This window comes from Triticum urartu, chromosome 2 (genome assembly GCF_003073215.2).
Source record: "Triticum urartu cultivar G1812 chromosome 2, Tu2.1, whole genome shotgun sequence".
Lineage (NCBI taxonomy): Eukaryota > Viridiplantae > Streptophyta > Magnoliopsida > Poales > Poaceae > Triticum > Triticum urartu.
In genome coordinates, this window is record NC_053023.1 from 719433758 (window position 1) to 719505846 (window position 72089).

Below are 72089 nucleotides of genomic sequence, written 5' to 3' on the forward strand. Positions count from 1 at the left end.
CCCTAGGGGTGCCAGCAGCCCTAGATCCCATCTAGGGTGGCGGCCACAAGGGGGAGAGGGGGAGGCGCACCTGAGGTGGGCCTTAGGGCCCATCTGCCCTAGGGTTTGCCCCCTCCCCTCTTGGAGGCGCCTTGGGCCTTGGTGGGAGGCGCCCCAGCCCACCTAGGGGCTGGTCCCTTCCCACTATAGGCCCATGTATGCCTCTGGGGCTGGTGGCCCCACCTGGTGGACCCCTGGACCCCTCCGGTGGTCCTGGTACACTACCGGTGATGCCCGGAACACTTCCGGTGGCCAAAACCATACTTCCTATATATCAATCTTTACCTCCGGACCATTCCGGAACTCCTCGTGACGTCCGGGATCTCATCCGGGACTCCGAACAACATTCGGTAACCGCGTACATACTTTCCCTATAACCCTAGCGTCATCGAACCTTAAGTGTGTAGACCCTACGGGTTCGGGAGTCATGCAGACATGGCCGAGACAACTCTCCGGTCAATAACCAATAGCGGGATCTGGATACCCATGTTGGTTCCCACATGCTCCACAATGATCTCATCGGATGAACCACGATGTCAAGGATTCAATCAATCCCGTATGCAATTCCCTTTGTCCAGCAGTATTGTACTTGCCCGAGATTCGATCGTCGGTATCCCGATACCTTGTTCAATCTCGTTACCGGCAAGTCTCTTTACTCGTTCCGTAACACATCATCCCGTGATCAACTCCTTGGTCACATTGTGCACATTATGATGATGTCCTACCGAGTGGGCCCAGAGATACCTCTCCGTTTACACGGAGTGACAAATCCCAGTCTCGATTCGTGCCAACCCAACAGACACTTTCGGAGATACCTGTAGTGAACCTTTATAGCCACCCAGTTACGTTGTGACGTTTGGCACACCCAAAGCACTCCTACGGTATCCGGGAGTTGCACAATCTCATGGTCTAAGGAAATGATACTTGACATTAGAAAAGCTTTAGCATACGAACTACACGATCTTGTGCTAGGCTTACGATAGGGTCTTGTCCATCACATCATTCTCCTAATGATGTGATCCCGTTATCAATGACATCCAATGTCCATGGTCAGGAAATCGTAACCATCTATTGATCAACGAGCTAGTCAACTAGAGGCTTACTAGGGACATGGTATTGTCTATTTATCCACACATGTATCTGAGTTTCCTATCAATACAATTCTAGCATGGATAATAAATGATTATCATGAACAATGAAATATGATATAATAATAACTAATTTATTATTGCCTCTAGGGCATATTTCCAACACTATCATTGTGGTTTTGATGCGTAGGTAAGAACGGTTCTTGCTCAGCCCATAGCAGCCATGTAAAACTTGCAACAACAAAGTAGAGGACGTCTAACTTGTTTTTGCAGGGCATGTTGTGATGTGATATGGTCAAGACGTGATGAGATATAAGTTGTTGTATAAGATGATCATGTTTTGTTGAAGTTATCGGCAACTGGCAGAAGCCTTATGGTTGTTTCTTTATTGCATAAGATGCAAGAGCCAAATAATTGCTTTACTTTATCGCTATGTGATAGCAATAGTTGCAAGAGCAATAGTTGGCGATACGACACATTGATATAGATCAAGATGATGGAGATCATGGTGTCATGCCGGTGACAATGGAAATCATGACGATGCTTTGGAGATGGAGATCAAAGGCACAAGATGATGATGGCCATATCATGTCACATATTTTGATTGCATGTGATGTTTATCTTTTATACATCTTATTTTGCTTAGTTCGACGGTAGCTTTATAAGATGATCTCTCACTAATTATCAAGGTACAAGCGTTCTCCCTGAGTATGCACCATTGCGAAAGTTTTTCGTGCTGAGACACCACGTGATGATCGGGTGTGATAGGCTCTATGTTCAAATACAACGGGTGCAAAACAGTTGCACACGCGGAATACTCAGGTTAAACTTGACGAGCCTAGCATATAACAGATATGGCCTCGGAACACTGAGACCGAAAGGTCGAGCGTGAATCATATAGTAGATATGATCAACATAGTGATGTTCACCATTGAAAGCTACTCCATTTCACGTGATGATCGGACATGGTTTAGTTGATATGGATCCCATGATCACTTAGAGGATTAGAGGGATGTCTATCTAAGTGGGAGTTCTTAAGTAATATGATTAATCGAACTTAAATTTATCATGAACTTAGTCCTGGTAGTATTAGCATATCTATGTTGTAGATCAATAGCTCGCGTTTAGCTCCCCTGTTTTATTTTTGATATGTTCCTAGAGAAAACTAAGTTGAAAGATGTTAGTAGCAATGATGTGGATTGGATCCGTGATCTGAGGTTTATCCTCATTGCTGCACAGAAGAATTATGTCCTTGATGCACCGCTAGGTGACAAACCTATTGCAGGAGCAGATGCAGATGTTATGAACGTTTGGCTAGCTCAATATGATGACTACTTGATAGTTTAGTGCAACATGCTTAAACGGCTTAGAATCGGGACTTCAAAGACGTTTTGAACATCATGGACCATATGAGATGTTCCAGGAGTTGAAGTTAATATTTCAAGCAAATACCCGAGTTGAGAGATATGAAGTCTCCAACAAGTTCTATAGCTAAAAGATGGAGGAGAATAGCTCAAGCAGTGAGCATGTGCTCAGATTGTCTGGGTACTACAGTCGCTTGAATCAAGTGGGAGTTAATCTTCCAGATAAAATAGTGATTGACAGAATTCTCTAATCACCATCACCAAGTTAGTAGAACTTCGTGATGTACTATAATATGCAAGGGATAACGGAAACGATTCCCAAGCTCTTCGTGATGCTGGAATCGACGAAGGTATAAATCAAGAAAAGCATCAAGTGTTGATGGTAAACAAAACCACTAGTTTCAAGTAAAGGGACAAAGGGAAGAAAGGGGAACTTCAAGAAGAACGGCAAGTAAGTTGCTACTCAAGTGAAAAAACCCAAGTCTAGACCTAAGCATGAAACTGAGTGCTTTTACTACAAAGGGACTGGTCACTGGAAGCGGAACTACCCCAAGTAATTGGTGGATAAGAAAGATGGCAAAGTGAACATAGGTATATTTGATATACATGTTATTGATGTGTAATTTACTAGTGTTTATAGCAACCCCTCAGTATTTGATACTAGTTCAGTTGCTAAGAATAGTAACTCGAAACGGGAGTTGCAGAATGAACAGAGACTAGTTAAGGGTGAAGTGACGATGTGTATTGGAAATGGTTCCAAGATTGATATGATCATCATCGCACACTCCCTATACTTTCGTGATTAGTGTTAAACCTAAAATAAATATTTAGTGTTTGCGTTGAGCATGAATATGATTGGATCATGTTTATTGCAATACGGTTATTCATGTAAGTTAGAGAATAATTGTTGTTCTGTTTACATAAATAAAACCTTCTATGGTCATACACCCAATGAAAATGGTTTGTTGGATCTCGATCATGGTGATACACATTTTCATAATATTGAAGCCAAAAGATGCAAAGTTAATAATGATAGTGCAACTTAATTGTGGCACTGCCATTTAAGTCATATTGGTGTAAAGCGCATGAAGAAATTCCATGCTGATGTGCTTTTGGAATCACTTGATTATGAATCAGTTGATGCTTGCGAACCATGCCTCATGGGCAAGATGACTAAGACTCCATTCTCCAGAACAATGGAGTGAGCAACAGATTTGTTGGAAATCATACATACTGATGTATGTGGTCCGATGAATATTGAGGCTCGCGACAGGTATCATTATTTTCTGACCTTCACAGATGATTTGAGCAGATATGAGTATATCTACTTGATGAAACACAAGTCTGAAACATTTGAAAAGTTCAAAGAATTTCAGAGTGAAGTGGAGAATCATCGTAACAAAAATAAAAGTTTCTACGATATGATCGCAGAAGTAAAATATTTGAGTTACGAGTTTGGCCTTTAGTTAAAACAATGTGAAATAGTTTCACTACTCACGCCACCTGGAACACCACAGTGTAATGGTGTGTCCGAACATCGTAACCGTACTTTATTAGATATGGTGCGATCTATTATGTCTCTTACTGATTTACCGCTATCGTTTTGGGGTCATGCATTAGAGATAGCTACATTCATGTTAAAAAGGGGCACCATCTAAATCCGTTGAGACGACACCGTATGAACTGTGGTTTGGCAAGAAACCAAAGTTGTCATTTCTTAAAGTTTGGGGTTGCGATGCTTATGTGAAAAAAATTCATCCTGATAAGCTCAAACCCAAATCGGAGAAATGTGTCTTAATAGGATACCCAAAGGAGACAGTTGGGTACACCTTCTATCACAGATCCGAAGGCAAGACATTCGCTGCTAAGAATGGATCCTTTCTAGAGAAGGAGTTTCTCTCAAAAGAAGTGAGTGGGAGGAAAGTAGAACTTGATGAGGTAACTGTACCTACATCCTTATTGGAAAGTAGTTCATCACAGAAATCTGTTCCTGTGACTACTACACCAATTAGTGAGGAAGCTAATGATGATGATCATGTAACTTCAGATCAAGTTACTACCAAACCTCGTAGGTAAACCAGAGTGAGATCCGCACCAGAGTGGTACAGTAATCCTGTTCTGGAGGTCATGTTACTTGACCATGACGAACCTATGAACTATGAGGAAGCGATGATGAGCCCAGATTCCGCAAAATGGCTTGAGGACATGAAATCTGAGATGAGATCCATGTATGAGAACAAAGTATGGACTTTTATTGACTTGCCCAATGATCGGCGAGCCATTGAGATTAAATGGATCTTCAAGAGGAAGACAGACGCTGATAGTAGTGTTACTATCTACAAAGCTAGAATTGTCGCAAAAAGGTTTTCGACAAGTTCAAGGTGTTGACTACGATGAGAGTTTCTCGCTCGTATCTATGCTTAAGTCTGTCCGAATCATGTTAGAATTGCCACGTTTTATGAAATCTGGCAAATGGATAAACAAAACTACATTCCTTAATGGATTTATTAAAGAAGGGTTGTATATGATGCAACAAGAAAGTTTTATCAATCCTATAGGTGCTAACAAAATATGCAAGCTCCAGCGATCCATCTATGGATTGGTGCAAGCACCTCGGAGTTGGAATATACGCTTTGATAAGTTGATCAAAGCATATAGTTTTATACAGACTTGCGGTGAAGCATGTATTTACAAGAAAGTGAGTGGGAGCACTATAGCATTTCTGATAAGTATATGTGAATGACATATTGTTGATCGGAGATAATGTAGAATTATTCTGCAAAGCATAAAGGAGTGTTTGAAAGGAGTTTTTCAAAGAAAGACCTCGGTGAAGCTGCTTACATATTGAGCATCAAGATCTATAGAGATAGATCAAGACGCTTGATAAGTTTTTCAATGAGTACATACCTTGACAAGATTTTGAAGTACTTCAAAATGGAACAGTCAAAGAAGGAGTTCTTGCCTGTGTTACAAGGTGTGAAGTTGAGTAAGACTCAAAACCCGACCATGGTAGAAGATAGAGAGATAATGGAAGTAATTCCCTATGCCTCAGCCATAGGTTCTATAAAGTATGCCATGCTGTGTACCAGACCTATTGTATACCCTGCCCTGAGTTTGGCAAGGGAGTACAATAGTTATCTAGGAGTAGATCACTGGACATTGGTCAAAATTATCCTTAGTGGAATAAGGATATGTTTCTCGATTACGGAGGTGACAAAAAGGTTCGTCGTAAAGGGTTACGTCGATGCAAATTTTGACACTGATCCAGATGACTCTAAATCTCAATCTAGATACATATTGAAAGTGGGAACAATTAGCTAGAGTAGCTCCGTGCAGAGCATTGTTGACATAGAAATTTGCAAAATACTTACGGATCTGAATATGGCAGACCCGTTGACTAGACTTCTCTCACAAGCAAAACATGATCACACCTTAGTACTCTTTAGGTGTTAATCACATAGCGATGTGAACTAGATTATTGACTCTAGTAAACCCTTTGGGTGTTGGTCACATGTCGCAGTGAACTATGGGTGTTAATCACATGGTGATGTGAACTATTGGTATTAAATCACATGGCGATGTGAACTAGATTATTGACTCTAGTGCAAGTGGGAGACTGAAGGAAATATGCCCTAGAGGCAATAATAAAGTTATTATTTATTTCCTTATATCATGATAAATGTTTATTATTCATGCTAGAATTGTATTAACCGGAAACATAATACATGTGTGAATACATAGACAAACAGAGTGTCACTAGTATGCCTCTACTTGACTAGCTCGTTGATCAAAGATGGTTATGTTTCCTAACCATAGACATGAGTTGTCATTTGATTAATGGGATCACATCATTAGGAGAATGATGTGATTGACTTGACCCATTCCGTTAGCTTAGCACTTGATCGTTTAGTTTGTTGCTATTGCTTTCTTCATGACTTATACATGTTCCTATGACTATGAGATTATGCAACTCCCGCTTACCGGAGGAACACTTTGTGTGCTACCAAACGTCACAACGTAACTAGGTGATTATAAAGGTGCTCTACAGGTGTCTCCGAAGGACTTGTTGGGTTGGCGTATTTCGACATTAGGATTTGTCACTCCGATTGTCGGAGAGGTATCTCTGGGCCCACTCGGTAATGCACATCACTATAAGCCTTGCAAGCATTGCAACTAATGAGTTAGTTGCGGGATGATGTGTTCGGAACGAGTAAAGAGACTTGCCGGTAACGAGATTGAACTAGGTATTGAGATACCGACGATCGAATCTCGGGCAAGTAACATACCGATGACAAAGGGAACAATGTAGGAGCCAATATGAGCATCCATGTTTGACCAATAAAGATCTTCGTAGAATACGTAGGAGCCAATATGAGCATCCAGGTTCTGCTATTGGTTACTGACCGGAGACGTGTCTTGATCATGTCTACATAGTTCTCGAACCCGTAGGGTCCGCATGCTTAAAGTTCGATGACGGTTATATTATGAGTTTATGTGTTTTGATGTACCGAAGGAGTTCGGGGTCCCGGATGAGATCGGGGACATGACGAGGAGTCTCAAAATGGTCGATGCGTAAAGATCGATATATTGGACAACTATATTCGGACATCGTTAAGGTTCTGAGTGATTCGGGTATTTTCAGGAGTACCGGGAAGTTACGGGAATTCGTATTGGGCCTTAATGGGCCATACGGGAAAGGAGAGAAAGGCCTCAAAGGGTGGCCGCACCCCTCCCCATGGGCTGGTCCAAATTGGACTAGGGAGGGGGGCGCCCCCTTCCTTCCTTCTCCTTTTCCCTTCCCTTTCCTTCCCTCCTACTCCTACTACTTGGAAGGGCTCCTAGTTCTACTAGGAAAGGGGGAATCCTACTCCCGGTGGGAGTAGGACTCCCCTAGGGCGCGCCATAGAGAGGGTCGGCCCTCCCCCTCCTCCACTCCTTTATATACGGGGGCAGGGGGCACCCCAAAAACACAACAATTGATCTCTTGATTTCTTAGTCGTGTGCGGTGCCCCCCTCCACCATAATCCACCTCGATCATATCCTAGCGGTGCTTATGCGAAGCCCTTCGTCGGTAGAACATCATCATCGTCACCACGCCGTCGTGCTGACGAAACTCTCCCTCAACACTCGGCTGGATCGGAGTTCGAGGGACGTCATCGAGTTGAACATGTGCAGAACTCGGAGGTGCCGTGCGTTCGGTACTTGATCGGTTGGATCGTGAAGATGTACGACTACATCAACCGTGTTGTGCGAACGCTTCCGCTTTCGGTCAACAAGGGTACGTGGACACACTCTCCCCTCTCGTTGCTATGCATCACCATAATCTTGAGTGTGCGTAGGAATTTTTTTAAATTACTATGTTCCCCATTAGTGGCATCCGAGCCTGGCTTTATGTGTAGATGTCATATGCACGAGGAGAAGACAAGTGAGTTGTGGGCGATATAAGTCATACTGCTTACCAGCATGTCATACTTTGGTTCGGCGGTATTGTTGGATGAAGCGGCCCAGACCGACATTACGCGTACGCTTATGCGAGACTGGTTCTACCGACATGCTTTGCACACAGGTGGCTGGCGGTGTCAGTTTCTCCAACTTTAGTTGAACCGAGTGTGGCTACGCCCGATCCTTGAGAAGGTTAAAACAGCACTAACTTGACAAACTATCTGTTGGGGATCGTAGCAGAAATTTAAAATTTTCTACACATCACCAAGATCAATCTATGGAATCTAGCAACGAGGGGAAGGAGAGTGCATCTACATACCCTTGTAGATCGCTAAGCGGAAGTGTTGCAAGAACGCGGATGAAGGAGTCGTACTCGTAGCGATTCAGATCGCGGTTGATTCCGATCTAAACGCCGAACAACGGCGCCTTCGCGTTCAACACACGTGCAGCCCGGTGATGTCTCCTACGCCTTGATCTAGCAAGGGGAGAAGGAGAGGTTGGGGAAGACTCCGTCCAGCAGCAGCACGACGGCGTGGTGGTGGTGGAGGAGCACGGGACTCCAGTAGGGCTTCGCCAAGCACTACGAGAGACGAGGAGGGAGAGAGGTAGGGCTGCACCAACAGGGAAGAACTTCATGTGTTGGGCTGCCCCTTTGCCTCCACTATATATAGGGGAGAGGGAGGGCTGCGCCCCCACCTAGGGTTTCCTCCCTAAAAGTGCAACTATCCCTAGGTGGTTTTGGTAATTCATAACAACATATAGCTCATTGAGCTAATGCTATTCCAAGATGATTATTTCAGGAAAGCTCAATGATTGGCATGGCATGGATGTGAAAGTGGAACCCTCAAAATGCTAAGGACAAAGGATTGGTTCAAGCTCAAAATCTCAAGACTCTTCATTTTATATTTTAGTGATCCAAGATCACATTGAGTCTTTAGGAAAAGCCAATACTATCAAGGAGGGATGAGGTGTTGCTTAATGAGCCTCTTGCTTCATGTGCTTAGTGATATGCTCCAAAACCCTCAACTACTTTCCCATATCCACATATGACCGAAACCCTAAGCCAAACTCGGTCTTACCGATTCTTCCTATCCGGCGCCACCGAGTTTCACTTGTCATTAGCCACTGCCAAAACCCTAGAAATTCGGTTCTACCGATAAGGATCTCGGTCTCACCGAGATGGGGTTGCAAACTCTCTGTTTCCCTTTCGTAACTTTTCGGTCTCACCGAAAGAGCGAATCGGTCCCACCGAGATTGCAATGTAAACTCAGTGTTTCCCCTTTGTAACTTTTCGGTCTCACCGAGTTCCACTCGGTCTCACCGAAAGAGCAAATCGGTCCCACCGAGTTTGCCTGACCAACTCTCTGGTTAGCTAATTACCAAATTCGGTCTCACCGAGTTTGTGTAATCGGTCTCACCGAGATTATGTTATGCCCAAACCCTAACCATATCGGTCCTACCGAGTTGCATGTCAGTCCCACCGAAAATCTCTAACGGTCACTAGGTTTACATTTTCGGTCCGACCGAGTTTATTGATTCGGTCCCACCGAGATTGGAAAACTGTGTAACGGTTGGATTTTGTGTGGAGGCTATATATACCCCTCCACCTTCTTCTCATTCCATGTGAGAGCCATCATAACACACACACCATTCCAACTCATATGTTCCGAGAGAGAACCACCTACTCATGTGTTGAGACCAAGATATTCCATTCCTACCATATGAATCTTGATCTCTAGCCTTCCCAAGTTGCTTTCCACTCAAATCTTCTTTCCACCAAATCCAAATCCTATGAGAGAGAGTTGAGTGTTGGGGAGACTATCATTTGAAGCACAAGAGCAAGGAGTTCATTACCTACACACCATGTGTTACTTCTTGGAGAGTGGTGTCTCCTAGATTGGCTAGGTGTCACTTGGGAGCCTCCGACAAGATTGTGGAGTTGAACCAAGGAGTTTGTAAGGGCAAGGAGATCGCCTACTTCGTGAAGATCTACCGCTAGTGAGGCAAGTCCTATGTGGGCGATGGCCATGGTGGGATAGACAAGGTTGCTTCTTCGTGGACCCTTTGTGGGTGGTTGCTTCTTCGTGGACCCTTCGTGGGTGGAGCCCTGTGTGGACTCGCGCAACCGTTACCCTTGGGTGGAGCCCTGTGTGGACTCGCGCAACCGTTACCCTTCGTGGGTTGAAGTCTCCATCAACGTGGATGTAGGATAGCACCACCTATCCGAACCACGGGAAAAACATCCGTGTCTCCAATAGCGTTTGAATTCTCCAAACCCTTCCCTTTACATTCTTGCAAGTTGCATGCTTTACTTTCCGCTGCCTATATACTCTTTGCATGCTTACTTGAATTATGTGATGATTGCTTGACTTGTCCTAAATTAGCTAAAATCTGCCAAGAACTAAAATTGGGAAAAAGTTAAGTTTTTATTTGGTCAAGTAGTCTAATCACCCCCCTCTAGACATACTTTCGATCCTACAAGTGGTATCAGAGCTTTGGTCTCCATTTGCTTTGATCTCCATAGCTTTTGGTGATCATAGCCTTGGTTTCACAACCTAGGAGAGTATGGCGTCTAGCGAGGGAAATTACCACCGTAGAGGTCCCTACTTTGATGGTACTAATTTTGCTAGTTGGAAGCATAAAATGAAAATGCATATTCTTGGACATAACCCCGCCGTTTGGGCTATTGTGTGTGTTGGTTTGCAAGGTGACTTCTTTGACGGGAGAGAACCAAACCGTGAAGCTACCGCGGATGAGTTGAAGATGTTGCAATACAATGCTCAAGCTTGTGATATTCTCTTCAACGGATTGTGCCCCGAAGAATTCAACAAAATCAGCCGCCTTGAGAATGCAAAGGAAATTTGGGACACTTTGATTGATATGCACGAAGGTACCGACTCCGTCAAGGAATCCAAGTTGGATGTGCTTCAAAGCCAACTTGACAAGTTCAAGATGAAGGATGGTGAAGGTGTCGCTGAAATGTACTCTAGGCTTGCTCTCATCACAAATGAGATTGCCGGCTTAGGAAGTGAAGAGATGACCGATAAATTCATCATCAAGAAGATTCTAAGAGCCTTGGATGGAAAATATGATACCGTGTGCACATTGATCCAAATGATGCCCAATTACAAAGATCTCAAGCCAACGGAGGTGATTGGAAGAATTGTTGCTCATGAGATGTCACTTAAGGATAAAGAGGAACTTCACAACAAATCAAGTGGTGCCTATAAAGCCTCATGTGAAGCCCCTACATCATCAAGTGAGAAACAAGACTTCAATGAAGAATTGAGCTTAATGGTGAAGAACTTCAACAAGTTCTACAAGAGTAGAAGCAAAGATAGAAGCTTCAAGTCAAGGTCCTACAGTGACAAAAGATCTTCTAGTCGAGAGCGAAACTGCTACAATTGTGGAAGACCCGGACACTATTCCAATGAGTGTACGGCTCCCTACAAGAGAAGAGAAGATTCTCCAAGAAGAAGAAGCAAAGAATAACCACCAAGAGAGAGAAGGAGTAGAGATGATCGTTATGAACGAAGAAACTCACGGAGAAGCAAGGATTCGGAAAGGAAGGAAAAATCATCAAGGAGCTACACAAGACGAAGACATCAAGCTCATGTTGGTGAATGGGTATCCGGCTCCGACTCCGACAGCCACTCCGAGAGAAGTTATTACTCCGGCTCCGAAGATACTCAAGATGAAGGTGTTTCCGGTCTAGCACTTGTGTCAACCAACTCCTACGACATATTTGACTCACCAAATGAAGGAATTGGAAGATGCTTCATGGCCAAAGGTCCTAAGGTAACACACCCCGAGTATGTTGATTTCAATAGTGATGAAGATGACTTGTTAGGTGATGATTTGCTTGTTGACAACTCTAGTGATGAATATTATGATGAAAGACAAATTAATCATGCTAATCAAGATAAAACGAATGGCAATGATAAGGAGAAGATTCAGGCCCTAACTAAAGAACTAAACACTCTCAAGTTAGCTCATGAAACCATCTTCGAAGATCATCGAGAACTTTGAAGAGCTCATGAGAAATTACGCTTTGAAAAGCTCAATCTTGAGCAGGAGCATGAGTTCTTAAAAGCAATCAATGATGATCTCCGCAAGAAAAGTTCTTCTTACGTTGCCAAGCGTTTACTCTTATCCACTTACATGCCTCAAGTCAAGTCTAGTAACAAGAACAAGAAAGATTCTTCCTCTAGTAGTAACAATGATCATGCTAAATCCAATATTGTTGCTTCTAGTAGCTCTCTTGATTCCACTAATGATTCTCTTAGCCAAGTTACACTTGAGCAAGAAAATAGCTTATTGAAGGGAATTATAGAGAAAGGAGTGTACAAAAGCCTTGCCGGGAGTAAGCAATTCAAGGAAATTGTGCGCAAGCAAGGAATGCACCGGAAGAATCAAGGTGTTGGTTTTGAACGAAAGTTCAATGCCAATGGAGTTGAGTGGGAAGAAGATCAATACCCCAAGACAAAGTTTGTCCCTCAACAAGAGAAGTATACTTCTTTCAAGGGGACACAAGCTCAAGATGATCTTCCACCACAAGACTACAAGCAAAAAGGCAAGGACAAGCTTCAAGAGGAAATTGATGCATTTGAAGAAGCTCCAAAGACCTTAGTCAAGTGGATTCCCAAGACTACTTCAAGTTCCACTTCATCAAGTACGACTACAACTCCAAGGATTCCCATCAAGATGGTGTGGATCCAAAAGAAGAAGAACTAGAGAGTTCTTGAGGGTGACTCCGCCAACATACTTCACTCTTATCATTTTGGCAAGAACAAGTGCAATCAACTTCCACATCTTGCACTAGTTCAAGGAGTCACAAACCCTCTTGTTGGTAAGACAAGGGACAAGGTAATAAAAGTTTTCATGGACATCATCTTTGTGTGCATCACTCTATGTCTATGGATATCCTTGTTTGTTCCTTATGGGACTAACCCATGTAGGTATTGAAAGTGCAAATCACTCAAATGGATAGCTCCAAGAGATCTACATCAACATTGAGCATCCACATCTTCAACATCTACATGAAGTCATCATCGACAAAACCCAAGGTTAGTTCATCCCTCTTAGGGGGGATATCACATCTAGGGGGAGCTTTACTCTAAGACTTGAGCTAAAGCAACTCTAAAGATGTGAACAAAACAATGCTTAATGTAAAAGTGGTAACCCCACTTGAGCTTAAACGATGAGTATGACCTATGATCAAGTGCTCTCACTTGACTCCTAAGTCAATATACTCATATATAGATGACCTTGTCATCGCAAATTGCTTGATAGATGCTAGAATTGGTTGTGCATGCCTTGCCACATATTTCATTTGCCATCTTATTGTGTGTGCATGCTGGTTGCATATTTTACTCATTCGAGGACATCCACTTGTTGTTTTGATTGTTTGGTTTTATCTTCTTTTGCCAAGTGGATGGACAAGAATGCCTAAGAACCTCCTCTAGATATCTATGCTTTTCTCATCTCAAACTCTATTCATGCTGCATCACAAAATTTTATCAAGTCAGATTCGAACCACTCTGTGTGAGGAGCACTCGGAGTCCCTGATTCGTCATAGACTTAAACTTCCAAAACCTCTTTATGATTCTTGGTCTGACCGATACTCCACTTTCGGTCCTACCGAGATCATTAAGTTGATCTAGGTTTTCGATCTCGGTGCAACCGATTTGAACATTTCGGTCACACCGAGTTTCAGTAACTGCTTGCAATTATGAATCTCGGTGCCACCGAGTTGTTCCACTCGGTCACACCGACAAGGTCGGGCTATATATAGTCACGGGCAAAATTTTGGAAATTTCTCCGAACCCCTCGCCCGCGCGATAGCCTACTCTGCTCTCGTGGTCTCCAGATCGTCTTCTCGCCGCCAGCCGCCTCCAGTCGCTGGTCTCCGTCGCCGTCAATGGGAATTCTGCCCCGCCGTTGCCGCCGTAGCAAGTCTCCGCCGAACTAGGGTATGGACTTGATCACAGTGCTATTCCCCGTCCAATTCCTAGCACATTGTGTTCTTCATGATTCTTGCCACGATTGAAACACTCCTATCCAGTCAATGCGCCCGTAGATTAGCTTTGATTCAAAAAATTTAGGGTTAGGTTTCCGCCGAAACCATCTCGGACCCACCGAGTTGAAAAACTCGGTCCCACCGATTTGGCTTATGCCATTGCACAAGTGAGACTCGGTCTGACCGAGAATTACTTGTCGGTGTGACCGATTTTGGAACTCTGTCAAACCCTAGCAGTCTCGGTGACACCGAACTGTGACTCGGTCCAACCGAGTTCACCAGTTCAGGTGCCAAAAACTGCTTCGGTATCACCGAGTTTAAAAATCGGTAGATCGGAGATGATTTCAGTGGGAAACTAAAACTAAGTTTTTGGATCATTCTTTTGCAAAAATCTCCGCATTTTGTGATGCTCATCCACTCTATCTCTTCTATAAACTATTCACAGGGTCAGCAGTCAGTTTGCAGCATGTCTGATCAAAGTGATAGCCAAAATATGTCAGAGCAGCGGGTGCACATGAGTGAGGGCACTAGTCCCTCCAGCTCTTCTGATGAAGGCAGCAGGAGCACTCCTAGAAATTTGCCAAAGGCTTCCACGAGACAAAGGAAGAAGAGGACTTCAGATTCCGAAGATGAGGACTATGTGGCAGAGGAAGAGGCCACTTCCAAGAGAGTTGAGCCAGCTCAAGGCACTAAGCCAGGCCTGAAAATCAAAAGGCCAGCAGGCAGGCAGCCAATGTCAAAGGCCAGAATGTCAACTGAGAAGCCCATAGAGCCAGTTGCAGCTGAGGGCAAGAAAAGAAAGGAAAGGGTGAAGAAGACTGTGGCTAGAGTGCTTGGCAAAGCTTCCATCATGGAAGAGGAAGAAGAAGAAGAGGTGGCTACACCAGCGCCCAAGGCACCCAAGCTAATGGGAGATGCCATAAAATCAGGGGGAGCTGCTTCCAAGGCCAAGCCAGCTCCAAAGCCAAAGCCTAAGAGAAATACAAGGAGCATTCCTACAGCTGAGAAGAACAAGGCCCCAGTGCCTGAGACTATTGCTGAAGAAGAGGAAGAGAATGTTCTGAGAAAGCTAAAGCCCAAGATCCCAGACCACAACGATGCTCATCCTGTGGCTGAGGATATGAAGCTCAGGAGAGATTCAGGGCTGAGGAAGTGGAGAGAAGCAGACCCGTATGCTTCAAGGAGAAGGACAGCAGTTGACTACAAGTTTCACACCAAGGAGCAGTAGGATTTCTATGAGACTGTTTTGCTAGATAAGAAGCCAATTGTCTGTGACATGAGATGGGTCGACTGGACCTACATGAGGGAGAAGGAGGAACACTACCCAGGAGTATATGACAGCTTTAATGCTTGTGGAGTAGCTGACTTTGTTGGGCAGAAGCTCACAAAGTGGAACGAGGAACTGATCATGCAATTCTACTCCACGGCACACTTTTATCCAGATGGGAGGATCACATGGATGTCTGAGGGTACAAGGTACCAATCCACAGTTGCTGAGTGGGCACAGATCATTAATGCCCCAGAGGAGCAAGATGATGACTTGGATATCTATGCCAAGAAGAAGATGGACCACAACTCAATGTCAAATATGTACAAGGAGATCCCAAATGAAGCACTTGATACCTTCAAGTTTGGCTCGGTACATTACCTTCTGTCAGGGCTACCGACTATCAATTGGATCTTGAGGCACACCTTATTGCCCAAGTCAGGTGATCACAAGATGATCAGAGGCCATGCTATCAACTTGCTACATGTGTTTGATGTGCCTCAGAAGTTCAAGGTGATGAGCCTCATAGTGGAAACAATCAAGAGGACTGCGGCAGATCAGAAGAGGAGCTGCGGATATGCCCCTCAAATTCAGGAGCTCATCAACTCCAAGATGGGCAAGGGCATATATCTATTGGACAAGGAACACCTGTCCATCCATCCAGATTTTGAGGACAATCAAGTTGTCATGACTGAGAACGAGCCATCATCTTCCCAAGCATACGCGAAGAAGGAGAAGGCAAGAAAGGAGAAAGCTGCCAAGATGCCAACTCAAGAGGAGGCATATGAATACTTCTTGAAGACCAAACAAGAGCAGCTTGGTTACTTGATTGCATCCACGCTGAGGATTGAGCAAAGTCTGGCCACCCTCACTCAGAATCAGCAGAGCCTAGAGAGAATCATGGAACGGAAGTTCTATGACTTGGATGTCAAAGTAACGGAAGTTCAGTCTGCAGTGGAGCAGCTCCAGGAGGACATGCAGGAGAGGAGAGGCAGGACTACCACTCATGCCTTTGCCAGAGTGCCAAGAGGTCCGAGGTCGTCTGCCGTGCCAGTTGCTGACACAAGAGCCACCACTTCAGCACCAGCTACAGCCTCAGTTCCACCAGCTCCAGCATCTACTTCAGCTCCAACTCCAGCGTCTACTTCAGCATCTATCGAAGCCTTCGTCCTTGGAGTGATCCGGACTCCACCACCACCTGAAGATCAAGCCTGAGTGTCGATCTAGCACTATGCATTTTCTAGGAACTTTTTGGTAACTTGTTGCCAAAGGGGGAGAAGATGTATAGATCATAGGCTTCGAGAGAGAGAGAGAGTGTGTTGCTTTTCTCTCTTGCTTTATTTGGTGGTTTTTCAAACTTGTTTGCTTTTGAGTGCTTGAGATACTACGTCATTACTTGTGAGACATTGATGATCATGTGTTTGATCATAAGCTACACTTAATGCTTGCTTATTGCTATTATACTATCTATCTTGTGTGATCATTCACTATTCTTGGTGATGAGTGCATGTATTTCATTCTTATCATTTTAAGCGCTCCTCCAAGATGTATGTGACATGGAAGAGTAACCCATGACTCTAACTCCTTGTGCATTTGCAGTCCAAAGCAAATTTTAAATATGCACAAATTTAGGGGGAGCTCTTACTTATCACATACTTCTCAAAGCGACGATATATTTCTTGCTTATTATCATTTGTCGAAGCTTTGATCTATATGTTGTCATCAATTACCAAAAAGGGGGAGATTGAAAGTGCAACTATCCCTAGGTGGTTTTGGTAATTCATAACAACATATAGCTCATTGAGCTAATGCTATTCCAAGATGATTATTTCAGGAAATCTCAATGATTGGCATGGCATGGATGTGAAAGTGGAACCCTCAAAATGCTAAGGACAAAGGATTGGCTCAAGCTCAAAAGCTCAAGACTCTTCATTTTATATTTTAGTGATCCAAGATCACATTGAGTCTTTAGGAAAAGCCAATACTATCAAGGAGGGATGAGGTTGTTGCTTAATGAGCCTCTTGCTTCATGTGCTTAGTGATATGCTCCAAAACCCTCAACTACTTTCCCATATCCACATATGACCTAAACCCTAAGCCAAACTCGGTCCTACCGATTCTTCCTATCCGGCGCCACCGAGTTTCACTTGTCATTAGCCACTGCCAAAACCTTAGCAAGTCGGTTCTACCGATAAGGATCTCGGTCCCACCGAGATGGGGTTGCAAACTCTCTGTTTCCCTTTCGTAACTTTTCGGTCCCACCGAAAGAGCGAATCGGTCCCACCGAGATTGCAATGTAAACTCAGTGTTTCCCCTTTGTAACTTTTCGGTCTCACCGAGTTCCACTCGGTCTCACCGAAAGAGCAAATCGGTCCCACCGAGTTTGCCTGACCAACTCTCTGGTTAGCTAATTACCAAATTCGGTCTCACCGAGTTTGTGTAATCGGTCTCACCGAGATTACGTTATGCCCAAACCCTAACCATATCGGTCCTACCGAGTTGCATGTCAGTCCCACCGAAAATCTCTAACGGTCACTAGGTTTACATTTTCGGTCCGACCGAGTTTGTTGATTCGGTCCCACCGAGATTGGAAAACTGTGTGTAACGGTTGGATTTTGTGTGGAGGCTATATATACCCCTCCACCTCCTTCTCATTCATGAGAGAGCCATCAGAACACACACACCATTCCAACTCATATGTTCTGAGAGAGAACCACCTACTCATGTGTTGAGACCAAGATATTCCATTCCTACCATATGAATCTTGATCTCTAGCCTTCCCAAGTTGCTTTCCACTCAAATCTTTCACCAAATCCAAATCCTATGAGAGAGTTGAGTGTTGGGGAGACTATCATTTGAAGCACAAGAGCAAGGAGTTCATTACCTACACACCATTTGTTACTTCTTGGAGAGTGGTGTCTCCTAGATTGGCTAGGTGTCACTTGGGAGCCTCCGACAAGATTGTGGAGTTGAACCAAGGAGTTTGTAAGGGCAAGGAGATCGCCTACTTCGTGAAGATCTACCGCTAGTGAGGCAAGTCCTGTGTGGGCGATGGCCATGGTGGGATAGACAAGGTTGCTTCTTCGTGGACCCTTTGTGGGTGTTGCTTCTTCGTGGACCCTTCGTGGGTGGAGCCCTGTGTGGACTCGCGCAACCATTACCCTTGGGTGGAGCCCTGTGTGGACTCGCGCAACCGTTACCCTTTGTGGGTTGAAGTCTCCATCAACGTGGATGTAGGATAGCACCACCTATCCGAACCACGGGAAAAACATCCGTGTCTCCAATAGCGTTTGAATTCTCCAAACCCTTCCCTTTACATTCTTGCAAGTTGCATGCTTTACTTTCCGCTGCCTATATACTCTTTGCATGCTTACTTGAATTATGTGATGATTGCTTGACTTGTCCTAAATTAGCTAAAATCTGCCAAGAACTAAAATTGGGAAAAAGTTAAGTTTTTATTTGGTCAAGTAGTCTAATCACCCCCCTCTAGACATACTTTTGATCCTACACTCCCTAGGGGTGGCGGCAGCCCTAGATCCCATCTAGGGTGGCGGCCACAAGGGGGAGAGGGGGAGGCGCACCTGAGGTGGGCCTTAGGGCCCATCTACCCTAGGGTTTGCCCCCCTCCCCTCTTGGAGGCGCCTTGGGCCTTGGTGGGAGGCGCCCCAGCCCACCTAGAGGCTGGTCCCTTCCCACTATAGTCCCATGTATGCCTCTGGGGCTGGTGGCCCCACCTGGTGGACCCCCGGACCCCTCCGGTGGTCCTGGTACACTACCGGTGATGCCCGGAACACTTCCGGTGGCCAAAACCATACTTCCTATATATCAATCTTTACCTCCGGACCATTCCGGAACTCCTCGTGACGTCCGGGATCTCATCCGGGACTCCGAACAACATTCGGTAACCGCGTGCATACTTTCCCTATAACCCTAGCGTCATCGAACTTTAAGTGTGTAGACCCTATGGGTTCGGGAGTCATGCAGATATGGCCGAGACAACTCTCCGGTCAATAATCAACAGCAGGATCTGGATACCCATGTTGGTTCCCACATGCTCCAAGATGATCTCATCGGATGAACCATGATGTCAAGGATTCAATCAATCCTGTATGCAATTCCCTTTGTCCAGCAGTATCGTACTTGCCCGAGATTCGATCGTCGGTATCCCGATACCTTGTTCAATCTCGTTACCGGCAAGTCTCTTTACTCGTTCCGTAACACATCATCCCGTGATCAACTCCTTGGTCACATTGTGCACATTAAGATGATGTCCTACCGAGTGGGCCCAGAGATACCTCTCCGTTTACACGGAGTAACAAATCCCAGTCTCGATTTGTGCCAACCCAACAGACACTTTCGGAGATACCTGTAGTGAACCTTTATAGCCACCCAGTTACGTTGTGACATTTAGCACACCCAGAGCACTCCTACGGTATCCGGGAGTTGCACAATCTCATGGTCTAAGGAAATGATACTTGACATTAGAAAAGCTTTAGCATACGAACTACACGATCTTGTGCTAGGCTTAGGATTGGGTTTGTCCATCACATCATTCTAATGATGTGATCCCGTTATCAACGACATCCAATGTCCATGGTCAAGAAACCGTAACCATCTATTGATCAACGAGCTAGTCAACTAGAGGCTTACTAGGGACATGGTGTTGTCTATTTATCCACACATGTATCTGAGTTTCCTATCAATACAATTCTAGCATGGATAATAAATGATTATCATGAACAATGAAATATGATATAATAATAACTAATTTATTATTGCCTTGAGGGCATATTTCCAACAGTCTCCCACTTGCACTAGAGTTAATAATCTAGTTCACATCGCCATGTGATTAACACTCATAGGTCACATCGCCATGTGACCAACATCCAAAGAGTTTACTAGACTCAATAATCTAGTTCACATCACTATGTGATTAACACTCAATGAGTTCTGGGTTTGATCATGTTATGCTTGTGAGAGAGGTTGTAGTCAACGGGTCTTCCCATATTCAGATCCCTATGTATTTCGCAAAACTTTATGTCATATCATAGATGCTGCTACCACGTTCCACTTGGAGCTATTCCAAATTGTTGCTCCATTATACGTATCTGGTATCTCTACTCAGAGCTATCCGGATAGGTGTTAAGCTTGCATCGACGTAACTCTTTACGTCGAAGTCTTTATCATCTCCATAACCGAGAAACATTTCCTTATTCCTCTAAGGATAATTTCGACCGCTATCTGGTGATCCATTCCTAGATCACCTTTGTACCCTCTTGCCAGACATGTGGCAAGGCACACATTAGGTGCGGTACTTCAGCATGGCATACCGTATAGAGCCTACGACAAGAGCATAGGGGACGATCTTCGTCCTTCTTCTTTCTTCTGCCGTCGATATATTGGACGACTATATTCGGACATCGGAAAGGTTCTGAGTGATTCGGGTATTTTCGGGAGTACCGGGGAGTTATGGGAATTCGTATTGGGCCTTAATGGGCCATACGGGAAAGGAGAGAAAGGCCTCAAAGGGTGGCCGCACCCCTCCCCATGGGCTGGTCCGAATTGGACTAGGGAGGGGGGCGCCCCCTTCCTTCCTTCTCCTTTTCCCTTCCCTTTCCGTCCCTCCTACTCCTACTACTTGGAAGGGATCCTAGTTCTACTAGGAAAGGGGGAATCCTACTCCCGGTGGGAGTAGGACTCCCCTAGGGCGCGCCATAGAGAGGGTCGGCCCTCCCCCTCCTCCACTCCTTTATATACGGGGGCAGGGGGCACCCCAAAAACACAACAATTGATCTCTTGATCTCTTAGCCGTGTGCGGTTCCCCCCTCCACCATAATCCACCTCGATCATATCATAGCGGTGCTTATGTGAAGCCCTGCGTTGGTAGAACATCATCATCGTCACCACGCCGTCGTGCTGACGAAACTCTCCCTCAACCTCGGCTGGATCGGAGTTCGAGGGACGTCATCGAGTTGAACGTGTGCAGAACTCAGAGGTGCCGTGCGTTCGGTACTTGATTGTGAAGACGTACGACTACATCAACCGCATTGTGCTAACGCTTCCGCTTTCGGTCTACGAGGGTACGTGGACACACTCTCCCCTCTCGTTGCTATGCATCACCATAATCTTGAGTGTGCGTAGGAATTTTTTTTTAAATTACTACGTTCCCCATCACTCCGATCCAGCAGAGCTTCACGGGAGAGTTCCGTCAGCACGACGGCGTGATGACGGTGATGATGTTGCTACCAACGCAGGGCTTCGCCTAAGCACCGCTACAATATAACCGAGGTGGAATATGGTGGAGAGGGGCACCGCACACGGCTGGAATAGATAAACATATCAACTTGTGTGTCCTACGGTGCCCCCTGCCCCCGTATATAAAGGAGCAGGGGAGGAGGCGGCCGGCCAGGAGGAGGGCGTGCCAGGGGGGAGTCCTACTCCCACCGGGAGTAGGACTCCTCATTTTCCTTGTTGGAGTAGGAAAGGGAAGGAAGGGAGAGAGGAGGAGAAGGAAAAAGGGGGGCGCCCCCCCCCTCCTTGTCCAATTCGGACTAGAGGGGAGGGGGCACACGGCTTCCCTGGCCGCCCCTCCTCTTCTCCCACTAAGGCCCATGAGGCCCAATTAACTCCCCGGGGGGTTCCGGTAACCCCCCCCCCCCCCCCCCGGTACTCCGGTTTTTATCCGAAACCACTCGGTACACTTCCGATGTCCGAATATAGTCGTCCAATATATCGATCTTTACGTCTCGACCATTTCGAGACTCCTCGTCATGTCCGTGATCATATCTGGGACCCCGAACTACCTTCGGTACATCAAAACACGAAAACTCATAATACCGATTGTCACCAAACTTTAAGCGTGCGGACCCTACGGATTCGAGAACTATGTAGACATGATCGAGACACGTCTCTGGTCAATAACCAATAGCGGAACCTGGATGCTCATATTGGCTCCTACATATTCTACGAAGATCTTTATCGGTCAAACCGCATAACAACATACGTTGTTCCCTTTGTCATCGGTATGTTACTTGCCCGAGATTCGATCGACGGTATCTCAATACCTAGTTCAATCTCGTTACTGGCAAGTCTCTTTACTCATTCCGTAATACATCATTCCGCAACTAACTCATTAGTTACAATGCTTGCAAGGCTTATAGTGATGTGCATTACCGAGTGGGCCCAGAGATACCTCTCCGACAATCGGAGTGACAAATCCTAATCTCAAAATATGCCAACTCAACAAGTACCTTTGGAGACACCTGTAGAGCACCTTTATAATCACCCAGTTACGTTGTGACGTTTGGTAGCACACAAAGTGTTCCTCCGGTAAACGGGAGTTGCATAATCTCATAGTCATAGGAACATGTATAAGTCATGAAGAAAGCAATAGCAACATACTAAACGACCAAGTGCTAAGCTAACGGAATGGGTCAAGTCAATCACATCATTCTCCTAATGATGTGATCCCGTTAATCAAATGACAACTCATGTCTATGGCTAGGAAACATAACCATCTTTGATCAATGAGCTAGTCAAGTAGAGGCATACTAGTGACACTATGTTTGTCTATGTATTCACACATGTATCATGTTTCCGGTTAATACAATTCTAGCATGAATAATAAACATTTATCATGATATAAGGAAATAAATAATAACTTTATTATTGCCTCTAGGGCATATTTCCTTCACTTCCTGCAAGCGACGTAGGTCATCTGGAAAGGTATTATGTGTGGACTTGAGATGCTTAAAAATAGTTTCATTTGGAAAGTTGATGATGGTGCTAATTTAAATATTTGAAGTGATAACTCGCTCCCTAGAGTCTCTGGCCTAAAAACTCTGATAAGAAGAATAGAACCATGCATAATGAGTGTCTGAGTTATTCATAAGTGGTTCTAGGAGATGGGATGAGGTTTTGATCAAGTATCTGTTTTTATCCCCATGATGCTAAGAAAAAATTAAACTTGTGTATTCAGTCTTTGGGAGAGGGAGATTTTATTGCTTGGCACCATGAGGAAAATGGTTTGTTCTCGGTATAGAGTGTGTATAGGCTCGCGCTAAACCTCGAGGACGATAAGGTGGATTTGGGGTACTCCAATGTTGTTGTAAATGGAGAAAGGAGGCTTTGGGATGTTATTTGGAAGGCTAGTATTCCTTAGAAAATCAGAATTTTTGCATGATGTGTTGTGTCAAATAGCTTGGTCATTCAAGTTAAAAGAGTAAAACACCATCAATCTACCATGTGTTGTGTTCGATCTATGGTGTTGAAGATGAAGGCATTTTTCATGCTTTGGTGATATGTTCCAAGGCTCATGCGCTTCGTATGGCATTGAGGGATGAGTGAAATTTGCCAAGCAAAGAGATCTTCAATTTCTCATGGACGGGTTGGTTTGTTATACTTTTGGATCAGGTGAGGTCACTGGTACGTAAGCAAATTATTTTCATTTTATGGAGAGCTTGACGGAATGATTTGATCTTTGGCAAGGGATTGAAAGCTTTATTTGCCTCAATGAATTTTATCCAAAATTACTAGGCATCCTTTTCATCATGTCATGTCAATGCGCGGGTGGAGGTTAGCTACAAAGGTAAGGGGCGGTGGATGGTTTAAGGTCCGTCAATGACGTGCAGAGAAATTTTGTTTCTTGGCAACCTCCCTCATCGAAGTTCATTAAGATAAATGTCGACGCGAGTTGTGTGTAGGCCATTAGCATTGCGAGCGTGGGGATTGTTGTTATAAATCTTACTGGTGAAGTCATCATTTCCTTATGGGATTTTATTGGAGCTTGCAATAGTGTGGATGAAGCGGAACTTGAGGTGTCCCTCTCCGATCTCTATATCGGTATCACCCTGCACAAGCCCGTTATTCTAGAAAGTGGTTGCTTTTTTGTGGCTTCCTTTCTTCCATATGATATTTTTGACAGGTCTTCCATCGTTGATCTTAAGAAGGAAGTATTGGGTGTCTCTAAGTTTTTGCCAAATTTCAAGATCTCTAAAATTAATAGAAAGGTCAATATGATGGCCCACGAGATCATGAAGTTTAGTTTTGTTAATAGGTCCGTGGTGTTCTTCTTAACAATGTTCCGCCCTGTGTAACAAAAACTGTAATGAGTGATTGTATGAACTTTTAATTAAGTAATATATGGGGAGGGGGTTTCCCAAAAAGGGGGGTAATAACACAGAAGTTTGGCATATTTTCATGGATAGCTGATAGGCCATCTGAAAAAGATACAAGCCCTACAAGATTTTTGTAGGTCTAGGTTGATCTTGTTGGTCCTCTAATCTGGTTTTTATTCACCGTGGCCACAAGAACATCTTAGTGCAAAATATCGGCTTAGACATAAGAAAATCTAAGACAACTTAGTTATAGGAAAAAAACATAATTAGTTCAGAAAGTCTGTTTGGGTGTTGTCATCGATGGTTGTTAATGTTGATGGTTGCTGCTACATGTTGCAGTTCACTCTGACAGGACTTTCAGGTCACGTTTTTATTTTTATTTTTATTTGCCTTTTTTCGTGTGTTGTTGTTTTTTTTTTGCGAACTAATTCTTGTATTACTCAATCAAGGTTACATCACGCTCGACAACATCCAACGCATCCTTTGGTCCAGACCCTAGCCACACCATTGTTCTACCCTGAGTCCTACCAAAGTTTGCCAAAGCATGACTAGAGAAATTACAATTTCGACATATATGAGTAATACAAGAGCTACGTTGCGACATGCTAGCTTTAATCTCCTGAACGAGAAACGCGTACTTTGATCTGTTTGTGTCTCTGCTCTTCAACATGTTGACAGCCGTCAAGTTATCACATTCAATATCAATTGGAAGATTGCTCCATTGTAGAGCTAGCATGATCCCCTCACGGATAGCTAAGATTTCACTCTCGAGCACATCATCACATGAGGATAAATGCCTACAGGAGCTGAAGATAATTTCACCCATATGATCCCGCAATAGCATGCCTGTTCCACCTACTCCATCTTGAACAGAACCATCTGTGTTTAGTTTGACTCTCCCAACAGCTGAGGGCCTCCAACAAGTACCCTTTTCTGAACTTTTATTGCATGTGAGTGAGGTACGTGGGAGGTAAAACTGGACAGGGTTTTTGCCTTTAATATGGTCAGCATCAGGATGATCTATAGCAGATTGAAGTGAAGCCAAATAGCTAGAGAGAAATCTGACAGAAACATCAGTTGGAGGTGCAGGTTTGTTATGTACCAATTCGTTTCGCACATACCAGATGCGCCAAAACAGCATGAATATTCGAAGTCGAGTAGGCTCGTCCAGCAGGCATATAAACTGAATGAACCAATCTTCACCAGATATTGTGATAGAGGTCACATCTGGCAATGTCCATTCTTCAGAAACAGCCCTCCATGGCATTCTGGCATTGATACAGGTACAAAAGGTGTGAAAGGAGTCCTCCTCCGATCCGCAAATGGGGCAAGTCGCATCAAGCTCAAGTTTTCTTCTCTTCTTGTTACACCACGTGGCCAATGAGTCTGTAGCGAGTCGCCAAGCGAAGCTCAGAACTTTTGGAGGACACGCACATGACCATAGGGCCTTCCAGCCCTCCCGTCGTCCATCAGGCCGAGAACTTGAAGAAGAAACATGCCCATTGTATAATTCATCCGAAGCTAACTTATAAGCACTCTTGACAGTAAATAAGCCTGATTTCTCTGGTGCCCAAGCAATGAAATCCTCACCAAGACGAAGTGACGGGCGAATTTTCTGGATCTCACAAATGTCAACTGGGAGAAAAAACTGGGCTAGTTTTGCATTGTCCCAACAACCATTGTGGTCCATAAGCTCAGAAACCCATTTGTATCTACATCGTCCTTTTTGCGATATGAGACCACCAGTGGGTTCACGGGCAATCCATCTATCACGCCAAATCCTTACTTTTTCACCATTTGCAATCCTCCACACAATCCTTTTTTTCAATAGTTCAAGACCATGGCACACACCCTGCCAAGTAGACGAAGGATTGCCCGCCCGTAAAGACTGTGTCCTCCAATCTACCGTTCGGGTAGTATTTTGCCTTAAGTAGTCGTGCACACAAGCTATCTGGATAAGCAAGGAGCCGCCAAGCCTGACGGGCTAGTAACGCTTGATTAAATAATCTGAAGTCTCGAAAGCCCAGACCACCTTGGCATTTTGGTCTAGTTATTTTATCCCAAGCATGCCAGTGTGTCTTCCTCTTCCCCTTCTCCACACCCCAAAAATAATTGTGAATCATGCGGGTAAGATCATCACAAACCTATGCATTCTATTCATATAGAGGCCAGGTGTGTGCTTGTGATGATTGTATTCTCTGCGACATTATGAGTCAACAGAAAATGCTCTTTATCAGAAAAAGCTACTCCTACCTCTTTTTTTTTGCGGAGAACCAAAAAAGCGACATCAACTGTGTAATTTAGACCAGCTACCCGGTCAATAAGAACCGTATTCAACTAGGGAGTACTTGCTATCATAGTTCCATGCTTCTCTCCATGCATTTGCCCCCATGGTCGATGGACAAATGGGTGTTTGTCCACACAAACCGCAACAACATGCCGATATTCCTGTGGTACGGCATTGTACTACTGCACGCACCCGAAGAAGTTGAATTTTTTTGCGAGCGGCGAATGTACGTAGGTCTGAACGAATTTGTCTTGTCTCCGGGAGAAATCTCCCGAGTTCCAACGGAGTCAATGCCGTGGATACGCCGAACATATGCCTGCTACGTACCGATCCCACCACTGTACGTACCACCCGGCCCGTGGTTATCAGTCGGCACCATCCCATGTCTCTCGGGCAAGACCATGCAATGTCTTTCAAAAAATCAAAGAGCATGCATGCAAGGGAAAGGGATCAATCAATTTCCACTACGTGCTAACCTAGGAGCACCAATTTAAAACCAGCTAAGCCCACCTAGTAGTGCATCAAAAGCTTTCACCAGTAGAATATTGCGCACACTAGATCTTGTTCCTGTGGCCGGGCATACATCGGAGATCACATATTCTTTTGAGGCCAGGCTTAGTCGTTCGACCGCCGTAACGCACAAGGAGGAGGGAATAATGTTGGCCCTGAACTGTACAGGGCCGTACGAACAGTGGCTAGCTCGCACTAGTTTTAGCTTTTGGCGTGTACAAGGCCCCCCTGTCCCCTCCCTGGTGATGATGATCATATCGTGCTGCTTATCTTAAGACATGTTGGGGCGTACTGTGAGAGTAGAAGCCAGTCCAGATAATTGGGAGGTAGGGTAGGTGCATGGCCAGGTGCCCGGGTGCAGGTGGGCGTGGGAGTTTGGGGGGCGTTGGAACTTGGCCACGGGGCCGGCCGGGCCATGCACCATGTACGTAGGCGCAGTGTATCATATAGCTAGGCTCATCAAAGCTCTCCTGCGCCAGGGGGGCGCGGCTGAGTGGAGGATCTCGCCGCGCGGCGCCAGCTTTGACCAGATGCCCTGTGTTCAAAGCCCAGGCCCCAGGCTCGCACGCACCAAAGGTGGCGCAGTGCGTGTGAACTCAGACGCAGCACGTACTACAACATGCCGTCACCTTTTTTTTTTTCTCAAAAGAGATTATAATCTATTCTATACAAGTTCATCAGAGATACAAAGTATCTTATAAATGTTAATAAATTACATCCAGCTTTCTAGACCGTCGAATGACCATTATATAATTCTGATATTTCTGATAGATGTTCATGTTAGTGTAGCAAGTGTGCTTGCCAAATGTGATACACTATGGCATTGCTTCGTTGGTGAAAAGTTAAATAAAAGTAAGTGTATCATTTGGACGTAACATTTGACGTTATACTTGTTTGTTTGTTTGTTTTGCATGGGCGAAAATGCTTAAGTTTTTCCCTTGAAAATTTATGGGTGCCACTTGGGCGTGACAATGAACATATATATTTGTTTTCAATGTTTTTTGACATTTGTACAATACATTTGGCACGCGGGAGCATGTGCTCTCTAGAGCCAAAATGGATTTCCGAACGAGTAAAATACTTTATTTGTTACTGTCCAATTCGGGACGGAAGGTGTGCATGCATGCAGTCAATAAGGTCCATCCATCAAATCTGAAGAGAGAATATACTATATACTTGCCATGTCGACAGGGCTAGAAAAGGAATGGCCTGGGAGGGAGATGCATGCATGGATGGTGCAACGCCGGACGAGGGAGGAAGAAAGCGTCATTGCTTTTCACGGTCGTTGCACTGTGCCACTTGGCTCAAGGCGTCGGGACACGTACGACCCGCGCCGCTCGTCTTTTTGACGCGCGCCGGATTGGACGTCAGATCCAGGGGCCTCGTGCCCGTGGGGCAGCACATGATCGATGCTGCACTATACCAATTATATCCTAAACTTCCATATCAAAAAAAAAAGTTATCCAACTTGACTAATCAACGTGACATCAAAGCAGACAAGGAACAGTCGCAGATAAGAAACGGTTTAGGGCATTTTCAAAGCTGGCCCGCAAATGTCTCTGGTGTATGTCCGTTTTTATGCCTGGACGTGGTATGTGGACATGATGCAGAAGGAAGTCATTCGAAGTTATTCGCAAATTAATCAGGTTGAGAGGCGAGAGAATAGAGGGGGAACATGCATACGATGGGATTTGTGGTGTGGTGTCCGGTTGGGAGAAGAGAGAGAGGAGAGGAGGATCATGCATGTGAAAAGAGAGAAAAGAGAGAAGATCATACGGAGTCTTTGTGTTGGTCAAGTGCATGTCTAGACTTCGGCAAAATTCCCCCACGTTTGTTTCTAGGATACCGAAATCTGTATGTCTGAACTGTTCATAAGGGAGCATTTGAGCTCGGGAACAGAATATGACTTTTGCGAAGGAAGTATGTTCCTTCGGTAAACAAACCATGTTGTCTTTCTTTTTCTTCCTAAAATCAAAGTTGACTTTTTATCATCATCTTTTGCTCAGTCAATCTATCCCTTTACATTGTCTTCTCAGTTATCTCACTCGCCCACAGTCTACAACAGTTCCGCCTTGCCTCTCGTGCCTTACTCAACCACCATTTTTGTCGGTCCTACTGTTGCCTCAAGCCATCGATCCCTCCACCCCGCCCCCCTAGAGTCACAAGTTTCTTCTCCGGTGTAGTTTCGCACCCCAACCCTATTCCGCACCACGGACACAAAACTACATCATTGCCACTGCTCCCTGTCCTCGCAGTCTCAAACTCAACACAAGCCCTCTGGCATCACATCATTGTTGCTCATGCTTCAGGCCATGCCCGCCCGCCCGCCCGTTGTCGCTGCCCCCCTCATCGCCTTATTCACCCAGATACTCATGTGTTGCTTCAAGCTTATTGCGCTTTAGAAGAAAAAAAGTGCCTACCGCCTAGAAAATGCACATAAAAAATTGGAAGTGTATATTATGGAGGTGGTTAATCATATCGTGTACTCCATTTCAAATAAGTTTGTCCAAGTTCATAGAGAGAAAAAAATCTACATCTACAATGTCAAACACACATCATTACTTCATTAGACGCATCATGATGCGTATTTCATATTACATTTTTTTTGTAATGTAGATAAAGATAATTTTTCTATGCATTTAGACAAAAATTATGAAGCCTGACTTTTGGGAAAATATTTGCAACTGAGGTTTTGTTGCAGTTTTTATTTTGGCAACATAGGCTTTGTTGTAGAATTTCTTTTTCCATCTTTATCTTTTGCAACATAGCTAATGTTACAGAAGAAACTTGTGCAACATTGTCGATGTTGCAGAAAAAAATCATCGGGAGCCCGCGGCATGTCACGTGGGCCACGTGTTGTGCGAGCGAGGTGGCGGATGGGATCCAAGAAATCAGCCGGTTGAGGGGAATCATTTCCCTTATAATTTGCCGACATGGAATTTTGGGCACGAAGTCCCTCCAGAGTCTCCCTTCTTTTTCATGACGATTCCTCTGTTGACAATTCAAACGTGACACGATCACCGGATCACATGAGAACGTGAGAAGTACGACCCATTTGATCAGCCCAACATTGATGGATGATGTTAGTGAAGCGGTTAGCTCGGTCCTTGACGGGTCGCCAGCTCGGGGAGCCCAGGTGTCGGACCCTGTTGCGGCAGCGGCACGTACGTACGCACAAGGCGTCGTGGTCGAGCGCGTGAGCCTGTCGTTGCCCGGTCGCCACGCGCGCCATCGAACCGGAACAGCGACCGTTCGTGACCGATCGCAACCGCAGCTCGATCCGTTGCGATCCCCGGCGGGTCCCCGTTGCCGGCCGGCCGCGATCGACGACTTGGGCACGCACGGCGCAACAAACGACCCACGGCGATGGATGGATGGATGCGCGGCGCCGATCGGTTGCCATCGCTCACCGGCCGGCGGCTAAAGCTGTGCGCGCCAGCAGCCAGCTGCTGCTGCAGCAGGACACGGCGGCCCCTTTCGGCGGGGACGGGTGGCCGGAGGCGTCGCCACCACGTCTGCCGCCGCGCCGACCGCCAGAGAGAAGGTGTCGGGAGGGAGTGCGTGGGGCCGTGCCGGGCACCGTTCCGTTGGGTGTCGACGCGGGCTTTCACATCTGCCCGTGTGCCGCCCCGGCCCTGCCCGGGTTGCCTGCCTGGAAATGGCACGCCTGGACCATACGTACGGGCGGCGACGGCGACGGCGACGCGATCGGTCTGGCGACGTACGTACGGCCTCGATCGCGGCCGGCCCACGGTGCTGGCGCCCCGCGGTTGCGATCGGCAGCGACGGGGCCGGGCTCGGCCTGTCGTCGACATGTCCCCGGCCTGCGACGTGCCGCCATTACCTTCTTGCTCGCTCCACCTCCACATCAGTACGTACGTACGGTCCCCGATCGACTCCACCACGGACGTCCCAGCTGGAGCGATGGGCCGAGGCGGACGGCACGGCACGTACGGCTCCAGACGCCGCAATCACGCACGTACGCACGCCCCGCGGCCGCCTGCGCCCTGGCCTGACGTACCGTACGTGCATGCAGCTGGGGTCTGGTCGATCTGGTTTTTCCTTGCAGTCACACCAACCGCCTGCACGACGCGGTCAGACCGGCCGTGCCCATCACCCACCGGTGCTATTGCTAACTGTCGCGTACAGTATGTCAGTATGCAGTAGCAGCAACGTTTACATCGGTGCGTACATGCATGCACGTTGTCCGTAGATATCTGTCCCGTCCCGTCTCACGGCAATGTCGCTGTACCAGGCCGGCCAACGCAGACAAAAGAAACCAGCAGGCAGCAGTGTGTTGCTGCCGCCCGGTGTGTACGTGTCTGCAGACAGGCGCGTACACGGCGTGTAACAATGTAGCGTACGGGGGGACGTGGGAGACGGCAGGAATGGCCATGCAGGTGAGGCTGTCGGCAGTCGGCAGTCGGCTACCACCACCAGCCTCTCCTGTAGCTGTATGGATGGATAAGTGGAACATACGGGACGGTGCATGGACTACAGGTGAGCAGACTGTCTACCGAGATCAACGACGCTTACTAACTGTCACGGCCCCGCCTGATCATGCTTTAATTCTTATGGATCGTTGTCTGCCGTTGATCATCATGTGGATTATCATTGTCTCAGGTTCACATTGTAAGGTAGGTGCAGCCGTACATGCATCACAGTTTGAGAGTAGACGTGTAAACAAACAAGAGCTATAGACAGGCCATGCAAGGGTCCGCTCACAGTTTTGAACAGGTAGGTGGAAAACATGCATATATTATCTTCCCACGAAGGCTGCAGCTTCTTATTACTTGAGAATCATCACTGATCCCTCCGTTTACAAGTGCAACTTCACTGACTCACTGACCCAACTCCGACACAGGGAATTGCCACATAAGATAGGAAACATGTATTTCTGTTATATACACAAGTATAAAAACACAAGAGAAATCGTAACCTGCACTGAGAAAAATGTTGCAGCCGTGCAGGTGATACCAAACTCCAGTCACAGGTTTTCCGAGGTTTAAATAAGTCTAGCTTTTTCTTCTTCTGAAAACGTGAAGGGACAAGTGCTCTGGCAATTCATAAGAGAATGGATCGAGTTCATAAGAAAAACGGGTCGATAACCTCGCAAACATCTATCAGGCCATCCAAAACTCTAATCAAGGTGATAAATTACTGGGCAACAGTTTAATTGACCCTGAGGGCTGAGGCCAACAGCATGTACAACCCATAATTAGTCAAAACGATTGACAAGTTCTTTCTTGCACGAGCTTGAGCCATTTTAACGCAGTCAATTACAAATCAATGCTTTGGGTGAAATGCTACAGGTAAAGATAAAAAATTAGTTCAAGGTATCTTCATAATCTACAAGATCCACATCGTCCCAAACAAGTCAGTGGTGCTTGTGCAATCCATGTGACATTTTGAACTTACACTGAGGTTACATGGACAATCCTGGCTGAATCACTCATATCTGTGGTTCCATACAAAATTTAACTGGGAGTAGCAAGCTCTGACACCAGTGTCAAATACTCAAATTCCACCGTCTCCCTAGATAAACATGATGGTCACAAACTGCAAACATGTTCGAGCACATGCTGATCTATGGATCAATAAGGACTCTTGTGAAATTTAGTTGACAACTTGGCAATGCATTTTTATCATGTTGAGGAAGAACATCTAGTATTCGGTGTTCGGCTATTCTGCTGTTTGCTAGCCAAAGAATTAATCTGTATTTTTATACAACAGTCGTCCCTTGCCCACACTGAGGAAATTCCCAACAGCCAACCACTGCTATGTGGACCCCCTAAGGACTAGCTTCATCTAACTAGTTTCAGGCAAGCTCCCCTCAGGTTGGGACAGTTACACCTGGTAGAATTTACAACAGATTATCACCGATTCCAACAGTTTGGGGATTGTTTTAGAGTAAGCATAAATTTTCAAATACCTGAGAAAGCGTTTGCAGCTTAATAATCTGGACACCTTTTGTTACCTAGCTGATTTGTCCTAGTTCTAGGCAAGCAAGTTCAACAAGGTGTATTGTTGGCCAAAGCCTATATCAGAAATATATATAGAAACCAGTGACCCTGAGATATGGGTACAACGCAGGGTTTCAAACATCTGCCCCTATACCAGTAAATTCAGAGGAATGAGATAATGCATTTCAAGCCCAATGGATATCAGAGATATAATATGGAGAAGCAATTGATGCCCTGGATTGAGATGTACTTGCAGGGAACACACCCCTCTCAAGCCGTCCATTATACCATCCATTCGTCAAACCTAATGGTTAGCTTACAGTCTATTGAGACCTGAAAGTAAACTCCAGAAAGGTTTAAGATGATTTCTATTACAAGTTAAAATTAAGAGAGGAACGGATTTTCCCCAGCTTGGTCTCACAATAATTTTAATTATGCTTAAGGTTATATGCCTAAAGATGATAGGTACTAGAATATTAGATAAAAGTACAACCTGCACCAGAGAAAGGATGTTTAAGAAGCTATATATATGACCATTTCATTTCGTATCAAGCTGGGTGAGAAGTCAATTTGAAAACATTGCCACATCAAGGACTAATAGAAAGGATATTGAATGAATTAGGAACTGGACACTTTGTCTGTAATGCAACAGTAATACAAGCATAGCATGGTACTAGAATCAAAATTCAAAGGAATGGAAACTTCATTGCAATAGCAGAACTGCCGAGTACATTTACCTGTAATTTGTATAAACAGCTCATGAACCTTCCGGGTATGGTATGCTGCTATTTAAGATTTGGCCGTGACATTAGATTTCCTGCCCATGCTTCCATGGTTTCCTCAGAGAACAGCCCAGTGAAAATATGAGAAAGACCACTATAACTGGTTTCATTTCACTGTAGAACTATAACTGAATGTCCATTCAAGACAAGGTTGTTTGCCTTTAAAGGCATCAATGCTTTAGGTAGTCGGAATGACCATATGGTAAAACCATGGAGTAAAGGGTCATCTAAACCTGTATTATTAATCTTCCTGCCCAGCTCTCAGAAATACATCATTCAGTGTAGAAGCAGGCTAACAGCCTAACTCAGCACTCAGGTCCATCATCAACTCGGCCAACAGCCCAATAGGGTTTTGAGCAACACATCAGCAAGTGCATTGCGTGCAAAACATCCCTTCACTTTCACATGTTGTTTCGGGGAATAACTGCATGAAAGTTGGCAGAAAATTCAACACTACCCATTCTATTTTCCTCCAGTGCCAAAGGCACAAACTAACATTAGATCCCCAACAACGCAGAGCATCATCATTGTTTCAATCACCTTCTGATCCAATGACAACCAGTGGGTAGATGAACATGTTAGTATCAGTTTTTCTGTCTGGCTGCCAGAATTCAGATCACACCACTTAATGCATTATCACAGTCAGAATCTGCTCCTGGCAATTGAGTACCTAGCTCTTTCCTTGGCTTGGGCGAGAGGCCCTTCGCGAGCATCTCCTCGTCGTATTTCCTAGCCAAATCCAGCATACCCTTTTCCAGCAATGCATCAATGAGTGTGTTGTATGCAAATGCATCCGGGGTGAGCCCTTGCTCTTCCATTGTCTTCCACACAAAGAACACAGGGCGAAGGAAACCCCAGCGCCCAAACCTCTTTATGAGCATGACATATGTGTCCATCCTCGGCCGGCAGCCCCTCTGGAGCATTTTCTCAAACAGCGCAAGGACCTCCTGCGGGCGGCTCAGGTACTGGAAGAAGCAATGGTAGGTGAGCTCATTGGGCTCGCACCCGGCCTTGTGCATCTGCTGCACAAACGCATAGCCTTCCTTGAACCTCCCTTCCTTGCACAACAGCTTGACGATCGTGTTGAAAGTGGCGGTGTTCGGCCTGCAACCACCATCAATCATCTGCCTGTACATCCGAACGGCGAAATCGACGCCCTCTGCGAGCCCGACGGCGTGGATCGCAGTGTTGTACGCGACGATGTCCACCGGGAGACGCTTCTGCTTCATCTCCTTGAACAGCTTGACCGCCTTCCAGGGCTTCCCTGACTTGGCGAGGGCGTCCATGTAGATGGAGTAGGAGTGGAGGTCCTTGGCGACACCGCGGGCGTCCATGTCAAGCCAGTGCTGGCGGAGGCGCGCCCAGGCGCGCGCCTTGGCCCAGCCGCGGAGGAGCAGGTTGTGGGTCTTGGTCCCCGGCGGGAAGGGCGGCGGGGCCGCCCGGCCGAGGCAGAGGTGGTGGGCCTCGTCGACGCGGCGGTGGTCGCAGAGCGCGTCGACGAGGAGGTGGAAGGAGGCCTCGTCCCGCAGGCCGACGGAGGCGGCGGTGGACTCGAAGGCCCGCACGGCGTCGTCGACGAGGTTGGCGGCGGCGAGGCGGTTGAGGAGCGCGCGGAGGGCGGGGCGGAGGAAGGCGGGGTCCGAGGGGTCGTGGTGGGCGAGGAGCAGGGCGGTGGCCTGCGGGAACTCGAAGTGCTTGCCGAGGATGTCGACGGCGCGGGAGAGGGTCGACGGGGTCGGCGGCAGGTTGCCGCCGCCCGGGGAGGCGGACCAATGGAAGAAGTCGAGCGCGCGGCGCCAGTCGTTGGTGTAGAGCGTGAGCGTCTCCTGCACCGCGGCCGCGTCGAGAGGGGCGGGCGGCGCGGCCTCCGGCAGCGTGGAGAAGCGGGCGGCGAGGAGCCGGCGGCGCACCAGGGAGAGCATCCCGCAATCGAGTGTGGTGCGAGTGGACCGACCCTGAATCCTGAAACCTCTTTCCCCCCTTGACCTGACCTGAAACTTCTTCAAATCTCAGCCAAAATCTGAGTCAACTGATTAAATTCAAATCATATTTCCAGAATTTCAACAAATTTCTGTTAATCGGAGAGAGAAGCTCTCTTTTATCAAAAAAAATCATCTATTTTGATGTCGTCACAGTCTTGCAGATTTTCGGCACAGCGATTTTTGGGCTCAGTGATGTGCAACTCTAGGTGGCAGAGGCATCAAAATTTTCAGGCAACCAGCAAGTAGCAAAACTGAAACATTATACATTTGCATCTTCTATACTCCTTGGAGCAGTAAAACTTTTACAACCATCATCACAATGTTGTGTGCGGCTGCTGTCTTTTGAATTTTGTACACAATCTACATGCCTGAAGTATCAGCTTAATTAATTAGCACAGGTAATTCCCAGTATGGTCTGTTTTTGTTAGTCCGCGTCGTCGACGTCGACGCCAAAATCTGGCTCGGAGGGCTTCGGCACTCTCACAATGGGGAGAGCAGCAGCCTTGCTCCGAAGCCGGTGGACTCCCCGGAGAGCGTTGGCCGCGAACCGGGACGCGTAGATGGTCGCTCCCAGGCTCGGGCCGCTGCTGCTGCTCTGCCGGTTCGCAGCCTCCTCTTCTCTCCGGCGCTGCTCGGCCATTTTCCGCTTGTAGTAGCGGCGCCAGGCCGCCTGGATGAAGCAGGCTCCCCATGTCCTCCACTGCTGCGAGTAAAACCGGAATGTGTGCTGAACTTGCCTGCTGTGCAGCCTCCTGAACTGACTGGCCACAAATTTCAGCTCGTCGGCACGCAGGGAGAATGCCTCGACCTCGCTAAGAGCCTTCACTGTCCTGGACGAAACCGGGAAGTTAGCACCAGACTTGGGATCCAATGCCCAAGTGAGCAGCTCGTCGCCACAGAAAGAACCCTCCTTTAGCTGGACCTTGTTGAAGAATCCACTTCGGCCTCCATCAGTAGTCATACTCTCCAAGGAACCATGGAGAATAAATTGCATCTCATCCACTGGATCACCTTCCCTCAAAATGTATTCATGTTCAGTGTAGAGTGCAGGTCTTAATCGCTCGCATATTGCATCTAGTAGTCTTTCATCCATATTCTCAAACAAAGGTACCTATTCGGCAGCAAAACAGGAGGAAATCAGTGTAGTTCGCTACAAGAATTTCAAAGATACCTGACCAAATATATATCCTACCCTTTTCACTAAACCCAAACAGAGATGGCGTTTGATGTCCCTCCTAAGGTCTTTTGGAAGGGTTTGAACCAAATTTTCTTCATCTACTCCTCTGGTCTCCAACCACCTATACCGTTCATACCGCCTTACTCGTTCTCTGATATCCGGCGGCAGCGATCGGTGATGCATCCACTGCTCAGCATCACGCTTCTTAACTCTCATCTCTTCAAGGCGTATAGCAACTGATTGAAGGTAGGTCTAAAAAGACAATGTTACAACTTAGAATCTGGCAAAACAGGGTGAAAAGATAGTTTGCGATGCATTATCATTCTACCTGCATGTTACCGATGAGGAGCGCAAAGAGAATCAGTCCAAGGATGCATATTGCAATGGAGAATAACACCTCCCAGGGATATGTACTTGTTACAAACCCTTGGCCAAGGGTACTGTTAAATGTAAAGGAAGTTAAACATATCAAGCACAATGAACCACAAATATAAGATATGGAAAAATAATGTACGCTCTAGTCACAAAAAATAGTCATTGTGAAGACAAACAATTACCACATTAGCTGCTATTTTTTATCATAATATTTTTTAAGGTCGCAAAAAATAATCTATTTTTGAAACTCACAAAAGATCTAGTAAAACGAATTCCATGCTGCCAATACAAAAATTCTATACACTGAAGGTCCATTAGTCTTCAAAAATGTTTGACCAATACAGTCTCTAGGACACTATATCTGAAATCGGAAGAAGTATCCAAACAATGATAGCTGCTCATATAAACCTGCAACAATTAGAATGCAAAGTTGATACCCCAAGCAGAAGGACCCAGGTCAGGGTTCAGAAAATAGCTTTTGCTAGATTTCATGACCTAAGCCAGAAAAATGTGAACAGGCTGGTTTTTGCCTCTTTCCTGGTATGCCATTTTTGCTGCAAGGAACTTAAGATCTTGTGTTCTCTCCATCTTGGATGACTAGTACTCCCTCCATTCCTAAATATAAGCCTTTTTAGAGATTCCAATACGGACTACATACGGAGTAAAATGAGTGAATCTACACTATAAAATATGTCTATATACATCCCTATGTATTCCGTAGTGATTGAAATATCTAAAAGGGCTTATATTTAGAAACGGAAAGAGCAGTATATGCATTCTGTTAAAGGCAGCATATGAAATACAACCACCCTATTTTCAAGTGTATTGAGCTAGGCAGCTAGCACAACAGGAAACCCAGAACCTGCAGCGGCCAGTTCCCTTTAGTTCTCTGTAAACCCCGATAATCAAAAAGTGTACTGCTGGAAAGAAGGGCAGTTTAAGGGGCTGTTTGGTTCTATGCCTTGCATTGCCACACTTTGCCATACACTTTCTGCCAAGCTTGCCTAAGGTTAGTTCAATAAAATGAGAGCCACAAGTTGGCAATCCTAAGGGAATCATGCCACACTTTTTGTGAGTATGCAATGTAGGGCCCTAGTGTGGCTTGAACCAAACACCCACCTAAGTTGGTCAAACTTGCCTAACCTTAGGTGTGGCAACCTTTGGCAAACTTAGTCTCAAACCAAACAAACCCTAAATAGCTAGAAAGTTGGGTGCAACTTTTTGACGCCACGGCAATCATATTTGAATTGGTAAGTTATGTTATAATATTGCTATTTCCAAACAAAATCTAATCTAACACCAGTAAGTCCAGGTTATACTAACAGGATAACACATCATATACAATATCTTATATTCTCACTAGCAATATGGCACACGTTGGCTTTTCAGACCATTAGTATAACCAATATTAACTGGCATGCTCTTTCAAATCATACAAAAATAATCTCTGCAAGTTATATGTATGCCACAGCATACAAAGTTAGGAAAGTAGGCAGTTCCTTTACGGGTCTCTAAGATCCACTCCATTTGTTGCTTCCAAGCTCCAATAGTCCAGTTTGTCTGGAGTGGTCATCATGCAGATCCAGGTATCTAACAAAATTTATTTTGCGAGACAGGGAGTGAAATGGACTTTACACACTCCTGCCACGAGACAAATTCCGTTCCGGTAAAAAATGACTCATTTTGTGGGAACTGTTTAAATCAGAGTTTTTCAAATATATTTTCTTGTGCACAATGAAAGACTTCCTATAGAATAATGAACAGATGTACGGAGTATTGTTTTTTTTCTATTACCTTAAATTTTGTAATCCCCACCAGAAGCAATAACAACTTTTAGAGACAAAATTTCCTGGACCAAGTATTCCAGACACCAATGCTTGCTGATAGATACCAAAATTGAAAGAATCATTAGTGCCATTGCACTGATTAAATATTGGGGTACTCGTACTCCAATTTTTGTACTTGTCACTGCTAGCATGATTCTCACTACAATACAAGTAGCTGGGTTCACAACCATCTGTGGCATGACAGTTGACAAGCCAGCAACTATCTTTGCGCTCTATGGATAAGAAGTACCACAGAGTACCAACATTCTGCAACAAACAGCGTATAGAAAAATTACAGGGTTAATCAAGGAAAACATGAGCACCTACGACAAACTATGTTCAGAGAATTATGCTTAACATGACGTAAGACAATAACTATATGTGAGGAGAAGAGGATACCATCAAAAGTTAACTAACAAAAATCATCTAACCATAACTGTAGTCAATTAGTTGACATATTAGCAATGCCTACAATGTAGAGTATTATGCACAATCTCCAAGTGCTACGAAATCTTTAAACTATCATATCTGACGGGATAACTGAAGAGTTCAGATAGCAAAGATGGTAAATTTTGAAAAGCTACCAGGTATGCAAGGAACCTCAGTGTATCAACAATGTTTCTACTCGAGGCACTAATCATAGTGTAAAAACGCACAGATAATTGTGTGATAATGCTCTCTAGATGAAGATGCACATGGCATGGATAAACAATACATAGCATAGCAATCACTTACATGGCCAGCAAGCATAAACCAGAGAAGATAGTAACCAGCACCAGCCCATGCAGTCTCAATAAAAACACCAGCTGTCCTTTTCAAATCTTTGGTCACAGGGAATATCCTTAGCAACCTTGGAATGTATTGGCACAGGACAACCCAAACCAGTGCATCTTTTGTAGCCAGCACATCTGGACCATCAGAACTGTGGAGATATCTCCAAACAACAATCTGTCGATAACCAACGAGATCATTCAAGGAAAATATGAAAATTGTCTTGAAGTATGCAGTAATCATAGTTCAGGATAGTCGAATACGAATATCAAATTAATGGGACAAATTTAATGCAGCAAAACTGTGCATAGAGCCGGGCTATTGAAATGACAAATAAAAATATCTAACGCTAAAGTGTAAAAGCACTTAAAAGGTTTATCATTTCCATGTAAAAGAAAAGGCTTATTGTTTCAGATAGACCAAGTGACAGTAAAATAACCTTCATACTATTGAAGAGCATGAATGCAAAGAAGTACCTGTGGAAGTGGTAACAGTGCAAAGAAGTCCATTAGAAAGTAACTCTTAATGTAACGCATCGCAATTAGCGTTGGATCAATCACAAGCTCGCCACTTCCAAACACTCGAGAAGATGGAGCAACATAAGCGGTGCGGAATTGAAGAAACACACGGATAAGATAGACAGAGTCAATAATAGTCCGTACTACTGTTGATGTCACTGCCAATTTCTTATCTATACCGATGCAATTTGAGTTGTCGATGATGGGTAGGAAGAAGAAGAGTGGATCAACTGCAACAGCGAAAATACATGACAGGAAGAAAAATCTATTCATTCGCAGCAGGAACTTTTGCTGGGGATCAAATATATTCTTCTTAAAAGATTTAAGATCTTCCGCAAAAGCTGTCTTAGGAGCACCAGATGGATTGGGGTGCCTAAGTGATTTCAGTCTTCCAGAACTCTTTCTCAGCCCTGACATGAATGATCTTAGTGGATTAAACGAATCATAACCGAACCCAGGCATGCTGAACCTCAGGCTGCTCCTCCCACCAATTTCAGATTGTACAGATGATCTAGGGCTAAACTCATCCAGCCTGCATAGAGTATTGATATATAATTAAAACAAATTCAAAAGAGCCCACGGTTAAACAAAAGTAACATAAATATGTGTACGTACAGTGCACAGTGATAAGTTAAATCATATAATGCGTCTGATAGAGTGCTATGATTGAGATTTCTCCCTTATATTTTCTACATCATCACTCCAGCATGAAGGAAAATGTAAAAACAAATACTGGCTGCTTCTCTGTTTATTCTAGGAATAAACATGATGCAACTCTTACAGCAAAATGGGTAAAAGTAAAACCCAGTTTATCTGTTCAACATGACGGAAAAATGTAAAACGAATGTCTGGCTTTATCGATTTCTTCCAAAAATTAACATGACATAACTCTTACAGGTAAAACCAGAAGGTAAAAAAAAAGACCTATTGAAGCTAAGAAAGACAGTGAGAAAGATGCCAGGTATCGGACGAGGGGGTACCATAGGAAGAACTCATGAATATTTGTTGTGGACATGGACTATACAGCAAAAGTGTATGTTTCGGCAACAGGAATACCACTATATACAGGAGAGAACCAAAGCTACAGGAAGGTGTCCAGAGAGAAATTCGTGACAGGAAGGTGTTGAGTACTACAAATGTTCAGGCTTAAGAATTGACAGTCATGACATGTGAAAGAGGAAAAAGGAAAACATTGTCACTTCAAAGTAAATGACCTTTAATACTAGTTATGAAAGCGCATAGCAGGAGTGCCCTTTTAAGCAAAAATGACCAACCTCTTAAAGTCCTCTCTGTGTCTGTCCATGTATTGAGCTTTCTAACCACAATCAAACATATGGCTATGTCAAAGGAAGAGCAAAGCTGGCGAGAGACCCTCCACAGCTCCAATAACTGCCATCAATCAGCCGACCCTTTAGCTGATGTTGTCAAAAGCCGTCCACAGTCCGTCCTTGCACAAAATGCTCTGATCTGTTTGATCAATCACACTGAATGAACACAAAAAACAAGCGTAAGTACAAAAAGGAAGTTGCAAGGTAAGCCTCATCATATACATATAGATGTAGCACAAATGCGGTAGTGGCACACAGAAAAGGAACTGGGGCACTCAAATTGGGAAGCCTGATACATTTAAGGAACGGGTATGGTAGAATCCTGATACAGTAAGTAAAGTGGAGCGGCCTACTATTATTAGCAAGCAAAAAAAGAGGCTGAGCGCTGAAACTCTGCGGCCTCCGCCCGAATTAGGCGCCGCGCCAGCGGAGACCACGCCTCCATTTCCCGATAGGGTACTATGCTGGCAGAGGAACGGAAGTGGTGCCCCCGTGCTGTCTGACTGAATCCGTCCACCGGCCTTCGTCCCTCCCGCGCTGGCTGGGCTGATCCAGATCTACGAGCCGGCAGGGAGCAGCACCAAGCGGCTCCCGGAACGCGGCGATCGAATCGAGGGAACTGCCATGGCAGCATCAAATTCGCTACGCGGCGGCAGCAGCGGCCGAAAGGGAAAAAAAGAGCAGCGAGGAATCGAGGGAGGAGGAGACGGCTGCGCCTCACCTGCGGGCCTCGCGGGGGGGAGAGGCCGGGGGGAGGAGCCGGCCGGCGGCGAGGTCTGGAGGGGAGCGGAGGCGGAGCGGAGGCGGAGCGGGGCGAGTTGGGGGAAGGGGAGGCGGAAGGCGGAAGCACGGGTTCGGGGAAGGCGAGGAGGGAGGGTGGTAGGCAAGACGAGGCGAAGCGGTCAACGAGGCTTCGCTTCGCTGCGCTGCGGCTGCGGCTTGGGTTGCTGCTGCTGGGTCTGGGTCTGGGTCTGGCTGCTGCTGGGTCCGGGTGGGGAGAGGAGGAAAGGAAACGGACGGGGCGGACGGCGGAGGGACAAGGGGAGCAGGCGCGCACGCGGATTGGCCGGGTTGGCGGTTGGCCCGAGAGCGAGTGAGTGGGGTGGCGGGTTGGCGGAGAGCCAGCGATGGGCCGATAACCGTGCTGCCGACGGTGGCCGGCGCGTGCTGTACCCAGCACACACATCCTGTCGCGCACATAGAACGTCCGTGAATTCAAAAAATGCTCGCTAATTCAAAATATATATTCGCCTCTAATTTTTTGTTAATTTTAAATCGTATTGGATTTCATAAAATGTTTGCGTATTCAAAAAAAATCATGAACTTAGAAATATTTGCGCGTTTGAAAAATGTCCACGAGTTCAACACATGTTCCAATTTTCAAAAAAAATAATCAGTATTTTCACAAATTTTAAAATAACATGAATTTGAAAAAATGCTAGTGAATTAAAAAACTATTTACAGATTTAGAAATATGTTCCTGAATTTAAAAATGGGAAAAGGAAAGCGAAAATGGCCAGCCCATGTAGGAGCACAGGAAAACTATTTGACGCATTTTGCATGAAATTGTCGAGGGCTCGCACAGCCTAATGACCGAGCTTCCAAGAGATGCGCCGGTCATTTAGCATCTACGTGCTCTACAGATTCCCGGTTCTAGGAACTCTTCAGTAGGTTCTTGTCCGTTTTTATCTGTTTGGGAACTTTCAGTCTAGTTTTATGTTGTTTCCTTTTCTGGATGTTTAATATTTTTTATTTTTTTAGATGTTTGGAAATTTCTAAAATGTTGAAATATTTTAAAATTATTTAGTTTTTCTAAATATCATTTTTAATAAATGTTTAGCATTTGTATTAGAAAACATGGTTGAAACAATGTTTGGAATTTAAAAGACGTTCATGTTTCTTTTTAAATCCTGTTTTCCAAAAAAAATTGTTGTAAAAAATTACTCATTACTGATAAATTTCATGAAATTTTTGAAAAAAATCATAAAATAAGTTGTTCACAATTTAAAAAAAGTTCACTTAAATGTATTTTTTTGAAAAAAAAACTAGTGTTCTTTTTGGAAACCGACCGTTGATTTTTTTTTTACTACAGTGCTCGCTTGCTATGATTGTGCATCACTGGGTCGGCCTAGTCGGGGAGCAGACAGGTTGAAGCACATAACATTATATGGGAACCTCCCCCTCCAGTGCAATAGGAGATTAGGGAATTGTTGTGCGACGCCTTTGAGTTTAGTGACACTAGTTGGGCTGGCCCATTTTCCATTTTGTTAGAGTTCCACTATTTCAATCTTTCATGTACGTTCTTGAATTTGAAAATATGTTTGCGAATTTTTTAAAATGTCCACAAATAGAAAAAATATTCGTGAAGAAGAAGGAACCAGAGGAGGAAGTGGGAGGAGAGGGAGGAGAAACGAGTAGGGGTATCGGCCAAGATGATCGAGAGATTCGAGGACACCATGGCGAAGAAGGAGAGGCATGCGTCAAGCCAATAATATGGAGGAAAAGAAGACCAAGAGGTTTGAAAACTTCATGGTGGTTCAAGAGAATATGATCAAGCTTCAAGAGAAGATGGTTGAGCTCGCGACCGCTTCGGGGGAGATGAATATCTTGACCATGAAGATGTTGGACTTGGATCCCAATGCGACGAAGATCATGCAAGCCTACCATGCTAAGATATTGAAGCGCTTGGTGGCCAATTTGGAGGAGCTGGCTGGTGACGAGGACATGGCGGCACAGTGAAGAACTTGGCATGGACCGCCGGTCTAGGCGGCAAAAAAGTAAGTTGTGTTTTTTTCATGAATAACATGACTGGCAACTTCGGGATCGCCCCATATAAAAACCTTATGAACACCCGACTTTTTTTTGTTTGTGGTTGCATATGTTTTGCACTATATTTACATATGCTTAAATTGCCATTGATCTACATATGGCATGTCAAATGGACGTGGCCGGACCCTAGGCAAGCATTTGATGCATACGGTTAGAGCAAGTATAATAAGCTTATGTAAGCAGGCTGTAAGGATTAAAATATTGTTTTTCTGTTGACGTGGAGGGAAGAAAAGAGGAGAGAGGAGATGAGCCGGCTACAGAATAAGAGCTAGTTGCAGCACGTGCTCCTAGGCACTATGTGAGAGTGGGAGTATTATACTTGAAGCTATAAGGTTGGCTATAGATGACATGGCAATGTCATATAGCCATCAGTTGGTTGTACTATTAACCATGCTCTTAGATGTCAGCCCCCTATCTGCTATCTGTGGACATGTCCGAACATGTCCATAGACGTATTACGTGTTTCAAGACATTGAAATGGGGGAGGCGTCAAACGCCAACATTGGTCACAGTCCTCACCATCGGTGCCATGCGACTTCAACTTCCAATGAGCAATAATTCAATGAAAGATCCACCCAAGGCCGCTGCCCTGGCTTTTAGAGCCCCTCACGCCAGCGCGAGGTAGCAGATCCTCATCGTCACCTTCAACGGAAGATGCGCAAAAGCCGGTGGCCTCATCGGGTGGCGGCTAGGGTTTGGGGCCGCTCCCGTGTCACCCAAGGGGGGGGGGGGGGGGGGGGGGGGGGGGGGATTTAACGAGTACTACTCTACTTCGACTTCTCAAGCTTTCTTCCTTTGGTAGTGGTCATTTTTCATCTTTCGATCTTTCTTGACGACTCTACTTCGGCTTCCCAAGCTTTCTTCCTTTTTCAGTTTTGCTTGGGATTGTAGTAGTACGTAGTACAAAAGACATTGAAATGTGGAAGGCGTGTTTGTGGTATTGCCTCGGTGTGTTTGTTGCCATGGAGTCGAAGTTGCGGCGGCAGGCCCCTGTGGTATACGATGACTGCCTACAAGTGGCCCGTTCGGCGATCTCCCGTGGCTCTAGCTGTGCCTGATTCTATCCTTCATAGTTCTTCGTCAGAGTCAGAGCTACGTTGTCTGGCCGCAAATGGCTGAGTTTTGGCACAGATCTTCATGCAACTTCATGCATCCACTATGGTGTGGATTGAGTCGACGATTGCTTATGGCGAAGTCGGAGTTGTTTCTCATAGTGTAAGGATGGCGATGCTGCCTCTATGGGAGGAGTAATGACGATGGCGTTTATGTGCTGTCTCGTCGAGGTCCTCTTTGAAGTGGTGTGCGTGGGGTTGTTTTATGTGTGCCGCTTAGCGATTGTGATGGTTTTTGCCCGTTTTTTATAATTATCTGGGCAACTTGGTTTTTGCTTTGTTTTCTCTAATTAATCGAGTAACTTTTTTCATCTTAATGAATGTAGGATAACTATCATTTTAAAAAAAATGTGGGAGGCGTGGAGGTCAAAAAAGGGTCAAACGCTAACGCCAGCTATTCTGAACGAGCTAAGCTAGCCATGACCTCCAAGGTAGGGGACCTCGCAGACGCATGCAGTAAAGCCTTCCGTGCCATGAGGACTGCAACTTCCGATGAGCAATAATTCAACGAGGCTTTTAACATCTTCCTTCTGGGAAATGTAAAGCCCCTTCAGATTCCACCCCTACCATTTACTGACTCCGCCGTTATCAATACTGGGCGCCGCAGTGAAGCCATTGGTATATGCAGCACCTCATCTCGTCTTCTTCTTCACCACTTCCTTCCTACTCCAGATGACTAGCTTGCTTAGGAGAGCACTGCTGACAAAACAGCCTCTTACTGGACTGTATTTCAATGTTGCTATTGAGCCAAATAGTACATATCTTTGTAAGCTTCCTGACAATCTGTTGGCGGAACAAGCAGCTGAGGCTGATACCAACTTCAAAGCCATCAAGGTGAGGGTTGTTCAGACCAAGGATGATTCAAATATGCTGTACGCTGAGGTTGGGCAAGATTTCGTCGATCTTGCCTTTGGACTCCTCTGCATCCCACTTGGAACTATAATGAAGACTTTTAGCCAGTTGCCTCAGAAGGGATGCATGGGTAATCTTTACAAGAGTGTAGCTGGAAGTGTGAAAGAAGAATGTCAAGGCGTGCTGCTGACCCCAAAGGTAGCGCCTTTCTTTGGGTGCAGCAGCAATGTGCTGCAGGTAGAAGAATTGCGACCACGCATATGTGCTTGTTTGTCCGAGACGAATCCCAGATCCCATGGCGATGGTACTGATAGAGCCTACATCTGTTGGCGCCGCCTCCTCGTAGCGCCGCCTCTTCTTCTTCCTCCTCTCACACAATTCTCTCTTCTCTCTTAGTTTCTCTCAAGAACACAAGAACACACACACACATGAAACTCTACACACACGCACCAAGGAAGAAGCCCAACTAGCTTTGCCGTGAGGCACTTCCTTAGTGGCACACCGTGACTACATTTTCCTCAGCCCTCTCGGCCTCTTTTCCATTTACTCAGTGCAATATATATACACGAAGGTAGGCACTCAAGCCATGCAAAACTCACGCCACTAACCCACTAACCAACTTCCTAGCTACATGCACGCACTACCCCAGCCGCCGCACTCGGCCACCATACCACTCACGAGCACATCCAGCTAACTAATCCCTGGATTCTCTCCATTATCTAGTACGGCCCAGCTACCCAACTAACACCCATGCATGCACTAAGGAACTAACTAATCTATGCATGCAACTAACTAAACAGATTAGCTTTGCATATGTGTACACGTGAAGCACAACTCTGACGTGCACACCTGCCGCAGCTTGAACTACATGCATGACTCATCAATAACAAGATTAGTTCTAACAACATCAAAGGTAGCCCCATGAACTACATGGTGACTGACGACCTCCAGATCCGCCCATTCTGCTTGATCAACACCCTCGAGTTCCTGCGTGCATCCAAGGTTCCCAAGGGCAAGCTTGTGGAGAAAGAACTCACGCTCAACAAAACCCAGGTATTATCTTTCTTCCATTGCCGGTAAACAATGCATACATGCTACTGAGGGAGTTGAGCATATATTAGAAGTTCTCATGTTCACACTGGTTTTCTTGTGCTGTCTCGACAGGTTCTGAAGATCATCAGAGCTGCATTCGAGACACGTGAAGCACTCAGCAGCGTGCTTCTCCCTTGAAAGCAGTGGTGGCGTTGCTTTAAGCTAGACCTGAGAGCCTCCTGCAGCCCTCCACTGATCTGGAGAACTAAATATGAGATGTTACTAGAAGTTTTATTTTCTCAATGTTTAATGTTTGCAATCTTGCTAGCTTCTTGTTAGTTGTTACTTTATTGTCTCTCCGAACATCAGTTGTAGACGTATATCGCCTATTTAGGGGGTGTTTGGTTTTAGGGACTTTTTTGTGTTGGGACTAAAAAAGTCCCTAGCAAACCAAACAGGATGGGACTTTTTGCTAAAAGTTCCTAGAAGCATCTCCTTAAGAGTCTTTTTTAAAAAGTCCTAGGGACTAGAAAAAGTCCTAGGACTAGACAACCAAACACTACCTCAATTTGATTCTGAAATGAACTTTATTACCCTTTCTAGTTTCTACTCGTACAGATCAAATAACTAGCTGACTAAGATTAGATTAACTAGTCACAAAGCTGTACGCGCAACACCGATCGAGGAGCTATGTTCGCTGAATCGGTCAACTAAATGTACTTCATTCGTTACAAAATAATTGAAGCTGTAAGATATTCGTAAGCCAAACTTCTTTAAAGGTCCAAAGGAAAATCTGCAAAGGTCTATGACATCAAATAATATGAAAATCCGCAAAGATCGCACTCGAGGAAAAGAAGTTAAAGATACTACCAATGTGGAGGACACCAAGATGTTGACCTTGAATGTGGACTCTTTGAATGCCGACGCAAGAATAATCTTGCAATCCATTCGCTGCCAGATGTTGCAACGGCAGAAAGATCAGTTGACGGAGGCGGAGAATGAGGACGCGGCAGAGGCGGACGCCGAGGTGGAGGCTGCCTACGCGACGGCGACAACATCTTCATCGGGGAGCAGATGGCTGGGATTGTCGCTCCGGCAGGGCAAAATTTTGCATGGACTGTCAGACTGATGTTCTTTTGGATTCGATCATGTAAACACTAAGCACACTTGCCTCTTTTTTTTTTGTGATCGGGCATGCGATCTAGCGGCGGTGTGCCCCGGCGTGCTGGGTGGGTCGGAGTAAATTGAATATGAAATTGCCCTTTACAAGCGGACATATAAAAGATAGCGTTGAATGGCGGCCTCCCACATCCGTGTCCATGGACTGGTTCCTTGTCCACGGATGGATGCAGGAGGAAATTTACGGGTCGTCGTTGGAGATGCCCTTATGCTTTATAATTTGACATGTGTCCGACTTTCTGCTGGCCATGGCAAAGTATATTTTTTCCCTTACTGCAACTTAACATATTTTGTTCTCATGGCAATTTTACCATGATGTCTCTCGGATTTTTTTTCCTTTTTCATTCAAAAAATTTGTATGTGTTGTCATGGTCAACTTTGTATATTTATGTGTTTGTATGTTTGACAGTAGCTTACCAAATCAATCAGATTGGGGTTGGCAAATTGTGTCATCATAGCCTCATTGGATTGGATTATACAAGTGTTGTACCATGACAAATTAACTTCATGGAGCACGGCAAATTCACTTTATGAACGATGACAAATTCACTTTTATGGAACCATAGCAAATTAACTTCTATAGGCAGTGGCAGATTTCATGTTACTGATTTGATGAGGTAATTTTACACTTTCATCATGGCAAATTTTTAAAGATTTTTCATCATTAATGCCTTCTTCTAACCGTCATGGCAGGCATCTTGTGGGTGCCATCATGTCACACTTGCACACATTTTTTTTGTCCATTAATGTTTTCTTCCAGCACTAAGCCAAATGGTTCCGTCGCAACGTGGCATTTTCATTCTACATGGCAATCAACAATTATTTTTTTATCATAGATCATGGCAAATTTCCTTCTTAGCAATATGATTTTTTTACTTTTTATGTGACCGTCGGCAGTTTTGTTTATTTATCTTGGCAAATATAGTTTATGGATCACGACAATTTTACATTATGGACCATGCCAAATTTCTCTCTCTTTTGCAATATGAGAAAAAAAATTATATGTGAACATGACAATTTTGCTTTTATAAACCATGGAAACTTTACTTTTTTTATCAAGACAAAATTTACTCTAGTGGACCATGGTAAATTTAGTGTATAGTTGATGGAAATTATTGCGAGCATGGCAATTTCTATTCTTACCATGAAAACTTTTATAGTTGGACCATGAAAATTTAGTTGATGCCTTTTCATTTTAGCATCATGGTAATTGGTTTTGTATCATGGCATCTTATGTGCATCATGGCAGATTTACACTATTTTTTGCCATCATCTCAAACTTGCACACATTTTTTTATCCATTAATGTGTTCTTCTAATACAAAGCCACATGGTTTCTTATGCAATGTGCCATTTTAATTCTACGTGGCAATCGACAATTATGTTTTTATTTTAGATCATGGCGAATTTCCTTCTTTTCTATATGGCCAAAATATTACTTTTTATGGGACCATGTCAATTTTATGAATCATGGCTATTTTACTTTACAGACCATGGTAAATTTCTTCCGTTTTTGTAACATAGCAAAGTTTCTTTTATATGTGATCATGGAAAATTTAGTTTATGCACCATGGAAAAAAAAGTTTATGGACCGTGGGAAAATTTTTAGAAAGATGGTAATTTTATATTTACATGGGAAATTTACATATTTTGGACCAATTCAATTTTTAGTTTTAAAACCATGTCAATTATTACCCTTTGGCATAAGTAGTAGCTACGCAAGCATGGTGGCAACTACACTCCTTTGGCATAAATGCCTTTTTTATATATGAGGTGTCAGGTTTCTTATGGCACTGGCACAAGTGCATTTTTGTTGTATAGAAATGACTTTTTCTCACTTCTCTTCGTCTTTTTTATTATCTTTTTGACACAAGTTCCTTTTCATGTGTAGAAATGGCGTTTTCTCACTTCTCTCAGTCTTTTTGCTTGCCTTTTTCGGCGCAAGTGCATTTTTGCTTCCCTGACTGGTCCAAAGTCACGACATTCTTGTTATAGAGTTATTTCTCATGGTACAAAATAATTTACCAAAATAATTGGAGACAAAAATTGGGGCCATGTGTAGATACCACCATGGGTAGCAAATTATTTCCGTTATTACCATGGCAACTTTTATCAATTTTTTCGGACATAACAATTATTGTTGTAACACCATGATAAATTCCTTTATCTGTACAATTTTTTTATATCATAAACCATGGAAATTCCTTTTTGTACATCATGGGGGAAAAATTATTTTGAACATCCCATGGGTAGTTGGCCCGATAATTGCCATGGTAACATACAATTGGTTGCACAACTTAAGAAATTGGGTTGTGCAACATGCAACTATGGGTTGCACAACTAAAAACAATTATTATACAAAAACATCAATATCAGTCACCTTAGTAAGGTACCAACAAAAAAATTCAATCCTTAGCTGATGCTTTCGCACAATAATTTGTTAAATTTTCTAGTTTTGTTTCATGATATGGCAGATTTAGTTCTAGTGCATGTCATTTTGTGAAATTTCTTCTATGACATTTGTGTGTATTTGAAAACTTTTTTCCTAAATGCATCCAACAAGCTGTTTTTTTTTGTTTGCATTTCTTTAGTGATCGCAGCAACATTGCCATCAACAATTTTGTGAAATTTCTTCTATGACGTTTCACTCGCTCGGGCTAGGCTAAAATCTGACGTTCGGTAGATATTGGGATCCAAAATTAAACGCCAATGTCGAGACACAGCAATTCAACTCCTGAGCTCATCTGCTCCCTTGAGTGAATAGTACAATTAGGAAAATACTAGGGAAATTCAAAAAATATCTGATTTTTTTTGGGATGGATGATGCTCGGGTGCGTGATGTCCGTGCCAAATTAGATGGTGTTTGAACATCTGGGTAGTTCTTAGCAAAAAAAGGTGTTTGAGCATCTGAATGGCTCTTAGAGAAAAAAAGTGTGGTATGTGAGAAAGTTTACTGTTCATACTGTTTGGATCAATTTTATCCTTTTTGCCATGAGCTTCTTAGATATCCGAACACGATGAAATTTGACACGGACATCATGCACTCGAACATCTTCCATTTCAAATACATTTGAATTTTTTTATTTTACTGTTCACCAAAAGCAGATAAGCCCGAGCTCAGAAATGAATATTCGCCCAAGAGCTCTCTACCAGACCCCTTAAAATCGCAAACTGTAAAACTGAAATACAGGTCGAAAAAATGCATTTTAAGGGTTCATTTTAGCTACGGCCGAAAAGACACTGTAAAACAGGGATAAAGAGCTCCTTCCTCCAGTCCGGCCGCTGCCGCCCCTTCCCCCAACCGGCCGCTGCCGCCCCTTCCCCCAACCGGCCGCGCCCCACCACGTCGGGCGCGCCCCGTCGCCCACCGACCGTGCCCCGTCGCCCGTCGGCCGTGCCCGACCTCGCCGGCCACGCCCCGTCGCCTCCGCCGGCCGCGCCTTGCTCTATTGCCAGCCGCGCCGGGAGGATTCCGACGGCCAGGCTGAGGTCATGGGAGGCCACGACGGTGTCAAGCTCATCCAATTCGAACCGGCGGCGATCGATTGCGGCGTCTAGCGGTCTTTTCCGGTGTGCGGTGATGAATCCCACGAGTTTAGGGCGGATTCTGACAAACTCCGCGGCGGCGTGTTTGCTCCGACGAGGTTTGACCGGTATACGGGGCCCCCTAGATTCGGCCTTCCAATCTCCAAAGATAAGGGTTTCGGGTGTGCATTTTCGGTGGCCCTTAAAATTTTACGGGTTGGACCACTTTCACGGTTTTTGTTTTGGACACATTTTTCGACAAAAACTGTAAAACGCAAAAAATTTACGGGTTTAACCACTTATACGGGGTCTGCTAGAAATGCTCTAACATCGGTCTTTTTCCTTCGAAGGTCAGGGGATTCTTTGGTGGGCCGTGAAAAACAAACGAAGATAGAAAAGAAAAAAAGCAGTTCACTCCGTCCATAAAAAAATAGATCACTCCTAATTCTCCTCTCACATCAGATCGTGTGACTCTTTTATGGGCCGGGAAAAACAAACGAAGATAAAAAGAAAAAAAGCAGATCTCTTCCGCCCATAAAAAAAAAGCAGAGCACTCCTAATTCTCCTCTCACATTAGATCGTGTGTGAAAATTAGTGAATTGGTCATACGCAGTCTCTCCATCCGTGGCATGACGCCTGCAACAACTTCTTTCTTTTTTGAGGGAAAACCTGCAACAACTTCTGATGAGAAATAACTCAGGGAGGCTCAACATCTTCACGTCGGGAAATGTAAAGCTCTACACGTACTCCAATATGAGACTTCCCGTGGAGCATTTTAATTAGCCCCTTCAGATTCCGCGCAACCATTTAACTCCGCCGTCACCAATACTGGGCTGTGGAGGATACTTAAAGGATCGTGTATGCATCACCTCAGCTCGTCTTCCTGTTCACCACAGTTCCTCAGAAGTTACAATTTCCACCTCAACCCTAGTCCCCTACGAGCATGTCCTCATTGGCCATGTCGAAGGACGGCGGACCAACGGTCGCCGTGAAGCTGTTCATCGACAAGGAGAAGAGAAAGGTGCTGTTTGCAGAATCTGACAAGGAGTTCGTCGACGTCCTCTTCAGCTTCCTCACCATGCCTCTCGGCACCATCGTTCGTCTCTTCGACAAGCGGTCTCAGGTAGGATGCCTTGACGAGCTGTACAAGAGCGTTGAGAGTCTCGGTGAAGATCACTTCCAAACCAAGGCGTGCAAAGCGATGCTTCTTAGCCCGCTCAATGCTGAAGCAATTGATTGCAATCCGCTTAAAGTGAAAATTGCTGACGAAAACCCAATGTATCGCTGCAAAAATGCTAGTTGTGGCTATTCATCATTTAGCTACGTCCCTGATGCTATTTGCGGCTGTGGAACTATTGTTCAGTACATCGGGGAATGTCCTCCTGTCAATGGAAACAACAAGGATGGTGGAGTTTTTGCCGTCAGTATCCCGAAGTTCATCATAACTGATGATCTCCAAGTTGCTCCTGCTTCCACAAGGGTCATGTTTTCGCTGATTGAAAAATATGGTATACCGGAAAAGGAGAATATCCAGGAGAAGGTGCTCCAACTCAATTGTGCCAAGGTCTGTCTCTCACTCTCTCTACCTGTGAACATGACGCCGCTAAATAATTTTTTCACAAGAAAGCTGCTAAATACTCTTATTGTTGATGTTAATAAGTAGTTTTATTGCACTTCTTTCAGCTGATTGGTTTGCTTAGGAGAGCATTGCTGACGAAGCAAGCCCTAACAGGACTTTATTTCAATGTTGCTATCCCGCCGAATGCTACAGACATGTGTGTGCTCCCTGACAGTGTTGTCAAAACAGGCACTTGAGACCGATCCCAAGTTCAAAGCCATTAAGGTAAGGCTTGTTCATGCAAAGGATGATTCATTGCTATATGCTGATGTTGGGCAAGACTTTGTTGATCTTGTCTTTGGACTTCTTACCACTCCAGTCGGAGCCGTACTGAAGACTTTCAGCAAGTTACCCCAAACCGGATGTATTGAAAATATATACAAGATAGTATAGCTGCAAGTGTAAAAGTGGGTCGTTGTCAAAGCTTACTTCTATCCCCAAGGCTTGCGCCTTACTTTAGCTGCAGCAGCAGTAATAATGTGCTGCGAGTAGAGGAATTATCTCCTCGATGCCTTATGATTGGGTTTTGGGTATACTCGGTGTTATGAGCCCCAAATCCTTTCAAGGCCCCTATATCAAGGGTGGGCCCATGAACTTCATGGTGACCGATGACCTTCATATCTGTCCATTCTGCTTGATCAACACCCTCGAGTTCCTTCGTGCATCCAAGGTTCCGAAGGGCAAGCTTGTGGAGAAAGACCTGACGCTCAACAAAACCCAGGTATAATTTCCATTAAATAAACAACACCCTTTTGTGGGGGAATAAATAAACAACATCATCAGAACGTGCCACCGTTTTCTATGTTCTCATTGGGTTTTCCTATCTTACCCCTACAGGTTCTGAAGCTTGTGGGAGCTGCATTTGGGACAAGCAAAGCACTCAGCAGCGTGCTTCTGCCTTCAAAGAAGTAGTAGTGTTTCCTTGGCGGCCAGGCCATGGCGTCGACCTGAAGCCCGGAGATGCGGAAATGTTACTACTATAAGTTTGTTTTCTCAGTATTTACCGTTTGTCGAACTGATTCCTTAGCTTGTTGTCTCATCAATCGACCATTATGTCGAAGTGGAACATACCCTACTCATCGATCTTGGAATGAATTTAAATATTTAATCATCCTTTCTGTATGTAATCAAATCAATGGCTCAGATCTATTATGTACTCTTACCTCTCATGTGCAAAGGGGAGGTAAGAGGGACCATGCTAAAATTTGCCGTATGTATCAGACCACCTATAGATCAGCGAACTAATCACCTGTAGACTCATAAGGAACCAGTTTACTATCTGTATGCGCAGCGCCACCTGATGTAGCTTCCGTTGAATCTTTCAGTAACTCATGAGTATTCAGTAGGACGTACCGTTGCATACCTGCGAAATGGGTTTGCTGAAGGCTGCTCCCGGAAAAATGTACCACTGAGCAGATTGAACGAAAAATGGGAAAAACTGCAAGCATAGCCTCCTGTCCGGTGTCCGCAACATAGTTTTATCGGTATTAATTGGAGGTAGGAAATGAGAATTAAAGTGGTACGAAATTTTTTAATCCATCCCATCATTTGGAGGCATAAAAATTGATGAGGGGTTAGGCATGAGAGTTGAGAGTCCAACCCTCACCATTATATTAGCAAGGGAATGGTGGTAAATGGGAATTGTGAAGGAATTATTTTTAGTGGTTAGTACATCTTAACCCATTGTCTTGCCAATTCCCACTAGTCAAACAAGGGAATGAACTTCTATGTCAAATTTCCACACATAATCTCCTTTAGATGCCAAAAAGGAGTGGGAATAAAAGAACCACTAATGCATAAGCAACTATAGCCACCACCTTACCAGTGACGAGCACAGAAAACTAAAAAAATAACTAGTGCCTCCTCAGTAATAAATCAATATCAGTGATGGTTTTGTTTTACGCCTATCACTAGTGAAACAGCCATGTCAAACTTACCAGTGGTCGGCACGCTGAAGCCCTCCTCATCAATAAGTGTTGCCTCGACTGCCATGTGGCCAATTTAGTAGTGAAGGGGTACCCACATGGCTTGCCAGTACCTTGCCTTTCAAAGGCAACAGAGAGCTCACTACTGGCTCCCCCACTAGCAGCAGCAAGCTCACCGCTGCCATTGCTGTCGGAGTCCCTTGGTAGCATTTCTCCACTCAATATAACTCCCTCCTCTTAACTCATATTCCTCTTCCCAATAGTTGCCATGAGGGAAAAGAACCTCACAATTTTTATTTTAGTTAAAGATCTCTTTGGTTCCAAGGCTAGAAAACAAGGAAATATATATTTACAAGAAAAACTTGGGATATGAAAAACAAAGTAATGTAATATCACAGTTGTTTCAATCCTATAGATTTCTATTTGAATTGAAGTTTATTTAATTGAACTAGAGAAAAACGATTCTTTCCAAGAGGTTTGAGTGGGTGGAAAATTTTATTTGAAAGGTAGTTCATAGGGTTTCTAAAAAGTATAAGCATCCGTGTCAACAAGATGAAGCTAGTCAAATCTTGATGTGGAGTTAATGATCTCATCAATCCAGGGCAAATGGTACGGATCTTTGGCGCACCCATTATTGAGGCCAGGGATGTCCAAGCACATGCGCCATTTGTCATTAGGCTTTGCGAATTAGCACAAACTTTGCTAACTAATCAAGATAAAAAAAATTAATTTTCCAGAGTTACATTCGTGAAGTTTGAAGGTCAACCCAAAGGAAACCACTAGTGCTTGAGCATCTTTGCTTTCTGAATCACGGAGAAGAAGGTGAAGCTTTGTGTCGTTGGAGGTGTGTGTGTGGGGTTGAGGGGTTTGGGGAGGGGGGGTATGTTTCAGCACCTCTTCAACCGGGATTACCAAATGGTTGGGTGCATCGTGGAGAGGCAAACTTTTGTTTACCTCCTTAGCTAGGACCAACTGAAGTACAAACCCATTGGGATTGTCGCATGGACTACCACAGTCAACATGGGGTATAGAGCGAGTGCCTACAAGAGCTGGAGAAGATGCATATCAGAATGCGACATCATGAGTGGAAGGAGTGGTCGTTAGAGGGGGGCTAGGGTTTCGGTTGAGGTGGTCGTGTTGTATGTTCATTGTTTAAACGTTATAATGGTCATACCAGGGAGTCGTTTACGCCAAAGACTTAGTGGACCCTACACAATTTTTCAAAAAATATTCATATTTGATTCTAGTAAAAAAAACTAATTGTAGACACGTAAATCTTTTGCGTATTCATGAAGAATAGAAAAGCATACTCCATAATTTGTCCTATAAAATTTCTATATGTACATTTTTCACCGGATCGGAGATTCGGAGGGAGTACCTTTTTAGAATACGGGATTGAGAAACACATGAAAAGGCAAAGAAGTGGGATAGAAATCCAAATGAAAACACTAAGGAATATAAATAGACTACCGCTTAGAATGCACCTAACTCAAAAATCACACGCCTCCTGATAATATGATTAAACCACGGTCAGAGACTTGAAGCATTAAAGTTTGGCCACACTTGTCATTTGCGGGAATTCAAAACACATCGTATTTTTCATACTCAGTGTGTATCAAATGCTTGTCTCGGCAACGAACCCACTTCTCAGATTAGTAGAAAACACATGTTTAAGTTTCAAAAATCACTAAAAAAAACACACGTAAGCTTGTCGTCTTATGTATTGGCGAGATCCCATCTAACCCCCGCATCGCCCCCTCCCGGGCGGCTCCCCCAACCTTCCCCCTCCCTCGCCGTCGCCTGAGGCTAGCACTGGGCAAGCCCGAGCCCACAGCCAAGGAAGGTGGCTGCGGGACTCGTTCTGCTCACCCTTATCGCACGCCGAGGGGGGGGGGGGGCTACGGACGGAGAGGGGGTTGCGTCACGCCCATTGGTTCTGCTTTGGCGACCTGCGGACGGTGCGGGGGGTGGCGGCGGCCCGGTGTGGCCTTTGATCTAGACACGTTTGTGCCGGCAGTTCCTTGTTGGGCCGCCGGAGTTCCATGGAAAACGTTGTCTTCGACTCGATCTGCTCCGGTTCGTGCTGGCTCCGGTTAGGACCTCTGGTGATTGCAGTCATCGTCTCCAGGTGCTGGCAGGTCGGATCTAGCCGATGGGCATGAATCCGGGGGAAACTCCAGGCTGGCCTGGCAGCCTCAGCAAAGTCGACGCCCCCTGGTGCCGATCCCCTTCCTGGAGGCTTTGATGTGGATCTTGCGCCTCTCACCCCCTCCATGAGCGTAGGCGAAAGCCTCTGTTCCTCTTCTTTGGGGGACGACGACACCTGGGTGTCATGTTCCTTCCTGAAGGCATCGTCCGGGGACTACTGATGATGGTGGAGTTGTTGGTAGTTCGGAGTCGGCTTGAGATGGAATGTAGGTAAGCAGCGTGGCATCTACCTTATCGACGACGGCGGGTCTCAGCAGTATGGTGTAGCAGAGTCTTGGCGACAAGCGCGTCTAGATGGACGGTCGCAGGGTGGTGGCGCTGTTTGGCGCCGTGGCAGTGTCGACAGTTGGCCGGTCTGAGAAGGATGATGCAGATCTCCTTCCTGGAGATGGGTCAGCAGTTCGATGATGGTGACGGCTTCTAAAACGTGTGCATGCAGTATACGGTTTAGGTTTGCTGCACCGGGTGTAGGCTCCTGATACACCATGCGGGCGGGTCGGCAACGACCCCGTCCTTTTTTTGTTTTCTGTTTAGGGTTAGCGACCCCGGTTCTAGATGGTGAGAGTGAGGGCACTCCATATTATTGAGTTTGTAGGTGTGAGTGATGACTTTGAATGATTTTAAAGTATGTTCTTGTCAGACCATTGTTGAATAATTAATAAATATGACTGCATACATCAGTTGATGCAGAGGCTGGGGTTTTAACCTCCTTTTCCAAAAAAAAATGAAGATACTCCAACGCCAGTTCTTCTACAAGGTGGGCAGCTCTGGTGGGCCTTGAAAAACAAACAAAGTGGCTAGCAAATCACTCCGAAACCTCCTCTCGCTTTAGATGGCGTGAGAAATAACTCAAGGAGGCTCAACATCTTCACGTTGGAAAATGTAAATCTCTACACGTACTCCAATAGGAGACTTCCCAACTTCCCGTGGAGCATTTTAATTAGCCCCTTCAGATTCTATGCAACCATTTAACTCTGCCGTTACCAATACCGGGCTAAAGGAGGATATTTAAAGGATCGTACTGTATATGCATCACCTCAAGTCGTCTTCCTGCTCACCACACACTTCCTCACAAGTTACAAGTTCCACCTCAACCCTAGTCCCCTACAAGCATGTCCTCATTGGCCATGTCAAGCGATGGCGGACCTACCTTCTCTGTCAAGCTGTTCATCGACAAGGAGAAGAAGAAGGTGCTGTTAGCAGAATCCGACAAGGACTTCGTCGACGTGCTCTTCAGCTTCCTCACCCTGCCTCTCGGCACCATCGTTCGTCTCTTCGACAAGAAGTCTCAGGTAGGATGCCTCGACGAGCTGTACAAGAGTGTGGAGAGTCTCGGTGAAGATCACTTCCAAACCAAGGCGTGCAAGGCCATGCTTCTTGCGCCGCTCAATGCAGCTGCAGTCCATTGCAATCGGCTTAAAGTGAAAGTTGTCGACAAAAATCCTATGTATCGCTGAAAAAATGCCAGTTGCCGTTTTACAGCATTTAGCTCCGTCCCTCATGCTATTTGCTATTGTAAAAACGTTGTTCAGTACATTGGGGAATGGACAAACAAAAATTGCCGTGATTCTGACAGTAAGGAGGATGCAGTTTTTGTCATTGGTGTCGCCAAGTTCATCATAACGGATGATCTCCAAGTTGCTCCTGCTTCCACAAGGGTCATGTTTTCGTTGATTGAAAAATATGGGATACCAGAAAAGGAGAATATCCAGGAGAAGGTGATCCAACTCAATTCTGCCAAGGTCTGTCTCATACTCTCTCTACCTGTGAACATGAAACTGCCAAATACGTAGTTTTTTTACAAGGAAACTGCTGAATTTTGCTGGTCAATAATAGCCAGTTTTATTTCTCAAAAACCCTGGTAAAAGTCTCTTAGTTAATTCTAGTGGTGTTGCATTTCTTTCAGATGATTGGTCTGCTTAGGAGAGCGCTGCTGACAAAACAAGTCTTAACTGGACTTTAGTTTGACGTTGCTATCCCGGCAAATCCTGCAGACATGTGTATGCTTTCCGAAAGTATGTTGGCAAAACAGGCGCTTGAGACTGAACCCAAGTTCAAAGCCATCAAGGTAAGGCTTGTTCATGCAAAGGATGATTCGGTGCTATATGCTGAAGTTGGGCAAGACTTCGTCGATCTCGTATTTGGACTCCTTAGCACGCCACTTGGAACTATCATGAAGACTTTCAGGGAGTTACCCCAAACCGGTTGTGTTGATAGTATTTACAAGAGTGTCGCTGCAAGTGTGAAACAGGAATGTCAAAGCTTACTTCTATCCCCAGTGCTAGCGCCTTTCTTTGGGTGCAGCAGTAATGTGTTACAAGTAGAAGAATTAGCTGTTCGATGGCTTGTGATTGGATCCACTAGCTGTTTTGAGTTGAATCCCAAATCCGTTAATGATAGAGCCTATATTAAGGATGGCCCCATGAACTTCATGGTGACCGACGACCTCCAGATCCGCCCATTTTGCTTGATCAACACCCTCGAGTTCCTGCGCGCATGCAAGGTTCCCAAGGACAAGCTAGTGGAGAAAGAACTCACGCTCAACAAAACCCAGGTAATTAGTACTTGCCAGTAAACAGCATCATCAGAACTTACCACCGTTTTATATGTTCTCATTGGTTTTCTTATCTCATTACCCGATACAGGTTCTGAAGCTTGTGGGAGCTGCATTTGGGACGAGCAAAGCACTCAGCAGCGTGCTCATGCCTTCGAAGAAGTAGCGGGCGTTACCTCAGGCGGCCGGGCCGTGGCATCCACTGGTCGATGTGAAGCCCGGAGATGCGGAAATATTACTAGAAGTTTCCTTTCTTGATGTTTTACCTTTGTTTGTTGCAACACTGATTCTTTAGTTTGCTACCATCCATTGATCATCGTGTAGGACGCGAACATGTCCTACTCATCGAGCTTGAAACGAATTTAAATATTTAATCATCCTTTCTATATCAGACTGCGTGTAGATCAACGAACAAGCTAGTCAGCAACAAGGGGCAAGAGAAACCAAATTGGTTGCAGCAGCTTGAAACTGAAGCAATCACAGGCCAAAACAAGTGCAGCTGTCTGTTAGCTTGGTTACAGTTTGGAATAAATCATTATAATTACTCATCTCTTCTGTTCAGCTTTGAAATTTAAACTGTTTAATAGTTGAGAAACCTCACAAGGCCATAAGTGATTCATAATAAATCACCATAGCATAAAACCAAGTATGAGCAAGCCCTGACGACTAGCTAATTAGACCGTCTCTATCAGAAAACTTACTTCAAAGCAACCGAGCTAAAATGGCTGCCCTTGTTTCTTGTGCTGAAAAATGCAAGTGAACCCACCCAAGGTACTAGATAAATTATCATATCTGTGGTCATGAGATGCAAGGCGTGAACCACACCGGCCACAAGAGATGTCCAAGTGTCTTCCCCAGTCCACCGAATCGGCGGTGGCGGTCACAGCGGGGACGACGGCGGCGGCGGCGGCGGCTGGGACCGGATGGAACAGAGATCAGGTGACACGCTGCAACTTGCCTCTTATCTGACGTCCATTCAGGATCTAACGGAGGGGATCGGCCCAAGGGGAAGACAGCCCACACCGTAGTCAGTTTTGAGAAGAGACGTCTGCACTTGCACTTTTAACTTTTATTAAGCACGAGCAACAAAAGTTACGCACTAAGAGCATCTCCAATAGGGGCCCAAAAAATGGGCCGCGCGCTAAAATCCAGATTTTTTTGGGCGCCGAACAGCTTCAGCAGAAGCTGTAAAACATGCACGCATAAAAAAGAGTTGAGCACGCGCTGAAAAACGGTATCAAAAGCTGCAAATTTGAGGCGCCGGATTGCGCGCACTTCACAATTTACACTGCGTGTTCTTTTGGGCGTGCGTTTTTTGGCATCTGCGCACTAAAAGTGTTACAGTGGCGTGCTAAAACTATTTTAGGGCGCGAAATTTTTGTGCACATGTTGGAGATGCTCTAATAAGCACTCTTCATATTTAGATTCTCAAAAATAAATTAGAAAAAAGAATAACTGAAACTATTATGCACGAACATATTAAAAAAGCAAAAACTGAATAATTCAATAGCACTTGTGATTAAAATTCAAAAACATTTAACGTAGAAGCTCTTGAGCACTAAACATAAAAATTCAGAATAGTGGGAAAATTGTAGTTGCACTAACCATTTAACCGGCACTAACGATTACAAAGCACTGACAAATTATGCAATTTGACGGCCTTAAAACCGGAGAGCTTGCTACTGACTTTATAACAGAACTAAGCGGTGCGATAGATAATCGAAAAGGAATCCACTGCACTGCTGACTCTCCTTCCTCTATCTCGACATTGCCGGCCCTCAACAGCGGTCTTGCGCACATTAGTCTATTGCTCCCCAACGGCGGCACGCTGGCCTTCCTCTCCTCCACGGCGGGGCATCCCCGTCCTCTTCCTCCTCCTCCGCTGTGTTGCTCGCCCTCAACCCTCTCCTCAGTGGCGCTGCGTGGGAGAGAAAGAGCTTGCTAAGCCCGCTCGGAGCGTTCCATGTGTTTCTGATAAGAAATTTGCTATTGAAAACTGCGAAGTGTGGGTTGTTTTACCCTTGGTCCAATCCCTTTGATTGGATATATGATGGACGTCAGATAGAGGGGGCCAAGTTGCAGCATGACTTGCTAGAGGCAATTGTCCTGGTGTCTTATCATTTCCTTCTCCGTTTTTTTAGAATCATATGGTCTCATTATTGCTCTATAATAAGGGGTACAATAGAAGGATCCCATGGCTGAAGAAGCTAGAGATAGCGACCATGATCAAGGGAGAGAACACTCTTTACAAGATTATGCGCCTCGTAGTTAGACGCTTCACCCTCATGAATAAATCTTACTGAAATGAATGAACTTGCTCATTCCATGATCTCCGCAAGCATTGAGCTATATGCGAACCCGCTTCATTGATGTTCTTTACTACGGTGGATGTGTCACATGCGATAACAAGTTCCTGCAAGTTTAGATCCTCTACGAGGGCCAAGGCCTTGCAACATGCTACACATTCCAAGGTAGTTAGCCGGATAAGTGCAGTTGTCAAGGACTCGTGCTGATGACCGAAGCTACCTTCCGGAGTCGTCTCGGCAAATAACGGCAGCTGCCCCCTTGGGATGTTGATCTTGTGAAATTTGATACACAATTCTCGGTTCCCTTGTCCTCATGGTGCCAATCTGAAGCAAGCCACGGTTACCAAGGGGCCAACACTAATGATGGGCACTAAAGTTTCCGACCTTAGGCACAAGGACGCAGAATTCTATGGCCTCGCGAAGACTAGTGTGATGTCAACTCTTGATGATGATGATTATGGAGGAGGTGGTGGAGCTGTTGGAGCTAGTGTTACGTTGGAGCATGTAGGCCTAGGATGTCGGTGTTGTGTGCAACATGTCTGATGAGTTTTCATGTTTAACTTTATTTTCTGCGCGTGATGTTAAAATGTTGAATGGTGATGTTGTTTTATGTCAGTTCCAGTGTGTATGCATAAGTTTGTTGTTTCTATAAATTTTGGTAGGAGGGCTCGCTACCAAGTTGAAGAAATTGACTGCAGTGATATGAGCATTCGAGGCGGTTAGTAATTGGAAACTTCATGCGATGCTGTGAGCAGTAGAGCCAGTTAGAAAGGAGAAACCACCTATGGCGCCCTGAACATTTGAGGTGGTTCGAGTAACCGCGTCTGACTCCCGAGTATTAGCAACACAGATTTTCAGACGGGTTGGGTATGTTGGGTTCGTAGTAATTTCAAAAAAATTCCTACGCACACGCAAGTCATGTGATGCATAGCAGCGGGAGGGAGAGTGTGTCTACGTACCCACGCAGACCGACTGCGGAAGCGTTGACACGAACGTAGAGGAAGTAGTGTACGTCTTCGCGATCCAACCGATCAAGCACCGAAACTACGGCACCTCCGAGTTCGAGCACACGTTCAGCTCGATGACGATCCCCGGACTCCGATCCAGCAAAGTGTCGGGGAAGAGTTCCGTCAGCATGACGGCGTGGCGACGATCTTGATGAACTACAGCAGCAGGGCTTCGCCTAAACTCCGCTACAGTATTATCGAGGAATATGGTGGCAGGGGCACCGCACACGGCTAAGGAATAGATCACGTGGATCAACTTATGTGTTCTGGGTGCCTCTACCTCAGTATATAAAGGAGCCAAGGGGAAGGGGGGCGCCGGCCAGGAGGAGGGCGCAGGAGGAGTCCTACTCCTTCCGGGAGTAGGACTCCCCCCCCCAATCCTAGTTGGACTAGGATTCCCCGAGGGGGAAAGAGGGAGAGAGGGGGCCGGCCACCTCTCCTAGTCCTAATAGGACTAGGGGAGGGGGAGGCGTGCACAGCCCACCTTGGGCTGCCTCTTTCTCCTTTCCACTAAGCCCATCAAGGCCCATTATGCTCCCGGGGGGTTCCGGTAACCTCCCGTGCCGGGGAAAATCCCCGATTTCACCGGAACACTTCCGATATCCAAACATAGCTTCCCAATATATCAATCTTTATGTCTCGACCCATTTCGAGACTTCCTCGTCATGTCCGTGATCACATCCGGACTCCGAACAACCTCAGTACATCAAAATGCATAAACTCATAATATAACTGTCCATCGTAACGTAAGCGTGCGGACCCTACGGTTCGAGAACAATGTAGACATGACCGAGACACGTCTCCGGTCAATAACCAATAGCGGGACCTGGATGCCCATATTGGCTCCTACATATTCTACGAAGATCTTTATCGGTCAGACCGCATAACAACATACGTTGTTCCCTTTGTCATCGGTATGTTACTTGCCCGAGATTCGATCGTCGGTATCCAATACCTAGTTCAATCTCGTTACCGGCAAGTCTCTTTACTCGTTTCGTAATACATCATCTCGCAACTAACTAATTAGTTGCAATGCTTGCAAGGCTTATGTGATGTGCATTACCGAGAGGGCCCAGAGATACCTCTCCGACAATCGGAGTGACAAATCCTAATCTCGAAATACGTCAACCCAACATCTACCTTTGGAGACACCTGTAATGCTCCTTTATAATCACCCAGTTACGTTGTGACGTTTGGTAGCCCAAAGTGTTCCTCCGGATAAACGGGAGTTGCATAATCTCATAGTCATAGGAACATGTATAAGTCATGAAGAAAAGCAATAGCAACATACTAAACGATCGGGTGCTAAGCTAATGGAATGGGTCATGTCAATCAGATCATTCAACTAATGATGTGACCTCGTTAATCAAATAACAACTCTTTTGTTCATGGTTAGGAAACATAACCATCTTTGATTAACGAGCTAGTCAAGTAGAGGCATACTAGTGACACTCTGTTTGTCTATGTATTCACACATGTATTATGTTTCCGGTTAATACAATTCTAGCATGAATAATAAACATTTATCATGATATAAGGAAATAAATAATAACTTTATTATTGCCTCTAGGGCATATTTCCTTCAGTCTCCCACTTGCACTAGAGTCAATAATCTAGATTACACAGTAATGATTCTAACACCCATGGAGCCTTGGTGCTGATCATGTTTTGCTCGTGGAAGAGGCTTAGTCAACGGGTCTGCAACATTCAGATCCGTATGTATCTTGCAAATCTCTATGTCTCCCACCTGGACTAGATCCCGGATGGAGTTGAAGCGTCTCTTGATGTGTTTGGTCCTCTTTGAAATCTGGATTCCTTTGCCAAGGCAATTGCACCAGTATTGTCACAAAAGATTTTCATTGGACCCGATGCACTAGGTATGACACCTAGATCGGATATGAACTCCTTCATCAGACTCCTTCGTATTTCGCTGCTTCCGAAGCAGCTATGTACTCCGCTTCACATGTAGATCCCGCTACGACGCTTTGTTTAGAACTGCTCCAACTGACAGCTCCACCGTTTAATATAAACATGTATCCGGTTTGCGATTTAGAATCGTCCGGATCAATGTCAATGCTTGCATCAACGTAACCATTTACGATGAGCTGTTTGTCACCTCCATAAATGAGAAACATATCCTTAGTCCTTTTCAGGTATTTCAGGATGTTCTTGACCGATGTCCAGTGATCCACTCCTGGATTACTTTGGTGCCTCCCTGCTAAACTAATAGCAAGGCACACATCAGGTGTGGTACACATCATTGCATACATGATAGAGCCTATGGCTGAAGCGTAGGGAACATCTTTCATTTTCTCTCTATCTTCTGCAGTGGTCAGGCATTGAGTCTTACTCAACTTCACACCTTGTAACACAGGCAAGAATCCTTTCTTTGTCTGATCCATTTTGAACTTCTTCAAAACTTTGTCAAGGTATGTGCTTTGTGAAAGTCCAATTAAGCGTCTTGATCTATCTCTATAGATCTTGATGCCCAATATGTAAGTAGCTTCGTCGAGGTCTTTCATTGAAAAACTCTTATTCAAGTATCCTGTTATGCTATCCAGAAATTCTATATCATTTCCAATTAACAATATGTCATCCACATATAATATTAGAAATGCTACAAAGCTCCCACTCACTTTCTTGTAAATACAGGCTTCTCCAAAAGTCTGTATAAAACCATATTCTTTGATCACACTATCAAAACGTTTATTCCCACTCCGAGAGGCTTGCACCAGTCCATAAATGGATAGCTGGAGCTTGCACACTTTGTTAGCTCCCTTTGGATCGACAAAACCTTCTGGTTGCATCATATACAACTCTTCTTCCAGAAATCCATTCAGGAATGCAGTTTTGACATCCATCTGCCAAATTTCATAATCATAAAATGCGGCAATTGCTAACATGATTCGGACAGACTTAAGCATCGCTACGGGTGAGAAGGTCTCATCGTAGTCAATCCCTTGAACTTGCCGAAAACCTTTCGCGACAAGTCGAGCTTTGTAGACAGTAACATTACCGTCAGCGTCAGTCTTCTTCTTGAAGATCCATTTATTCTCAATTGCTTGCCGATCATCGGGCAAGTCAACAAAGTCCATACTTTGTTCTCATACATGGATCCCATCTCAGATTTCATGGCTTCAAGCCAATTTGCGGAATCTGGGCTCACCATCGCTTCTTCATAGTTCGTAGGTTCATCATGATCTAGTAGCATGACTTCCAGAACAGGATTACCGTACACTCTGGTGCGGATCTTACTCTGGTTGATCTACGAGGTTCAGTAGTATCTTCTGAAGTTTCATGATCATCATTATCATTCCTCACTAACTGGTGTAGGTGTCACTGAAACGGTTTCTGTGATGAACTACTTTCATAAGGGAGCAGGTACAGTTACCTCATCAAGTTCTACTTTCCTCCCACTCACTTCTTTGAGAGAAACTCCTTCTCAAAAGGATCCATTCTTAGCAACGAATATCTTGCCTTCGGATCTGTGATAGAAGGTGTACCCAACAGTCTCTTTGGGTATCCTATGAAGACACATTTCTCCGATTTGGGTTCGAGCTTATCAGGTTGAAGCTTTTTCACATAAGCATCGCAGCCCCAACTTTAAGAAACGACAACTTTGGTTTCTTGCCAAACCATAGTTCATAAGGGTGTCGTCTCAACGGATTTTGATGGTGCCCTATTTAACGTGAATGCGGCCGTCTCTAAAGCATAACCCCAAAATGATAGCGGTAAATCTGTAAGAGACATCATAGATCGCACCATATCTAGTAAAGTACGATTACGACGTTCGGACACACCATTACGCTGTGGTGTTCCGGGTGGCGTGAGTTGCGAAACTATTCCGCATTGTTTCAAATGTACACCAAACTCGTAACTCAAATATTCTCCTCCACGATCAGATCGTAGAAACTTTATTTTCTTGTTACGATGATTTTCAACTTCACTCTGAAATTCTTTGAACTTTTCAAATGTTTCAGACTTATGTTTCATTAAGTAGATATACCCATATCTGCTTAAATCATCTGTGAAGGTGAGAAAATAACGATATCCGCCACGAGCCTCAATATTCATCGGACCACATACATCGGTATGTATGATTTCCAACAAATCTGTTGCTCTCTCCATAGTACCGGAGAACGGTGTTTTAGTCATCTTGCCCATGAGGCACGGTTCGCAAGTACCAAGTGATTCATAATCAAGTGGTTCCAAAAGTCCATCAGTATGGAGTTTCTTCATGCGCTTTACACCGATATGACCTAAACGACAGTGCCACAAATAAGTTGCACTTTCATTATCAACTCTGCATCTTTTGGCTTCAACATTATGAATATGTGTATTACTACTATTGAGATTCAATAAGAATAGACCACTCTTCAAGGGTGCATGACCATAAAAGATATTACTCATATAAATAGAACAACCATTATTCTCTGATTTAAATGAATAACCGTCTCGCATTAAACAAGATCCAGATATAATGTTCATGCTCAACGCTGGCACCAAATAACAATTATTTAGGTCTAATATTAATCCCGAAGGTAGATGTAGAGGTAGCGTGCCGACCGCGATCACATCGACTTTGGAACCATTTCCCACGCGCATCGTCACCTCGTCCTTAGCCAATCTTCGCTTAATCCGTAGTCCCTGTTTCGAGTTGCAAATATTAGCAACAGAACCAGTATCAAATACCCAGGTGCTACTGCGAGCTCTAGTAAGGTACACATCAATAACATGTATATCACATATACCTTTGTTCACCTTGCCATCCTTCTTATCCGCCAAATACTTGGGGCAGTTCCGCTTCCAGTGACCAGTCTGCTTGTAGTAGAAGCACTCAGTTTCAGGCTTAGGTCCAGACTTGGGTTTCTTCTCCTGAGCAGCAACTTGCTTGCCGTTCTTCTTGAAGTTCCCCTTCTTCTTCCCTTTGCCCTTTTTCTTGAAACTAGTGGTCTTGTTGACCATCAACACTTGATGCTCCTTCTTGATTTCTACCTCCGCAGCTTTCAGCATTGCGAAGAGCTCGGGAATAGTCTTGTTCATCCCTTGCATATTATAGTTCATCACGAAGCTCTTGTAGCTTGGTGGCAGTGATTGGAGAATTCTGTCAATGACGCAATCATCTGGAAGATTAACTCCCAATTGAATCAAGTGATTATTATACCCAGACATTTTGAGTATATGCTCACTGACAGAACTGTTCTCCTCCATTTTGCAGCTATAGAACTTATTGGAGACTTCATATCTCTCAATTCGGGCATTTGCTTGAAATATTAACTTCAACTCCTGGAACATCTCATATGCTCCATGACGTTCAAAACGTCGTTGAAGTCCCGATTCTAAGCCGTAAAGCATGGCACACTGAACTATCGAGTAGTCATCAGCTTTGCTCTGCCAGACGTTCATAACATCTGGTGTTGCTCCAGCAGCAGGCCTGGCACCCAGCGGTGCTTCCAGGACGTAATTCTTCTGAGCAGCAATGAGGATAATCCTCAAGTTACGGACCCAGTCCGTTGTAATTGCTACCATCATCTTTCAACTTTGCTTTCTCAAGGAACGCATTAAAATTCAACGGAACAACAACACGAGCCATCTATCTACAATCAAACATAAACAAGCAAGATACTATCAGGTACTAAGTTCATGATAAGTTTAAGTTCAATTAATCAAATTATTTAAGAACTCCCACTTAGATAGACATCCCTCTAATCCTCTAAGTGATCACGTGATCCAAATCAACTAAACCATAACCGATCATCACGTGAGATGGAGTAGTTTTCAATGGTGAACATCGTTATGTTGATCATATCTACTATATGATTCACGCTCGACCTTTCGGTCTCCGTGTTCCAAGGCCATATCTGCATATGCTAGGCTCGTCAAGTTTAACCTGAGTATTCTGCGTGTGCAAAACTGGCTTGCACCCGTTGTAGATGGACGTAGAGCTTATCACACCCGATCATCACGTGGTGTCTGGGCACGACGAACTTTGGCAACGGTGCATACTCAGGGAGAACACTTCTTGATAATTTAGTGAGAGATCATCTTATAATGCTACCGTCAATCAAAGCAAGATAAGATGCATAAAAAGATAAACATCACATGCAATCAATATAAGTGATATGATATGGCCATCATCATCTTGTGCTTGTGATCTCCATCTCCGAAGCACCGTCATGATCACCATCGTCACCGGCGCGACACCTTGATCTCCATCGTAGCATCGTTGTCGTCTCGCCAATCTTATGCTTCCACGACTATCACTACCGTTTAGTAATAAAGTAAAGCATTACATCGCGATTGCATTGCATACAATAAAGCGACAACCATATGGCTCCTGCCAGTTGCCGATAACTCAGTTACAAAACATGATCATCTCATACAATAAAATTCAGCATCATGCCTTGACCATATCACATCACAACATGCCCTGCAAAAACAAGTTAGACGTCCTCTACTTTGTTGTTGCATGTTTTACGTGGCTGCTACGGGCTTAAGTAAGAACCAATCTCACCTACGCATCAAAACCACAAAGATAGTTTGTCAAATAGACTCTGTTTTAACCTTCGCAAGGACCGGGCGTAGCCATACTTGGTTCAAACTAAAGTTGGGAGAGACAGTCGCCCGCAAGCCACCTGTGTGCAAGCACGTCGGGGGAACCGGTCTCGCGTAAGCGTTACGCGTAAGGTTGGTCCGGGTCGTCTCGTCCAACAATGCCGGAACAAAGTATGACATGCTGGTAGGCAGTATGACTTGATATCACCCACAACTCACTTGTGTTCTACTCGTGCATATAACATCACATAATAACCCTAGGCTCGGATAGCCACTGTTGGGTTTCGTAGTAATATTAAAAAAAATTCCCTACGCACACGCAAGATCATGTGATGCATAGCAACGAGAGGGGAGAGTGTTGTCTACGTACCCAACGCAGACCGACTGCGGAAGCGATGACACGACGTAGAGGAAGTAGTCGTACGTCTTCACGATCCAACCGGATCAAGCACCGAAACTACGGCACCTCCGAGTTCGAGCACACGTTCAGCTCGATGACGATCCCCGGACTCCGATCCAGCAAAGTGTCGGGGAAGAGTTCCGTCAGCACGACGGCGTGGTGACGATCTTGATGATACTACAGCAGCAGGGCTTCGCCTAAACTCCGCTACAGTATTATCGAGGGGGCACCGCACACGGCTAAGGAATAGATCACGTGGATCAACTTGTGTATTTGTGGGGTGCCTCTGCCTCAGTATATAAAGGATCCAAGGGGGAGGGGGCCGCCGGCCAGGAGGAGGGCGCAGGGAGTCCTACTCCTTCCGGGAGTAGGACTCCCCCCCAATCCTAGTTTGGACTAGGATTCCCCGAGGGGGAAAGAGAGAGAGAGGGGGGCCGCCACCTCTCCTAGTCCTAATAGGACTAGGGGAGGGGGGAGGCGCGCAGCCACCTTGGGCTGCCCCTTTCTCCTTTCCACTAAAGCCCATTAAGGCCCATATGGCTCCCGGGGGGTTCCGGTAACCTCCCGGTACCCGGTAAAATCCCGATTTCACCCGAAACACTTCCGATATCCAAACATAGGCTTCCAATATATCAATCTTTACGTCATCGACATTTCGAAGACTCCTCGTCATGTCCGTGATCACATCACGGACTCCGAACAACTTCGGTACATCAAATGCATAAACTCATAATATAACTGTCATCGTAACCTTAAGCGTGCGGACCCTACGGTTCGAGAAACAATGTAGACATGACCGAACACGTCTCCGGTCAATCCTTTATCGGTCAGACCGCATAACAACATACGTTGTTCCCTTTGTCATCGGTATGTTACTTGCCCGAGATTCGATCGTCGGTATCCTATACCTAGTTCAATCTCGTTACCGGCAAGTCTCTTTACTCGTTCTGTAATACATCATCCCGCAACTAACTCATTAGTTGCAATGCTTGCAAGGCTTAAGTGATGTGCATTACCGAGAGGGCCCAGAGATACCTCTCCGACAATCGGAGTGACAAAACCTAATCTCGAAATACGCCAACCCAACATGTACCTTTGGAGACACCTGTAGTACTCCTTTATAATCACCCAGTT

The 72089-nt window shown here is 45.0% G+C and overlaps 3 protein-coding genes and 1 pseudogene across 3 annotated transcripts; 2 read left to right on the top strand and 2 right to left on the bottom strand.

Annotated features, from left to right (window-relative positions):
- Positions 1–33966: 33966 nt before the first annotated feature.
- LOC125540106 (pentatricopeptide repeat-containing protein At1g80550, mitochondrial-like) lies at positions 33967–35967 on the bottom strand. Its single transcript, XM_048703696.1, has one exon. It carries the CDS (start codon positions 35797–35799, stop codon positions 34489–34491), a length of 1311 nt encoding a protein of 436 aa, XP_048559653.1. The 5' UTR covers positions 35800–35967; the 3' UTR covers positions 33967–34488.
- Positions 35968–36102: 135 nt separating this feature from the next.
- On the bottom strand, positions 36103–42822 carry LOC125540105 (probable cyclic nucleotide-gated ion channel 5). Its single transcript, XM_048703694.1, has 8 exons — positions 42576–42822; positions 41801–42010; positions 40485–41058; positions 39973–40185; positions 39206–39504; positions 37365–37476; positions 37052–37288; positions 36103–36970 (listed from the first exon to the last, which is right to left on the bottom strand). Exons 2-8 carry the CDS (start codon positions 41827–41829, stop codon positions 36284–36286), a joined length of 2151 nt encoding a protein of 716 aa, XP_048559651.1. The 5' UTR covers positions 41830–42010; positions 42576–42822; the 3' UTR covers positions 36103–36283.
- A 10518-nt stretch (positions 42823–53340) lies between these two features.
- LOC125538160 lies at positions 53341–54197 on the top strand. Its single transcript, XM_048701453.1, has 3 exons — positions 53341–53744; positions 53808–53946; positions 54066–54197. Exons 1-3 carry the CDS (start codon positions 53341–53343, stop codon positions 54195–54197), a joined length of 675 nt encoding a protein of 224 aa, XP_048557410.1.
- A 5063-nt stretch (positions 54198–59260) lies between these two features.
- On the top strand, positions 59261–60013 carry LOC125534339 (annotated as a pseudogene).
- Positions 60014–72089: the final 12076 nt, after the last annotated feature.

Coding starts and splice junctions, on each gene's coding strand:
- LOC125540105 (XM_048703694.1), bottom strand. CDS start 41,829: ATGGACAGACACAGAGAGGACTTTAAGAG. Junction 40,186..40,484: donor CACTGTTACCACTTCCACAG/GTACTTCTTTGC, acceptor GGTTATCGACAG/ATTGTTGTTTGGAGATATCT. Junction 39,505..39,972: donor GGTTTATGCTTGCTGGCCAT/GTAAGTGATTGC, acceptor TGTTTGTTGCAG/AATGTTGGTACTCTGTGGTA.
- LOC125540106 (XM_048703696.1), bottom strand. CDS start 35,799: ATGCTCTCCCTGGTGCGCCGCCGGCTCCTCGCCGCCCGCTTCTCCACG.
- LOC125538160 (XM_048701453.1), top strand. CDS start 53,341: ATGTCGAAGGACGGCGGACCAACGGTCGCCGTGAAGCTGTTCATCGAC. Junction 53,745..53,807: donor GGCTGTGGAACTATTGTTCA/GTACATCGGGGA, acceptor TTTTGCCGTCAG/TATCCCGAAGTTCATCATAA. Junction 53,947..54,065: donor TCCAACTCAATTGTGCCAAG/GTCTGTCTCTCA, acceptor CACTTCTTTCAG/CTGATTGGTTTGCTTAGGAG.